The sequence below is a fragment of the Lactuca saligna genome, chromosome 5, assembly GCF_052625555.1.
Source record: "Lactuca saligna cultivar CGN05327 chromosome 5, ASM5262555v1, whole genome shotgun sequence".
NCBI classification, from domain to species: domain Eukaryota; kingdom Viridiplantae; phylum Streptophyta; class Magnoliopsida; order Asterales; family Asteraceae; genus Lactuca; species Lactuca saligna.
Window position 1 is genome coordinate 164,410,376 of NC_136421.1, and position 72,089 is coordinate 164,482,464.

A 72,089-nucleotide genomic window follows, 5' to 3' on the forward strand; every position below is an offset into this window, starting at 1 on the left:
GTAGATATCGTCCAACTTCTCGGCCGAGATGCTCTCCCGGATCGGTATGAAGTGGGCACTCTTGGTCAACCGATCCACGATGACCCAAATCGAATCCACTCCCCGTGCAGTCCTAGGAAGCTTGGTGATGAAATCCATAGTAATATCTTCCCATTTCCACATGGGGATGTCTAGCGACTGCATCTTGCTGTGTGGCCTCTGGTGCTCGGCCTTGACCTTCCTGCAGTTCAAGTACCGCTCTACTTACCAGGCGACGTCCCGTTTCATGCAAGGCCACCAGTAATCGAGTCAAAGGGCTCTGTAAATCTTTGTCGCTCCAAGATGAATTGAGAATCAGGATTTGTGTGCTTCCTCCATCAGAATCTGGCACACACCCCCGTGGTATGGAACCCATACCCTGTGGTGTAGTGTCAATAACCCTCGGTTGTCATAGTCGAAGGAGGAAACCTGGCTCACAATGCGCTCGCTCTTCCGATGTTCCTCCTTCATAGCCTCCTGCTGAGCTTCTCGGATCTGTTCAAACAGTGAAGTCACTACAGTCGCCGTTAGCAAATATCTCTAATCGGTGCTGTCTTGTGACTAAGCGCATCGGCCACAACATTGGCTTTCCCGAGGTGGTAAAGGATCTCACAATCGTAATCCTTCACCATGTCTAGCCACCGATGCTGCCTCATGTTCAGATTCGGCTGATCCATGAGGTACCTCAAACTTTTGTGGTCCGTGTAGATGGTACAACGGACCCCATAGAGGTAGTGTCTCCAGATCTTGAGGACGAAGATGACCGCCCCCAACTCCAATTCATGCGTCGGGTAGTTCGCCTCGTGGGGCTTCAGCTAACTCGAGGCGTAGGCTATGACATGCCCTCTCTGCATCAAAATTGTGCCCAAACCCGAAATAGACGCATCACAATATACCACAAAATCCTCCACGCCCTCGGGGTAGGTCGAGGATCGACGCCTCGCATAGTCTCTGTCTCAATGTCTCGAATGTCGCCTGCTACTCAGGCCCCCAGCGAAAAACAACGACTTTCTTCGTTGGCCGGGTCAAAATTATGGTTATCTTGGAGAAGTCCTGAATGAATCTCCGATAATAGCCTGCCAATCCGAGGAAACTCCGAATCTCAGATGGAGACTTCGGAACCTCGCATCTCATCATGGCCTCCACTTTGGTCGGGTCAACTAATATCTCGTTCTGGTAGACAAGGTGCCCAAGAAACTACACCTCACGCAACCAGAAATTGCACTTGGAGAACTTGGCATACAAGATCTCTCTCCTCAGGGTATCCAAAACCTCTCGCAGATGCTCCTCATACTACTCCTGCATCTTGAAGTAAACCAAGATGTCATCAATGAAAACTATCACAGACCGATCCAGCATCGGTCTTCACACGCGGTTTATGAGGTCCATGAACGCGGTAGGAGCATTGGTGAGCCCAAAGGACATCACCACGAACTTGTAGTGGCCATATCGAGTCCGAAAAGCAGTCTTCTGTATATCCTCCTCCCTGAACCTCATCTGATGGTAGCTTGGCCGCAAGTCTATCTTGGAAAACCAAGATGCTCCCTGAAGCTGGTCGAACAAGTCATCTATTCTCGGGAGTGAGTAACGGTTCTTCATTGTTACCTTGTTCAGCTCCCGGTAATCTATGCACATGCGATGCGACCCGTCCTTCTTCTTGACAAACAGGATCGGGGCTCCCCAAGGCAAACTACTCAGCCTGATAAATCCTTTGTCTAACAGCTCCTGTAGTTGCATAGACAACTCCTTCATCTCGGGAGGAGCCAACCGATATGGTGCCTTGGATATCGTAGCCGCACCAGGGACTAGGTCAAATCTGAACTCCACTTGTCGCTCTGGAGGTATTTTAGGCAGCTCCTCTGGGAATACATCCGCGTAATCTCGTACCACTGGAACATCACTCACCTTCACCTTACCCGCCTCCCGGGTATCCATAACATAGGCGACATACCCAGCGCAGCCCTACTGAAGATAGTGCCTAGCCCTCGCTGTTGAACATAGTGTTGGTTCACGTTGTGGCCTCTCGCCCTAAGCCCTAAATCACCAGCTCTCCTCCACTCGGGGTCCTGATCCGAACCAACTGTTGCACGCTATCGATCACTGCCCCGTTGGGTCTCAACCAATCCATGCCTATAATCACCTTGTTCCCACGCAGTGGGATGGGGACCAAGTCCACCAAATAACGCTCCTCGAACAACCTCAAAACATAGTCCCTAAAAACCTCTGATGCTCACACTGATCGATCGTCCGCAATCTTGACCTCTAGGGGCAATCCAACATGCCAGAATACTCAGGGAACCTCTTGCTAAGCGTAAGAGAGACAAATGATCGGGTAGCACCCGAATCAAACAGCACCTGAATTGGGATACCGTTCACAAGGAACGATCCCATCACTACATCGGGTGCGGCGCGTGCCTCATCGGTAGTCAACTGGAAGGCTCGGCTCCTCACCACTGGAGCTTCTATCTTGCCCTGCCGACCATCAGTGATCCGCAGGGTCACTAGATTTGGCGCCTTCATTGGCATTGTTTTTGTCAAATTAGGGCAATTGGCCTTTTTATGCCTCACTAGTTGCAGTGGAAACACAACAATTCTGATGTCTGGAAAGTGGGTGCAGGGCCAGTACAATCCCTACTAAAGTGGCCCGACTTGTCGCACTTGTAGCAGCCCGATGATCCCAACCTACAAACCCCCTCATGAGTCTTGCCGCACTTTCCGCAGCAGCCCTTCGACCTAGAGTCGGATCCCTTGGGCTTCTTCCCTGAAGCCCTGGTCGCATGCCCCTTCTCCGCCTTCCTCTTCCTAATGTGCTCCAAGTCAATCTCCCTCTCCCTTGCCCTGGCAATCATGGAATCTAGGGTCGGGCATGCTGAGAATCTAACATGCTCCCGGATGTCAGATCTCAACATGTCATGGTAGCGGGTCCTCCGCATCTCCTTGTCTCCCACATATTGAGGCACCAACAATGCCCTCTCCCAAAATTTGGCGGTGATATCTGCCACTGACTCAGTCGTCTGCCTCATGTTGAGAAGCTCCCTGGACAGCTACTGAAGCTCTACAGCCGGTGCAAACTCCGCCCTAAACCTTGTCACAAAGTCAGACAAGGTCATAGCCTCAATGGCTAAGGCTCCCAAGGAATCACCAACTGACTCCCACCAGTCTCTAGCTCGGTCCCTCAAACATCCTGCAACATAACAAACCTTCGACCCCTCAGGGCAGAAGCTCGTCAGCTGTGCAGACTCCATGTCTGCAATCCACCGTCTGGCAGCAATGGGGTCCTTCACCCCCTGGAAATCTGGCACACCACTACCCCTGAAGTCCTTGAAGGATGGTGTGCGTGATCCTGACTGGCTAAGTGCCATGTCGCTCCTGAATGCCCTGAGGTGATCCTCCATCAGCTCTATGATCCCTTCCTTGATCGACCCGAAAATCATCGGGGTCGACTCAAGGATGCCTCTAGTGATCTTAGAAGCAATGAACTCATGTAGACCCTCATCAACTGGCTCAGTGCCCAATCCCGAACCTGATCTTGACCTTGAACCTCCTCCTCCGTGACGTGTGATCATCACCATTCTGAAACATAACACATAATCATCAGAATCATACATAACTCTCGGGAAGACTCATACACTCTACAGTTCCTTGATTCCATCTTAGCCCTCCTTGACTCGAGTATAGATCCTCTGCTTTCAGTAGTACGGGCCCATACTACCTTCCACATTTATCCGTACTTTCCTTAAGGATTGCTTCGACTTCACCAAATCCCTTAGACTACTATTGCACTCTTTGCTAAACTCATCCTAGGCTTACCCTAGGGTAACTCTCCATCCTACTCTTCGCCATCAGCTGCGTAAGGAACCCATGCTACCCTTACCTAACTAGCTAGCGAATACCATTACATATTACGAAGACCAGATAATTTTTCGAATGAAAGGTCCTACCCCACAACGGTTGGACTCAAACAAGAGTTGTGCAGTAGAGCCAGACCTAACCTTCTAAAATTATTTCATCCTTGCCATATGTAACTTAACGTATTCATTTACTAGTTACCTAAAGATAACTAGAACTCCCGAAGCACAAAGCAACAGAATTCGGGAATTGAGTAACCCAATTCGACATACTCTATCCAAGCTATCATATAACTGACTAATCAGTATTAGCTCAATAAACACATATAGCGGGCATATCAGACATCTTCCTAGATCCTCTAGCCCTAATCTAGCATGCAGTTCTCATACATATACAGTAGGCATATAAGGCATCCTTCCTGGATCCCTAGCCCTAATCTAGCATGCAGTTCTCATAATCATATCATATCAAAACATAACATGTATGGGTATCTAGGGGAAAACTTACTTGAGCTCGGCCGGTCGCGCACATCACACATCTTGTTCATTTTCAAAGTTCTTTTCTCTTTTCAAACTTCTTTTAAAAAATGATTTTCCTTTTGAAAAATTTCATACCCAATCCTCATTTTGAGTTCAGACACACCCGCGAGTGTATCCGAATCCCTCAAACTAAGGCTCTGATACCAACTTATAACGTCCCAATTTTCAAGAACAAAATTTTAATTTTTGATATAATAATTTAGGAAACATTTATAAGAAAACATAATTGAGTCGTTTCTTTTCATAAAACAATCATCTCATGTCTCAAAATCATATCATAAAAATAGTAATAAAATCAGAGTACAATCTCATAGATCTCAAAATGCGGAATCATGTGTGAATGTGATGTGCAGCTACCGTGTCGGCTCCTTCACCCTCGCTGAAAAGGTACCTGAAATAAAACTGAAAACAGTAAGCACAAAGCTTAGTGAGTTCCCCCATCATACCACATACTATACAAACACATGACATACATACTGTCAGGCATATCTGGGTGCCTGACCTACCCCCTCGATCCTCTCGACCAGTGACCTTGCCTAGCATATCTGGGTGCTGGCCTACTCCTTCGGTCCTCTCGACCGGTGACCTTGCCTAGCATATCTAGGTGTTGGCTTGCCCCTTCGGTCCTCTCGACCGGTCTACCACATATTATCACATAATCATAATTTGTCTAGCATAGTTGGGTACTAAACTACCCCTTCGGCCCTATCGGCCAGTAACTTGGGGACTACATCCCCCTACTGCTATGACCACATAACAACATATCATGCTAACACATAAACATATCAATTAGCAGTAAACACAGACAATGATCACAAAGACAACTGTCTAACATACACTCCTACTGGTGGGCCGGCATTATGGCCTTAGACCCATAGCTATTGGATGGTAACTCACCTTGATCTTGTATCGTATCCGCACAGTCCTCGGCACGGGAATCGACTCGTCTCTACTCCTCAATCCCTACACAATGACCTTTTCCGATTACTAATGCATACTCATAACACCTTACGAGGGTCAACCCAATTCCAAGTCAAAGTCAAGGTCAAACCCTGGTCAACGTCAACATCCAGTTGACTTGACTCGCCAAGTTGGTCCACCAACTCATCGAGTCCCTTTTCTTTCAAAATGATACAACTCTCGACTCTACTCGTAGAGTCTAGCAAGAACTCGACGAGTTCACCTTCAACCATAGCAGCGGGACCATCTTCAACCGACTCACCGAGTTCATCCTTGAACTCTTCCAGTTCATCTTCATCATATGAATGTGTCCAGTCTATGACTCGTTCAGTTCTATGGACAACTCGTCGAGTCTGTCTTCATGGGTTGGGAGATCACCTTGGACTCACCGAGTCTGTTCATACACTCGACGAGTCCTATGATTTACAGGTCCAAGACAAACCCCTAGCAGGCTGAGTGTTACACTCAACCAAAACCATTTCCAGAAGACGTTTTGGGGGAAAAAGCGTTTCGACTCGCTGAGTCACCCAAGTGACTCGTCGAGTCCCTCTTTGTCCAAAACTGTATAGTCAATTTTAACAGGTCTTAACGCATTAAAACCATAGATCTGGCCTCCTAGGGTCCATTTTATACGTAAAGCTTCAAACTTGATGTACATGCATGGGGCCTTTGGCTCAAAAAGCCATAAAAAGGGGTTTATATGATGCATGGGTCTCCCATGGCCATAAACTTGGCACCTTTATGCCATGGGAACCCTCAATGGTTCTAGATCTGAAGTCCTTATCCCAAAATCGTGGTTGCATCCATAAATATTAGGGTTTTGTCCAGACAGCTCCTACTCCTTCCGACTCGTAGAGTAGGTCACTTAAACCCCCGATCAAAAGTCGAGTCTACTCAATGAGTTGGGCCTCCAACTCACCGAGTCCCAGAGTAAATTGCAACATTTCTTGAATTTAAATACGTACCAGGAGTCGGGTGTTACAATGATGACGAGAAAGATCTGATTCCAGTATCATAAATGCCCTTCGATTAATTTCAATTCCATACCCACGTGTTTAATTTCTTCAAATATTTTAAAAAAATGCCACAAAACACCTCAGTCTTCTATTATTTTAATCTAATGGCCCTCATTTGGTTCTCGTGTTCTCGAGAAACTATAAGTTCTCATATATATATATATATATATATATATATATATATATATATATATATATATATATATATATATATATATATATATATATAAGTCCTTCTTGATCCCTTCCCCAAACTTGTATGTACAATATAAGTCATAATAAGTTGATTGGCCTTTAGATCTAGGCAAGATTGAGCTCCAGGAGCTCAGATCCGTTACCTTTATGGACCCATGTTGCTTGTTCACCCTAGGTCTACCCTTTTGAGGCATTTTGAGCCCTAAATCCCTCATTCATGTTCTAGGAACCCAGATCTGTGAATGGCATAGACTGGAATCGAGCAAAATCCCGTATATAGTGATTGCATGGCGATGACTCGGTGAGTCTGCTCGCGAGTCTCCGAGTTGTCCCCTTTCCGTTGTGTCGAGTGCGAGTAGTGAGTCACGTGGTGTAACTCAGTGAGTTGGAAGCCAAACTCATCCATCGAGGAACTTGGCGAGTCCATGCCCTGACTCGGCGAGTTCAAGGCAATCTCCTTAGATCAAGAACAGACTCTGCGAGTTGTTCATACAACTCGGCGAATCACAGCATAAAGTGTTCTTCGGATGAAGATGAACTCAGCGAGTTGCTCATACAACTCGGCGAGTAGGATGAAGGACTTGAACCTCAGTTTAGAAGAAGAACTCGTCGAGTCAACGCCTAACTCGACGAGTAGGGACGGGATCCAGGACAATCGATTGGACAGGGACTCGGCGAGTCGGGTCTACTGAAAGTTGACTCTGACTTTGACTTATGACATGATCAGGGGTAAAATGGTCATTTTACCCAAAGGTCAGTTAGCAGTGATTGATTGAGTATGTTGTGGGAGTTGCAGCCGGAGGATTTCCGGGGCAGCAGCAGTAGCAGTAGACAGTCAGTTCCCGATCAGATCAGCAGCTACTTCGAGGTGAGTTACCTTCCAGTAACGGTGGGTATACGGCCACAATGTCGGCCCACCAGTAGGGTTTATATGATAGATGATTGTCTTTGTGATATCATCTGGGATTGCTATTACCTGATACGTTATGTGCTAGCATGATATGTTGTATGTGAAAGTAGTAGAGTTCGGTTGTTAGGACCGAAGGGTAGTCAGACACCCCAGATACATCTGACAGTATGTGATGATGTGTTGCATGCTGGCTTATTATGTTTATGCAATAGAGGTAGTAGGAGGGGACCAGTCCCCGGGTTTTAGGACCGAAGGGTAGTTCAGGCACCCCAGATATGTCTGATAATATGTTTATGTTATGTGTAAATGTGATAGTAGTAGTAGGGGTGAAATAGTCCCCGAGGTTCGGTTGTTAGGACCGAAGGGTAGTCAGCACCCTAGAATGGCTCGACATGGGTAGGTCAGGACCCCAGAATGGCTTGACACAGGTAGGACGGCACCCCAGAATGGCTGCACGGGTAGTCGGCACCCTAGAATGGTCGTACCAGGTAGACAGGCACCCCAGAATAGCCTAGCAGTATGTATGTTATGTGTTTGTATGGTATGTGGTACAATGGGGGAACTCACTAATCTTTGTGCTTATGTTTTTCAGTTTTGGTTTCAGGTACCTCCTCAACTAGGGGAAAAGAGTCGGTGCGGTAGCAGCATGTCACACACACACTCTCTCTTGTTTCCGCAGTTATGAGCTTATTTTGGGATTGATACTCTGATGTTTTGATTGTTTACATGTTGTGGATTTCAAATTAGGTTTTCGATGTGAAATGGTTTAATTAAACAATGTTTTAATCATTAATGCTTTCAAGGTAATGTTTTACAAACAAAATTTTTGGACGTGAAAATTGGGTCGTTACAAGTTGGTATCAGAACCCTGGTTTGAGGGATTCGGACACACCTTCGGGGGTGTCTGGACTCAAATCGAGGGATTAAAATATTTTCTAAAAAGAAAATGTTTTCTAAAATTGAGAAAAGAGTTTTGAGAAAGAACGAAGTGTGTGATGTGCGCGACCGACCGAGCTTAAGTAAGTATTCCCCAAAGTACCCATACAAGTTTATGTTATGTTTAACAGCTTTTGTATAACAGCATGCTAGACTGGGACTAAGGATCTAGGAGTGATGCCTTATGTGCCTGCTTTATGTGTTTCAGTTGTATGAGAATTGCATGCTAGAATCGAGTAGACAGCAGTAGGATAGCCTGTTAGGTTATGCCTGATGGTATGAGTATTAGCTCTGTATGCTAGATCAGTTTCTCTCCATGAGAGCGGATTTCACTACAAGAAAAAAGGCCTTTGACGACGCGCAAAATACGACGCTCATTGATCTATGTTACGCAAAGGAGAGTGACATTAGAAAAATGTCATCTCTTCAAAAAAATTTAGGATAGAAGACACGCATTATTGCGCGCCCTTAAATTAGTGTCTAAAAAAAACACGGAGGGCACCTATAATAAAATGCGCGTCGTCTAAGGATGTCGCTTTATATTTTTTAATGGAACGCGCGTTCCATCCTTTAATAGTGGGGGAAAGGGGGAAATGAAATTCTGAAAAAATTAAAAACCCCGCCAAGCTCTCCTCTACCTTCTTTCAATCGTTCTTCTCTATCTCTCTCTCTCTCAATCAAATACCAAAAATCGACTATTGTTGGAACTAGGGTTCCGGTTCTTAGTGAAATCGAAGGTTTTTTGGTCACCAGGCCATGAAATTGATCAAAGGGGTACAGTTTTTGGAACCATGACTATTGTTGGAACTACAATTTCAGTTCGAAAACCCTTCATCTACTTCCCTCTATCTTCAGTTCCTCAAGTACTTTATTAGCCTCTCAATCAATAGAAGAGTTGTATTACAACTACAAATTTAGAGTGATTTCCATATCAAGTAGAACAATAGCTCCATTAAAGTCAAGGTCTCGAAACTCCATGGTCAATCACCATCGTTGGTTACTAACACCACCATTTGTATAAAAACCCTAGAACCACCAGGCCACCCTTTTCCTCCATCCATGTCCCTCCTTTCTGTCTATCTCTAACAGACCATTGCAACATCACATTCACTTCTCCTGGCATGCGACTGCGACTCCCAAAAGATTTAGTGTTATGCTCGATGCTTCTCAACAAAATCGATCAAGGTGTCGGCGCTCCTATCTCATAGAGATTTAGGGATTTCTTGGTTCAAGGTATCGAATCTCAGACATCAACGACTTTTTTTGATGACCCGGTCAGATAAAGACGTTTGATGAACTAAATTTGTGTATCTGACTCGGAAAGCTTAATCTAATCGGGTAAGATGGAAAAAATTGACTGACTGAGAAAGGAGGAAGAAAGGGAGAAGGGTTTCCATTTATACCCTTGCCCTACCAAAGGAAGAAATCAGCGACTCCATCGTTTCTTCTCCTACTTCAACGCCAATTTTCTTCTCCCGCAACAACCAATCGTCGACGATCCTCTTCTCATCTGTTCCAATTTTTTGAAGTCTCCTTCCCCTTCTCATCAGGTACGCTTCTTCCTTTTTCCTCTTCTCATCAGGCCCGATTTTTTGATAATATATAGGTTTTGATTTATGATTTTTCTGTTGAACATGTATGGTTCTTCATTGAATTCTGAAAATTTCTCAAAGAATTTAGGCCCTGTGTTCAATTTCATCATATTTCTTTTGTTTTAGACTTGTGCTCAATTTCAAGGAGGGAGAGAAACCTGTGATATTTGTTGCTCTTATTTTCTTGATTTGCACTTAGGAACCATTGGTGTTACCAGATAGCAGGTTACCATGTTCTGCTATTAAACTTTTCACCATTCCTAATGAATTAAAGAATACTAAGAATAAATGACAGTATCCGTAAGGTCGGGGTGTCACATATAAAATATCAGGATATGAAAGTCACATAACTTATTCTCTCTGCAACAAATGAAAAAGCACCAGTCATATATATATATATATATATATATATATATATATATATATATATATATATATATATATATAAGAATCAGTATAGAATATTAATGCGGGAGTGTTTGTAGCTTTTTGGGTGTGCATATCTTGGACCATTTGGGCATTTCTACCACTTATTGTTGGATAAGTTGTTCAAGGGCAAAAAAGACACGACAACAGTTGCCAAAAAGGTATCCTAAGAACCTTTGATAATAAGGATAACAATGGAAATTTACAATCTTACAACTGAATTATATGACACCTAATTCGCGATTTGATCTATATATTTGTAGGTGTTGCTTGAACAAGTGACATCTTCTCCATGGAACAACTTGATTTTTATGCTTTACTATGGGCTTGTTATCAAGGGTAAGGTCTTTTTGGTTCCTTGTTTGAATAAATATGTTGACTATAATTATTTTAGTAGATAAACGATTATGAATTGGTTTAATGCTAATGGGGGTGTTTGGATGTATGATTTGAAAGTTATTATTTTGTTTTGAAAAATAACAAAATCATGAGTAATGATAGAAATAAGTTTTTCTATATAATCTGTAAATAAGTTTTCTTGCATTTAACCTTTTTAAAGTTGATATCATTTTTCAACTTTAAAGTCATATAATAATTTATGGTCATGTATATATATGCAGGAAGATCATGGATCCAAGTGAAATCTAAAATCAAGAAGGAATACCCCACAGTACAATACGCAGCTGCCATGGCTTTGCCACCTTTATCTATTCAAGGTGATTTGGGAGTTGTTTCTGCTGCTGGAGTTAGATATGCATATCCACTCCTAAAATCATTTGCAAAAATGGGACCTTAAGGTGTTCTTGGTGCCACAAAGCTTTTACGCCCTTTTTCAGAAATAGTTGATTCATTGGGACTCAAAGATCCTTTCATTAGAAATTGGGTGGATCTTTTGTCTTTCTTACTTGCTGGAGTGAAATCCGATGGTGTTCTTTCAGCAGAAATGGTACATAATCATATCATACATTAAAAAGTTTCTTTTAAGGTAGTTTTACTTTTTGGTATGATGGAATTGAGGAAGGAATGGAATGGGCTATTCCATTACCACATGTCCTCATCCATTCCATTCCAACCAAACAGAATCCATTCTATTCCTTCATATTTTATAGTTCTCTAAATGTCTAATCTTTTGCCTGTATATATATCCACATATTTGCAGATTTATATGTTTGCAGAATGGTATAAACCAGGTTGTAGTTTAGAATACCCTGTTGGTGGAACTGGAGCACTTGTTGAGGCTCTTGTTCTCATATTTTCCTTCTGATAAACTTCCAAAAATGTCAGAACCTTCACAACTTATGACAGAAAATACACGTTCTGATCTTTATGTTGCACTCCCTGTTCTCAGTCAAGGAAAGAAATGGGTCTTACTATACAGGTAAAATTTCATCTTCATCATATTTTCAGTTTCACATTATTCTTGAATCTTGATATATCATTATCTTTTTTATATGTTAGTACATGGAGGCATGGCATATCTTTTTCAACCTTATATAGAAGAAGCAATCTTTGCCCTGGGTTAAGTCTACTGGTAATGTCTTGTCTTCGTTTCTCTATATGTTAACAAAAGACTTTTCTACCCTTTTTCACTATGATGAGTAAATACTATACAGGGATCGAATGATACATTTGTGTTTACAAATACACTAGGGCGTCCTGTTATATATCGCCCCACAGGTACTGCATTTTCTTGATAATATATAAAAAAATCTTTTATAATTTTAATATTTATTTGGGATTTATATATTATGTTAATTGTGCATTTATTAGGGGTGAATCGGTATTTTACTCTTTGTTCAACTGAGTATTTAGCGCTTGGTGGGGGAAATCATTTTGCATTGTATCTCGATAGTGACTTGTAAGAGTGTTGCACTTGCATCATTCCTATTTTTCTTTTTGAGGGATAATATGGTAATTTGGCAATTTGCATAATTTTTTTTCCCCAGATTGAATGGGTCAAGTTTGGCCTCAGAAACTTATGGTAACTCTTGTTTGTCACACACCCAAGAATTTGAAGTGAAGGAAATTGAGGTGCTTTCTCTCACTTATTTTTGCAAAAATTACATTTTTGGTCCTCGAGTATGGCTGATTTTGTTCAATTTGGGTCCTACAAAATTCTCTTGCAAATTTGATCGTTATTTGAGGTTTTTGTAACGTTTTTACTCTTCGTTCCAAGTAAAATGAGTTGGGACTAAAATTGAAAAGATCAGCAATTGACAACCTTTCTCTGTGTTCAATGCTTTAGCTGTGTTTGCTCTAAGGGAGATCAACTTATCACAAGTAAGTTACTGTTTCACCCTTTTATTTAATATTTTTGTGATTGAATGAAAGTCTTAATGAAAGTAATGGACAACCTTTCTTTGTAAATGATGTTGTGATTGTGGGAGAGGTGTTGTGTTTTTCTCTGTTGCTAGGTAACCTTCTCAACAACAACATTCTACTTAAGCAGGTGAGTAATCAAGATTAAGGGAGACTTGTAATCATGTTTGACATTCCTTTCCAGTAAGAAAAAGAGTTGTATGATTATTTGTTAGTTTTATAGGAATGTATAACCCATGTTAGCAATGTTTTATTTTTGTTTAACATTTGAATGATTCTTTGTATGACATTACAATTTGTGTAATTTATTTTATTTTTTGAGTATGAAATTTTATTTTATATTATGCAATGGATTGTATTTTTTGTATATGGTATTTTATCTCTATTATGAGAAATTAAATGCAAATTTAATTTAAAAATTAATAAATATATAAATTTATTTTTTTTAAACATTTAAATTTACGATACGCAAAAATGTGTGTCATCTTCATTTATGACATGGCCTTTCTTGACAGGGGCTTTCTTGATACGCATTGCGTGTCATTAACACGCGCGTCGTAAGGTTACGACACGCTAATGCGTGTCATCTTCCTTTATGATAGGGCCTTCCTTGATACGCATTGCATGTCGTAAACGCGCGTCGTAAATGAGCGTCGTAAATGCGCGTCGTCTCTCTTTATGACAGGGCCTTCCTTGACACGCATTTGCGCGTCGTCTGAGCCTTTTACGACGCGCAATGAGCGTCGTAAAAGGCCTTTTTTCTTGTAGTGTTTCCTTGAGATTTTTCCCTTAGTTCGAATGCTGCTTGCTTTGTGCTTTGTGGGACTCTGAGTGGTGGGAGTTAGCCATTAGGCGAATACATCACGTCACATGTAATCAGGGTTGATGATGTGCACAAAAGTACCCACTAATTTTAATATTTATGACCTAACAAACTTAGACTAACTATGCTTATAGGCAGTGTACCTAGTCAGATTACAGTATAGCTTAGGTAAGTCGGGTGTCGATCACAGGGAACGGTGGTGAATTAATTTAAAATATTTGATTATAGGTTACAGGTCACATGAAAGAATAAAGAAATAGTTTAATAAATCTCAAACTAACAATTAATTAACAACTTTCGATAAATTAACAGGAAAACAAATCTCTTTAGGTACTTTGATTTAGATAAATTACACCTTAAAAACATAGACAATTGCATACATAAATTCATTTATTTATGTTCACCGATTCCTAAAATGATTAGATTCGCGTTCACTACAACTAATCCTTTAGCAAACAAGTCAATTCAAACAGTGATCAGTTGATTAAACTAACATGCTTCCTAGTGTTCAGTTCGTATCAAGCAAGACTTGTAAATATAGTTAATCGAATTATTAATTCAATTTAACCTCTTGTTGATGGTCATCAAACAGGGCTCACACATTAACTTACTTATTCCCAAGTTAATCCTAGTTTCACATTCGTTATTCCTAGACTTATAATCTCGATGGTCATCAAAAATCATAAGAGACAAGCAATCAAGCAGATGTTCAAGCAACTCAATTTACTTAATAATTAACAGAAAATAATCATCATTAACACATAAGGATCTTTTAACAAGATTGGCAAGATAAATTAAACATAAACAAATAATTCAATATAGCAATTAGTCTAATAATCAAAGCTTCATTCAATCATAAACAAAAAGTAAAAGGTTTTTACACCCAAATCAGAAACTGAATACAGAAAAGTACCACAATGGAATGCTAAACATGGTCACGTTAGCAGCCCATATGATTACCGACATGTATCCGCTCTCCAATCCTTCCGATCTCCGCTCCCGTTAGCTTAACGGCCTTCCGGCCTCCTTCTAGACCCTCAAAACGGCTTAACAAAAGTTTAATATCAACTAAATTAAGTTGGTAGTCGAATCCCCCCTCCTGGTTAGCTGAAACTCGACTTTTATAACCTTTGTAGCCGACTTACGTACGTTGGGCATAAGTCGGATTACGCAGGGCGTACTACGGATTACTACGCGATTGAACTTATCCGAGGCCAACCAGTACGCGGGGCGTACCCTTAAGTTACGCGGGGCGTAATCGGTCTAGTCCAACATTTTTAATTTCTTTTAGCCTCTAAGCCCAGTTTCCGCTTCAGTCTTTTCTTTTGTGCTTTATCGACAACGAATAGCTGCAAAACATAATTCAAAGCATTATGAGTACTTTTTAGTTCTAAGAGAGAATAAATAAGGCCAAAATATTGAGATAAAGTGCATAAAAATATATATAAAAATACACATATCAAAATACCCCACACTTAGTCTTTGCTTGCCCTCAAGCAAATTTACTTTTAATTTTACCAATATCGCACTAAACAATCCATTTAAAACTCAGCCATTATGTCAAGACCACAACGCATGCTTTTGTGTCTAAAATTTTCCTAAAGTACCCCCCCCCCCCCCCCCCATACTTTAAATACTCACAATCTTCATAAACACTTGCCCACTTTTTCCGAACAATGCTCATTTTATGCAACCCTCCGAATCCATCCGCAGAAAACGTCCTAACCTCAAGGTATTTTTAGTTGAGCAACCTAAGCATACATAATCTAGAATTACAAATTTTCGATACCACTATGGAGCTTCTTTTGGAATTCTTCACTTCCTTGATAATTTGATCTTTGATTTCTTTGAATTCACCACCTTATTTGAATTGCTTTCTGGTATCTTCAACTTTTTTGAATTCTTGGAATTTTGATCTTTTTGATCTTCACTTTATTTGCTCCAAAATTCTTCAAACTTTTCTTGTAATTCTCTCTCTTTTTTTTTACATGTACCTCACCTTTTTTACTCAAAACCTACATGCTTAAGCAGAGGCGCTCAACCTCAACCTTTATTGGTTAATGATAATAATTTTCCTGGATACATTTCAGGTTTAGGCTGCTAAACATATTGCATCCCTCAAACCAAGTGGGGTTATGTTTTTGTTCCATGATTTCACTAAAATAAGGGAGGCCACAAATGCACTATAACGTATATTGGCTCAACTAAACATTTGAGTTCTCATCGGATCATTTCATACAATATTAGCAAAAATTTAAATTATCACTAGTTTTTTCTAAATTAAACTATTATTTCAGGTTTTTAAAATTTTAAATTTCCTAAATCTAGCAATTTCCTAACTATTATTTTATTTTTATTTTTTTATTTTAATTTACTTTTACCGACCCCCTACCCCACACTTATTTCATACAATGCCCTCATTGTATGCTAAAACAAATTAAGAACATAAAAATGAGGAAAAAGGAATAGACTCTCCTGGGTAGTTGTGGCGAGATCGAATGGAGCTGCTACAAGTTGCTTCAAATATTGTTGAAAGACTGAAAACTGGAACTGCTGCTTCTGAATTCGCCGTAAAATAAAATCAAGACTGCCGACTCCAAAAAATATGGTGCACAAGATTGCAAATAAAATGCAATGTAGTAATCATGACGTGGGAAAGTGTCAACCACGTCGTCTCGTCAAGAATGACATCCTCTTCTCGCGATGAAAATCCCCCACAACATAAGAAAGTGTCAACCATGTCATGGCAGCCGGGATGATACGTCTTCCTCACGTCAAAATAAAACTCTATGGTGTGGGAACTACTCATCCACATCATAAGAGTCAAAACATCGTAAAAATGCCAATCTTCACTCACGAAATCTATATGCACCCCACACTTATGACAAATTGTGGGTCTTGACTATATTCTTCAACTCTCCCACGGCTCTCTCTAGCAACAGTCGGACTTAGCTGCTGAACTTACTGCCAGCTTTCTAAGGGCGAAAATTCTGCAGAAATCTAAACAACCAAAGAGCACCAACATGGAAAACAAAAGTAAAAGCAAACTAAATTAAAGTTTAATTACATACCAAATAAAATACTAAACTAAAATAAAAATAACACAAAAACATAAAAAAAAAAAAAAAAAAAAAAAAAAAAAAAAAAAGGATCACTCATCATCTCCATCATCATGTTGCTGTGTCCCAGAAGTACCGGCCCCATCATGTCGTGGCTGGAATGGTGGTGGGTAGGGGACCGAATACTGAAACCCCTGGTGGGCAAAGAATACGTTCAACGCATCCCCATACCACCGCTGTTGCCTGTCCACATGTGCAACATACTCACTAAGACGGTTAATGCCCTGAGCTAGGTAGCGCATATCAATCTCCGGCTCAGGTTCCTGCTGCGCTCCCCGAGAAACAGGTCTACACCGCTGGACCCGTCTCGGCTGTGGCTCGGCGGCACCCTCCTCATCCACCACATCATCAGCTCGAACCCTCAAGACACCATCTCCACCCCGCTCTAATACACGCATCGACTCTAACAGCTGAAGACTTATCGGCCTCATGTCGTGAAACACCATCGATCTCGTGATCTCACGCGTCAGCAACTGATATGATCGAGCTAACCGCGTGATAAAATGCCCTCCGCAAATTGGGCTATCCCCCCGAAGTCCCCTGGCCCTCTGTCCCAAATATGCAGCTAAAGCAACTGGAAGGTTCAGGTGCCTCCCCGGAGTAACAAGTGCCCATAGGAAATACAAGTCCGTCGAAGGCACTCTCTCACTATTCTTGTGATGCGTGAGAGACATAGAAATCAACCGGTGCAACATTCGGTATGTAGTAGACCGAATCATTCCCCCTCGTGCGGTAGATGGTGTGTAAACTCCTCCCGTAATCTCGGCCCAAAAAGTGTTCTCGTTATAGTCTTCTGGCCGGTCCGTGAGACAATCAGCAAGGAATGCCGGGAAGTGGACACTCTTCATCTCATCGGCTGTGTAAATACCAACCCGAGTCGCAAGCTCAGTCACGCTACATTCCCGGCTCACCCCCCCACCCCCCACCCCCCAGTCTGAAGGCAAAGGTTGTCCTGTCATCGAGTGCCTTCCTAGGATCATAGGAAATTGTAGCGTAGAACTCCAGCAAAATCTCCCGATAAACATGCTCCTGGATCCTGAACAAACGTGCCCATCCCTAACACACGAACAAATCCACACCACTCTCGTTCGAGTGCGTGTATTGCAAAAATTCCTGGATCAATGCAACAAGTCCAGTCCTGGTAGCCAATTCCCAATCGAATGAGGGTGCAATATCAATCTCCTTGGTGAGAAACAAGCTCAAGTTGGTGACATAACGTGCCCAGGTTGCATCGTTCAGCGTTTGCGGAAATTGTAAAAAACGATGATCGGTCACATCCTCGGGTGGGTTGGTCCTTTGTGTCCTTCGGGCCATAATCTGCACATATTATTAACACAAAACCAAACAAAATATCACAGCATTAACAATTTTTTTAGACTAAAAATATTGGTGCGGGACCTGGTCTTTACGCTGGGCGTACGTCCAGGTGCACGAGTCTGTCCCCCTGCTCATTCTAAAATCAATACCCATGACAAAACTATCAATTTAAGCATATACGCAGGTGGTCTAGTAAAGTCAAACACATGGGGGCAATACGTGTTAGCAAACGGAACCAACCTTGTGGTCCAAGGCAGTAAAAAAAAATTGGAGCCACCCTTTAAACTTATGACCAAAAAGATAAATCAATCCCCTATTGGTTCCTTATCTATTCAAGATTGGTAAACATTTAACAGGGAATCTGCATAGAGCAGTCAAAAAAATCGAAGTCAACAGGTTACGCTTGGCGTTCGTCCCTGAGGTCAAATCGATGGGTGTGGGACGGGATTAGGACCAAATTAAGTCCTAGGTTTCAGTTAACTGACAGAAATCGATCCATTCAAGTGGTAATCAGAACAAATAATTGCGAAATCGGCCCTAATTCAAGAACCCTAAGAACCCTAGATTTCGAACAAAGGCATTTTTCAACCAATTTCGTCGATTTAAACCCAAATCTAGTATATTGAGTACCCGAAAAACATACCTGTATGTCGAATTTTACTGGAAAAGATGAAAAATCGAGATTCTTGGAGATAAGTCGCCGTCACAGTTTGTGTGCGAAGGAAGGAGTTGTGAAAAGAATAACAAAGAAGTCAAAGGGTCAAGAGATATACCTGGTCGCTGATTTACGCAGGGCGTATATCAATGTTACACTGGGCGTAACCCCAACTACGTGAAAATCTATACGCAATCCAGGGTTTATTATGCGTGGCGTAATAAAACTTACGCTGGGCGTACTTATATTTGAAATTTTTCCTTTTCCTTTAATTTAACTTCCTTTTCTTTTTAATTATTTAATTAAGGGACTTAAAACTTAATTATTTTTTTCTTCTTAATTCTTCAGCTAATGATGACTTCACAATGAGTGATAAATAAAAAAAATTGAAACGTCACAATCACATATCTTTGTCAAGATCAAACGACAATGGTTGATTAAAAACCTTTGCATGCAAGAATTGGTTTGCGAAAATACCCACTTTCGGGACCCTTTAGAATATTTCTTTTGTTTTATTTGCACCTTTAACTAAAAGCGGAACAAGAAGTGACCTAACTAGTCAAGAACAGCAAGAGCTCGGTCTTCCACTTAACCACCACAATACGCCTTGCTATACTACGCCTCATGGATTGAGTTGGACAAATCAACAAAGTAGTAGGCTAAGCAGGTCAAGAATTCCCTAATCGCTTTCATTCTCGAAACCCATGCAAAAAGTAAAGTCAAGCAAAGTGTAAAATCCCAAATTCCTGCAAATAAAAACAAGAACCTTCCCAACAAGTGAAATGATATCATCGAAAATAAACTCTAAAAAACTAACTAACTATAAACAAATAACACATAAGCAAATAAATTAAATTAATGACACGCCGTTCCCCGGCAGCGGCGCCAAAAACTTGATGTGCACAAAAGTACCCACTAATTTTAATATTTATGACCTAACAAACTTAGACTAACTATGCTTATAGGCAGTGTACCTAGAAAGATTACAGTATAGCTTAGGTAAGTCGGGTGTCGATCACAGGGAACGGTGGTGAATTAATTTAAAATATTTGATTATAGGTTACAGGGCACATGAAAGAATAAAGAAATAGTTTAATAAATCTCAAACTAACAATTAATTAACAACTTTCGATAAACTAACAGGAAAACAAATCTCTTTAGGTACTTTGATTTAGATAAATTACACCTTAAAAACATAGACAATTGCATACATAAATTCATTTATTTATGTTCACCGATTCCTAAAATGATTAGATTCGCGTTCACTACAACTAATCCTTTAGCAAACAAGTCAATTCAAACAGTGATCAGTTGATTAAACTAACATGCTTCCTAGTGTTCAGTTCGTATCAAGCAAGACTTGTAAATATAGTTAATCGAATTATTAATTCAATTTAACCTCTTGTTGATGGTCATCAAACAGGGCTCACACATTAACTTACTTATTCCCAAGTTAATCCTAGTTTCACATTCGTTATTCCTAGACTTATAATCTCGATGGTCATCAAAAATCATAAGAGACAAGCAATCAAGCAGATGTTCAAGCAACTCAATTTACTTAATAATTAACAGAAAATAATCATCATTAACACATAAGGATCTTTTAACAAGCTTGGCAAGATAAATTAAACATAAACAAATAATTCAATATAGCAATTAGTCTAATAATCAAAGCTTCATTCAATCATAAACAAAAAGTAAAAGGTTTTTACACCCAAATCAGAAACTGAATACAGAGAAGTACCACAATGGAATGCTAAACATGGTCACGTTAACAGCCCATATGATCACCGACATGTATCCGCTCTCCAATCCTTCCGATCTCCGCTCCCGTTAGCTTAACGGCCTTCCGGCCGCCTTCTAGACCCTCAAAACGGCTTAACAAAAGTTTAATATCGACTAAATTAAATTGGTAGTCGAATCCCCCCTCCTGGTTAGCTGAAACTCGACTTTTATAACCTTTGTAGCCGACTTACGTACGTTGGGCGTAAGTCGGATTACGCAGGGCGTACTACGGATTACTACGCGATTGAACTTATCTGAGGCCAACCAGTACGCGGGGCGTACCCTTAAGTTACACGGGGCGTAATCGGTCTAGTCCAACATTTTTAATTTCTTTTAGCCTCTAAGCCCGGTTTCCGCTTCAGTCTTTTCTTTTGTGCTTTATCGACAACGAATAGCTGCAAAACATAATTCAAAGCATTATGAGTACTTTTTAGTTCTAAGAGAGAATAAATAAGGCCAAAATATTGAGATAAAGTGCATAAAAATATATATAAAAATAAACATATCAGTTGAATAATCTTAGAGTGTCGGATTCGATCCTACTGAATAGCTCTTGTTTGAGTCCAACCGTTGTAGGGACGAGTCGGGTACTCGAAGGATTATCTGAGCCTCATCACATGTGATGGTATTCGGGGAGTGGCTAACTGGCATTACAAGGAGGCCTGCAGCAGCTGAGGACTGGATAGAGTAGAGTCGTAGATTTCCCTAGGGCAAGCCTAGGATGAGTATAGCAGTGATCAGCCATAGTGAAAGGGATCTGGTGGAGTCGAGGCAGTCCTTGAAGAAGGTACGGATAAATGTGGAAGGTAGTATGGGCCCGTACAACTGAAAGCAGAGGATCCGTACCCGAACCAAGGAAAGCCAAGATAAGACCAGGGAACTTGTAAGTAGTTGTGATCCTTCAGGAAGTATCAGTATCACTAATGATTGTTGTGATGTATTGCAGAATGGTGGTACTTCGATCAAGGTCGATAGATGGCTGTTCAGGAGAGGGGTCAGGTTCGGGATCAGGTTCTGAGCAGGTAGATCAGGGACTACGCGAGTTCATCGCGTCAGAGATCACCAGGGGTATCCTTGAGTCGACTTCCATTATCTTCGGGTCGATCAAGGAAGGGATCATCAAGTTGATGGAGGATCGCCTCAGGGCGTTCAGGAGCGACATGGCATCTGGCCAGTCGGGATCTCGCACACTGTCCTTTAAGGACTTCAAGGGCAGTGGTGCGCCGAATTTCCACGGGGTGAAAGACCCCATTGCCGCCAGACGCTGGATTGCAGACATCGAGTCTGCACAGTTGACTAGCTTCTTCCCCGAGGGGTCGAAGGTGAGGTATGCAGCAGGGTGTTTGCGGAACCGAGCTCGAGATTGGTGGGAGTCAGTGGGAGACTCGTTGGGAGCCTCAGCTATCGAGGCCATGACTTGGTCAGATTTTGTGACCAGATTCAGGGCAGAGTTTGCGCCGGCTGTCGAGCTTCAATAGTTGGCCAGGGAGTTTTTAGACATGAGGCAGACGACTGAGACTGTGGTGGAGATCACCGCCAAGTTCTTGGAGAGGGCTTTGTTGGTGCCCCAGTATGCTGGTGACGAGGATATGAGGAGGACCCGTTATCATGATATGCTACGATCTGACATCCGGGAGCATGTTAGCTTTTCAGCTTGCCCTACCTTGGACTCTATGATTGCCAGGGCGAGGGAGAGGGAGATAGATTTGGAGCACATCCGGAAACGGAAGTCAGAGGAGGGACAGACAGGAGGGGCTTCGGGCAAGAAGCCCAAGGGATCAGATGGTAGGCCGAAAGGCCAGTCAGGACCGAGCCGCTGCAGGAAATGCGGCAGGCCGCACGAGGGGGCGTGCAGGTTTGGATCATCAAGCTGCTACAAGTGCGGCAAGACTGGGCACTTTAGCAGGGATTGCACTGCTCCGGCAGCAGTTATTCATACATCAGAGTTGCTGTGTTTCCACTGCAACCAGAGGAGCCACAAGAAGGCTAATTGCCCCTAGTTGACAGTTTCAGCGCCGGTGAAGGCGCCAACTCCAGCGACCCTGCGGATCACGGATGGCTGGCAGGGCAAGGCAGAGACTCCAGTGGTGAGGAGCCGAGCATTTCAGTTGACTACCGAGGAGGCACGCGCCGCACCCGATGTGGTGACGGGTATGATTCTTTCCATCTGTTTTTAATTTATGATGTTTTGATATTGATATGTGCTCGGTATATATATATATATATATATATATATATATATATATATATATATATATATATGTTTTAGGATCGTTCCATGTGAACGGTATCCCAGTTCAAGTGTTATTCGACTCGGGTGCATCCCGATCATTTGGGTCCCTTGCGCTTAGCAAGAAGTTTCCTGAGTCTTCGGGCATGTTGGATTGCCCTTTGGAGGTAGAGATTGCTGATGATCGATCAGTGCGAGCATCGATGGTGTTTTGGGATTGCGTATTGCATCTGTTTGAGGAGCACTACTTAGTAGACCTGGTTCCCATTCCGCTGCGTGGGAACAAAGTGATTATAGGCATGGATTGGTTGAGCCCTAATGGGGCGGTGATAGATTGCACGCAGCAGCTAGTGCGGGTCAGGACCCCAGGCGGGGGAGAGTTAGTGATTCATGGTAAGAGGCCGTAGTGTGGACCCGCAGTATGTTCAGCAGCGAGGGCGAGACGCCGCCTTCGGCAAGGATGCGCAGGATATGTCACGTACGTGATGGATACTTGGGAGGCGGGTAAGGCGACAGTGAGCAAGGTTCCGGTGGTGCGAGATTTCACAGATGTTTTCCCAGAGGAGCTTCCTGGGATACCTCCGGAGCGATAGGTGGAGTTCAGGATTGACCTCGTTCCTGGTGCGGCTCCGATAGCCAAGGCACCGTATCGGTTGGCTCCTCCCGAGATGCAGGAGTTATCTACGCAGCTGCAAGAGCTGCTAGACGAGGGATTTATTCGTCCGAGTAGTTCACCCTAGGGAGCCCCGATCCTTTTTGTGAAAAAGAAGGATGGGTCACACCGGATGTGCATAGACTATCGGGAGCTGAATAAGGTAACGGTGAAGAACCGTTACCCACTCCCGAGGATTGATGATCTCTTTGACCAGCTTCAGGGAGCGTCTTGGTTTTCCAAGATCGATTTGCGTTTGGGATACCATCAGATGAGGGTCAGGGAGGAGGATACGCAGAAGACCGCGTTTCGGACGCGCTATGGCCACTGTGAGTTTGTGGTGACGTCGTTTGGGCTCACCAATGCTCCTGTCGCGTTCATGGACCTCATGAACCGCGTATGCAGACCGATGTTGGATCGGTCTATGATAGTCTTTATCGATGACATCTTGGTTTATTCCAAGACTCAGAAGGAGCATGAGGAGCATCTGAGAAAGGTGTTGGAGACCCTGAGGAAGGAGAGCTTGTATGCCAAGTTCTCCAAGTGTGAGTTTTGATTGCGCGAGGAGCAATTTCTCGGACACCTTGTCAACCAGAACGGGATTCTGGTCGATCCGGCCAAGGTCGAGGCCGTGATGAGATGGGAGGTTCCGAAGTCTCCATCTGAGATTCGGAGTTTCCTGGGATTAGCAGGCTACTATCGAAGATTTATTCAGGATTTCTCCAAGATAGTCGTACCCCTAACGCGGCTGACGAAGAAAGTCGTGGTCTTTCGGTGGGGACCCGAGCAGTAGGCTGCATTTGAGACACTGAGACAGAGACTGTGCGAGGTGCCGATCTTAGCCCTGCTAGAGGGCGTAGAGGATTTTGTGGTTTATTGTGACGCGTCCATTTCAGGGTTGGGCGCGGTACTGATGCAGAGGGGGCATGTCATTGCCTACGCTTTGAGGCAGCTCAAGCCTCACAAGGCGAACTACCCGACGCATGATTTGGAGTTGGGGGCGGTGGTTTTTTCCCTCAAGATTTGGTGACATTACCTCTATGGGGTTCGATGTACCATCTACACGGACCACAAGAGTTTGAGGTACCTCATGGATCAGCCGAATCTGAACATGAGGCAGCGTCGGTGGTTGGACGTGGTAAAGGATTATGATTGCAAGATCCTCTACCACCTAGGGAAGGCCAACATGGTGGCCGATGCGCTTAGCCGCAAGGCGGCGCCGATCAGGGACATTTGCATGAGGATGACCATGGTGACTCCCCTGTTGGAGCGAATTCGGGAGGCTCAACAGGACGCTATCAAAGAGGAGCATTGGAAGAGCGAGCGTGTGGTGGGTCAAGTCTCCTTCTTTGATTATGATAGCCGAGGACTATTGACACTACACCGTAGGGTGTGGGTGCCGTATCATGGAGGCGTGCGCCAGATTTTGATGGAGGAGGAGCACAAGTCTCGATTCTCTATTCATGCCGGGGCGACGAAGATGTATAGGGATCTTTGTCTAGATTATTGGTGGCCCTGCATGAAGCGGGATGTGGCATGGTACGTTGAGCGGTGCTTGACCTGCAGGAAGTTCAAGGCCGAACATCAGAGACCGCATGGCAAGATGCAGCCGTTGGATATTCCACTGTGGAAGTGGGAAGATATCACGATGGATTTTATCATGAAGCTCCCCAGGACCGCGCGTGGAGTGGATTCGATTTGGGTCATCGTGGATCATTTGACCAAGAGTGCTCACTTTATCCCGATTCAGGAGAGCATATCGGCCGAGAAATTGGCCGACATATATATCAGCGAGATCGTGGTGCGGCACGGGGTGCCAGTATCAGTTATCTCGGACAGGGATGTGCATTTTACTTCTAGATTTTGGAAGAGATTTCATGACGAGTTGGACACTCGTTTGCATTTTAGCACCGCCTTTCACCCGCAGACGGATGGTCAGAGCGAGCGGACCATCCAGACCTTGGAGGATATGTTGCGGGCGTGCGTGTTAGACTTCGGTGGTAGCTGGGATACCTATCTTCCCTTGGCCGAGTTCTCCTACAACAACAGCTTCCACGCGAGTATCGACCGCCCTCCATTCGAGATGATGTACGGACGGAGGTGCGGGACCCCGATATGCTGGGGTGAAGTTGGCCAGAGAGTCATGGGGAGCACCGAAGTGGTGCTCAAGACGACCGAGAGGATCCAGCAGGTTCGGAGCAGGCTTCAGACTGCTCAGAGTCGATAGAAGAGTTACGGTGACAAGCGTCGATCCAACTTGGAGTTCCAAGTCGGGGATATGGTTCTCCTGAAGGTGTCGCCTTGGAAAGGCATCATTCGATTCAGGAAGTGGGGCAAGTTGGGCCCGAGATTCATCGGACCGTTCTGGGTTGTAGCCCGGGTGGGCAAGGTGGCGTATAGGCTGGATCTGCCAGCCGACCTCAGCCAGATCCACAGCACTTTCCATGTTTCTTAGCTGTGGAAGTGTCTAGTGGATGATTCAGCGGTAGTGTCATTAGAGGATATATAGGTTGATGACAGCCTGAATTACATTGAGCGCCCAGTCGCAATCCTCAACAGGAAGTCGAAGGATTTGAGGAACAAGAAGGTGGAGCTAGTGAAGGTGCAATGGCAGCACCGCAAGGGTTCTGAGTGGACTTGGGAGCCGGTGGAGGAGATGATGGAGCATTATCCTGAGCTGTTCCAGGATCGAGCAGCAGACTTCGAGGACAAAGTCTAAAATAAGTGGGGGAGATTTGTAGCACCTGGTTCCTGGTACGTAAATCTCACTTGTGTATTATCCATTTTTTTTAGCCTTGGACTCGGCGAGTCATAGGTCCGACTCGCCGAGTAGATACGGGACCCGGGACATGTTTAAGTTGGCGACTCGGCGAGTCCATATCCTGTACTCGGCGAGTCACCGCTGTTGGATGAAACCCTAAGTGTCAAGGGTTTGCACCCTATTTAAACCTCATGTCTGCCCCAAGCCAGCCCCCATTCACCTCAGAGCTCCCAACCCTCGTTCCAAAGCTTGTTTCCTTGAGATTTTGAAGCATTTTGTGTGTTCTTGAAGGATTTGAGAAGGAAGAGGAGTAGATCAAGAGGAAGGGAAGGAAGCCAAGCATCTTAGTGTTCTCTCAGTGATTTCCTTGAGGTATAACCCGTCTTCCCTCTGTTTTTATGCTTATTGCTCCATTAAGTCCTTCTTGAGCCCTTCCCCAAACTTGTATGTGCAATATAAGTCGTAATAAGTTGATTGGCCTTTAGATCTAGGCAAGATTGAGCTCCAGGAGCTCAGATCCGTTACCTTTATGGACCCATGTTGCTTGTTCACCCTAGATCTACCCTTTTGAGGCATTTTGAGCCCTAAATCCCTCATTGGTAAGTATCTGTGACAACCCGATATTTCAACTCTTTGTAATGGCCTAATAGGTCAAGTATTGTAAACATTTTTTAGTTAATAAAATTAACTTTGATAATAAAATGTCCAAAAAGTTTCTATTTAAATTCTTCTATGTTTAAATCTCATTAAACCATAATCGTACGTAAAAAGAACGCCCAAATCCGACTTCGTATATTGAAGTTATGATTTTTCCAAGTTCAGCTTAGCAACAGACAGCTAAAAACTCGAAACGGAGATCGAGCGACATTTGGCCGGGATGACCTAAACGAGAATCGAAGGTCTCGACAATAGTATTTCAACGGTAAAAAGTCTGGCAAAAACCGACGTCAGATAAAGAAGTTATGAATTTTTAAAGAAATTCCTTAATCACGTCATTTTAATAAATAAATAATAAAAATAATTTCGGAATTTGCCAACGGAATCTAAACGAAAGTTGTAGATTGTAGTCTCACCTTCGCGGGGATATAAAGAACGTCGAAAACGGAGTTCGTATGAAGGAGATATGAATTTTTGAAGTTTGATAAATAATTTATATATAATTTTTATTAAAAATTCGGTATTATCTGAAGAGGAGTCAGCCTAGGGCCGAGGTACGCGCCGCGTACCCTCGTACGCCCCGCGTACTCGAGGGCACGGCCTCGGATCGTCCACGTCGCCCTATGCGAAGCTACCCGACCCGCCGTCCCATCCGACCCGCTCCATCCGAAATACGTAAGCGATGACGTACGGGTACGCGCTGCGTACGCCCGTACGCCCCGCGTTCGGAGGCGGTTCAACACCCCTATAAAAGGGATGCGAGCCTTTCCGAAAAAGTTGTTCATTTTCTCTCTTTCTCTCATGATCTTGCCTCGATTTTCGTGCCCGTTCAAACCCGAAGCTCTGGTCTTTTTGCTCAAGTCCCGAGGGTCGATTTTACTCCCGAGATTCCCGAGAATCCCGAGAAAAATCCGTTTCCGGAGACGAAACTCTGCCCGGTTTTCGATCTCGCTATCTTCAAACTTCCAAGTGAGTTCATACCCCTTATTTTACCTTTGAAATGCTTTTAAATGTTTTAAATACTTTATGGGGGGATACACGTTAAACACTTATAGTTATTGCTTCGATCACATGTGATTGCATTAATCACATGTGATTAATAACTAGGAAACCAATGATTTTATCACTGTTCAAACTGTTTTACTTCAAAATGTTTTACAAACTCTTTTACTTATCAAATGCTTTATTGTAAACTTTGTTTTACTACCTATAAATTTGCATGCCCATATATGTATAGCTGTATAAATAATGTTTAAAGGGCTTAGGAAAGCCACCTGTCCTATTTCCTTTTCCTCGATTTGGATGTGGTCTGGTGGAATTTCGGGTGACCATCCGAGGGTCGTTTCAATATTAGTTATATATCATATATACATGTATTGACATAAAAGTACTCCCATATTCATACTTATCAGCACCTCGTTAGTAAGTTACCATCGGGGTAACACGGGATCATACTACTACAATTTCTAGATCACGAGTCAGTTCATTCAGGAGTCAATACTTATTACTAAGAGAACATATACAACGATACTAGAACAAGTAACATTATATTGCATATACACGAATACGTTAACAATTGTGATCCACTGTATGGGAGCATGTCTTAATTGACATGACCCGAGTTGTAGCCAGAGTCTCTTGGAGGGAGAGCGTGAGTTTGCGTATAGATCTATACTGGATTGACTATCCTACACCTCGCTGCTAGCTACAGTGGGACCGATAGGTCTGCGGGTGCCAAACGTCATACCTTATTTTTCGACTATACGTTGTCGATGTTACCAGTCGATAGTATGGTGCAATTTATCACACGATACCTTAATATAAACCCGGTTTAAGGTAGTTAGTACAGCAGTAGTTCATATAAAACAAAACTACCGTACTACAATAATTTACCGATTACATTTTGCTGATAACCTCACTTAAACTTTAATGTACAAACTATATTTTGTTAAATGATAGTTACACTTGGGAAATTACACACTTTTACATCAAACGAGCATACAAAACAGTTAAGCCTTGGTAGAGGGCTACTTTAACAGAAAATATAGGTTTTTCTGAGAGATTCAAACTTTTACAAACACTTACATACATTTACAACTCATATTTGCAACAGGTTCAAACGTTTTGATAACAAACCTCGACACTAAAATATTTATGAATTCACCAGCTTAATGCTGATAAACTCTTTCAAAATAACTTGTATTCTCAGGTCATCAGTAGTCAGGTACCGATGCTAGCTTTTGAGAAGATGGAGCGCATTCAAGACTCATCATACTATTTTGGTTTAAATTATATTTTTGGTGTCTAAAACTGTACAGAACACGCTTGTATCAAAATTTTATATTTAATGCAATGGATGATGTTGTTTGCTTATTTACATTTACTGTGTTGTGATACTTTACATGACGTCCTCCGCCCCAGAACGTTTCCGCTATTCTTGGTTTTGGGGTGTGACAGTATCTACACGTAAAGTTGGAAACTTTACGTGTCATTCATGTTCTAAGAACCCAGATCTGTGAGTGGCATAGACTGGAATCGAGCAAAATCGCGTATATAGTGATTGCATGGCGATGACTCAGCGAGTCTGCTCGCGAGTCTCCGAGTTGTCCCCTTTTCGTTGTGTCGAGTGCGAGTAGTGAGTCACGGGGTGTGACTCAGTGAGTTGGAAGCCAAACTCATCCATGGAGGAACGCAGCGAGTCCATGCCTTGACTCGGCGAGTTCAAGGCAATCTCCTTAGATCAAGAACAGACTCGGCGAATTGTTCATACAACTCGGCGAGTCACAGCATAAAGTGTTCTTCGGATGAAGATGAACTCAGCGAGTTGTTCATACAACTCGACGAGTAGGATGAAGGACTTGAACCTCAGTTTAGAAGAAGAACTCGTCGAGTCAACGCCTAACTCGACGAGTAGGGACGGGATCCAGGACAATCGATTAGACAGGGACTCGGCGAGTTAGAGAGCCAACTCGGCGAGTCGGGTCAACTGAAAGTTGACTATGACTTTGACTTATGACATGATCAGGGGTAAAATGGTCATTTTATCCAAAGGTCAGTTAGCAGTGATTGATTGAGTATGTTGTGGGAGTTGCAGCCGGAGGATTTCCGGGGCAGCAGTAGTAGCAGTAGACAGTCAGTTCCCGATCAGATCAGCAGCTACTTCGAGGTGAGTTACCTTCCAGTAGCGGTGGGTCTACGGCCACAATGCCGGCCCACCAGTAGGGTTCGTATGATAGATGATTGTCTTTGTGATATCATCTAGGATTGCTACTACCTGATATGTTATGTGCTAGCATGATATGTTGTATGTGAAAGTAGTAGAGTTCGGTTGTTAGGACCGAAGGGTAGTCAGACACCCCAGATACTTCTGACAGTATGTGATGATGTGTTGCATGCTGGGTTGTTATGTTTATGCGATAGAGGTAGTAGGAGGGGACCAGTCCCCGGGTTTTAGGACCTAAGGGTAGTTCAGGCACCCCAGATATGTCTGATAATATGTTTATGTTATGTGTAAATGTGATAGTAGTAGTAGGGGGTGAAATAGTCCCCGAGGTTCGGTTGTTAGGACCGAAGGGTAGTCAGCACCCCAGAATGGCTCGACATGGGTAGGTCAGCGCCCCAGAATGGCTTGACACGGGTAGGGCGGCACCCCAGAATGGCCGCACGGGTAGTCGGCACCCCAGAATGGCCGTACCGGGTTAACAAGCACCCCAGAATAGCCTGGCGGTATGTATGTTATGTGTTTGTAAGGTATGTGGTACGATGGGGGAACTCACTAAGCTTTGTGCTTACGTTTTTCAGTTTTGGTTTCAGGTACCTCCTCAGCTAGGGGAAAAGAGTCAGTGCGGTAGCAGCATGTCACACACACACACACTCTTGTTTCCGCAGTTATGAGCTTATTTTGGGATTGATACTCTGATGTTTTGATTGTTTACATGTTGTGGATTTCAAATTAGGTTTTCGATGTGAAATGGTTTAATTAAACAATGTTTTAATCATTAATGCTTTCAAGGTAATGTTTTACAAACGAAATTTTTGGATGTGAAAATTGGGTCGTTACAATTACTAATCTTGGTCTCAATAACTCCAATATTCTCAAAACTCCTGTAACGACTTTTGACATAGATGCAGGTTACCGGCGGCAAGGAATTAGACCCAAATTACTTTATTATGACTTTTATTTTGTCAATAGGGAGTGTATCTTTAATCATCCTTCAATCGTTCATTTATTTAATGTTTACGTCAATTACGTTTTCCAAGTCTCTAATTGGTTTATGAACCGTGAAATTGTAATCTTAATTTGGTAAATTTGGGGGATTTTAGGGGAAAATATGTGAATATAAATTGAAGCCAATTGGTGATTTTGGACCTGTAATCGAACCTAAGCTGGTGGAATCTTTACATATGCTTGAAAACTATAGGATGTCTTTTCAAGTAAATTGACTCTCCTCCCGGGCAGATACGTCATTCAATTGACTGGATAAGTGGCTCTTCTTCACCAGCTGGATCGTATTTTCCTATCAAATGTGAGAGAAAGCAATAAACAAGAAATGCAGTACGTGATAACAACTTATTCCAAACTATCAAATGCCAAAAAAAAAAATATAAGGATGGGGAGATGATCGTGGGGTGGAAGATTGGTTCCATGAAATAAATCTAGGTTGAAGGACTGTTGTGTGTATGTGTGTGTGTGTGAGAGAGAGAGAGAGAGAGATGGGGGGAGGGGGAAAGAGGGTTTTATTATTTTTTTTTAATTATTTAAATAGATAAAGAATGAAAGAAAATAAAAAATAAATACATAAGTGTAGTACAGTAATTTCAGTTTTCAGCGGGACTAAAACCATATAGAAACATGGCTAAAAGGACCATAAAGCTAAAAAAAAGTTGAAGTTTGCAATCTAGCTTATAAACTATTTTTTACTAAATACTATTAGTATATAAGATAACTTCAAGTAACTTATTAGCTACCACCTAATTTTTCAACTACTGTGCGAGTGCGAAACAAGACCTAAGATCATCCACATCAGTGCAATGTCATTAATATTTCAATTGTGACACATCAATTTTGCAATAACTACTCACATCAGTGCAATAACACTCACCTTCAAAAGTGGTCCCCACTGTCACATCAACTATTACTTTATATATATATATATATATATATATATATATATATATATATATATATATATATATATATTTTTAAAAATTGATTTTTAGTTGAACTGCTGTTCTCGGTTCGATTGTCGGTTCAACTAGTTCAGCCACTGATTCAATCAAGAAAATTCTCTATGTCTGATGTGGTATGTGTCGGCCTTTGAGTTATATGCACTTTGAAAATGTTCAATTTTCTTTAGAAATGTGTTATGTTTTTAACGGACTAAATAAAATCCAACTATACAAGTCTAATAAATTATATCAAACAAGTTTTTAAGAAGTCGTTCAGTTCGATCCAGTCTAAAAAAATGACATAGCATTTAAATATTAATTTATTTAATTTGCTATTTTATTAAAAAAAGTGTTACATATATTAATTGTTTTGTGTTATAATAACGTAAGGTTATAAAATAGTTTTCATTAGAGTTAAATATAAACTAGGAAAAGGTCTGTGTCTTGCATGAGTGAAAGTTTAGTGGCAAAAATATAAAGAAGTAAAAATAAAGTGCCAAAATTATAAAGATGAAAAATTTGTTGAAATTTTAATAGCAAAATTAATAAAAATAAAGTATAAAAACTATAAAAAGGAAAAATTTTATTGAAACTTTAGTGGCAAAATTATAAAAAAATAAAAATAAAGTGGTAAAATTATAAAAGAATAAAGATAAAAGGTTTTAAAGAAGTAAAAGTGAATGTTTAGTGGCAAAAATATAAAAAAGTAAAAATAAAGGGGCAAAATTATAAAAATGAAAAGTTTGTTGAAACCTTAGTGATAAAACTAAGAAAAAATAAAAATATAGTGTTAAAATTAGAAACATGAAAAGTTTCCGGTTGAAACTTCCTATGTGATTTAATATATATATATATATATATATATATATATATATATATATATATATATATATATATATATATATATATATATATATATATATATATATATATATAGTAGCCGTTTACCCGCGCAAAGCGGCGGGCGATAAATAGTTTATTTCGACAATTAATTTCTTTTCGATGGAGAATGATTAATCTCAATTCAATCATTAGTTTATTTTAGGAAACATGTCATATTAAAAATAAAGAAAATTAAGAAAATGATCAAATTATAGGATGTTGAGTATTTATTTGGATGAAAAAAGATCTGGTCAAAACTTTGGAATATAAGATTTATAGGAGTTTGTTTAAATTTTAATATTATTTTATTAGTGATTAGTTGTACAATTAGCTTAATGATTTGAACGTCTTAAAAAATATTATTATTTTATTCAATCTATTTTTAGAAATAATGGGATTTGTTTTATAAGATAGTAAAGATATACACATGGTAATACATTATTATAGATATAAATATAATCATAATATTAAAATATATAGTATATTATTCTTGATATAAATATATCATTAAAATATAGAGGTGTAAGGATTGCAAGGCTTTCAAATTTGGAAAGAACTCATCATAGGTGGCTTGATAATAGTGAAAATATGGCATTGCAAATTTCTTGAAAGATACCGTTGTGGATGGTCTAAGTTTTCATCCTAGTTTGATTATTTCTAGTTTGAATATTTCTAGGTATCTATTATCTAAATCCTTGTTGAATGTGAGAACTTTTGATGTAAATTATTTATGTGTAAATAATCCATTTTCATAATGGTTTTAACTTATTGACTTCTTATTGCATAGGCTATTCTTTTTTTTTCTTTTCTTTTTTGTTCTAGTATTTATTTTGATTCAAACTTTTTTTCCTAAGGAAAATGTCACTCCGATTTGTTCACTAAACCTTTTATTGTGCAATAGATCATTAAATTTATTTATAATCTGTCAATTAAGTCGTTCTCTCGAATTTAAGTGGTTCCCCGGTAACATGGCGGATGTGGCATTAATATGTAATTTGTCTTTATTGTTTGGTAGCCACGTCTTGTAATCCACCTTAATAGCAATTTATTTTTAATTTTTGGAATTTCAAAAAAAATTAACCCTAGAAAAACTCACTTTGTGGGGTTTTCGGTTTTAGAATCATATGGTGAAATCAAATGTTGGAGAGATTCAAGTTTTTCCAATTCTTCATTTCTTGATCATTTGAGTAAGTGTGAGTAAGTGTGCGTGTGTGTGTAGTGTATACACAAGTCTATGATCATTTGAGTGTTCCATGCATCAAAGAGAATTAGATTATTGATGATTAACAAGAACATCCATTACATACTATAACAACTTGCACCTACATATTTACAGTTTCTACATTTGTATATCACCAACCTGGTCAACACTCATACTCATCATCAAAAAAAAAAAAAAAAAGGGTTATAACTTTTAAGCAATTAACTTTTAACCAAACACCAACACAACCCTTCTTTTCCCTTATTCCTGTATCTTTTTTCTAAACATGGCAATCTTGATTCTTTGTAGATAGCCTCTTGAGGAACTCATAGGTGGTGATCATTGTAGTTGCAGACATAGACATTGAAGCCCATCTTGGCCCCAATCCTCTGTAACAAGCACTCAATCCACCTTCCTTCACCAAATTCCTTATTGTCTGCACAACACTCGGCTTCCCATTACTCCCTTCACCATCTAAAACTTGCAGCCTTGTCTTGATTGTATCCAATGGCATTGTCACCACCGCCGAAAACCCACTAGCCATGGCGGCACTTGCCGCCTGCACTGCCACCACCGCCTTAGAATCCGGCGTAAACCCACCACCATTCCCTTCTTTCTTCAGATAGTAACAACCAACCCCACCCCACACAGCTCGATGAGCCATGGAGTAAGCCACCCACCAGACTGCATTTGATGGGGCATATGTCAGGATTGAAATCCCAAATCCTCTGTATAACCCTCGAACACCATCAGTTTGAATGATCTTCCTAAATGCATCAATTCCACCATTGTATCTAATCTGTGCACCATGTCCACCTTGAACCATTAGTCGCTGGCTCACAACATCGATTGGTGTCCAAACCATTTGGGCAGCCATGGCTGCACTTAACCCAGCTGCAGCGTTAGCAATGGCAGCTGCTTTTGCCTCTGAAAACCCCATTTTCACTGTAACACAACCGACATTACTCTTGGTCATCTCCAATGCCCCCATGTAAAGAGCTCTGGCTGGAATAGTACCCATTAACGATGTCCCAAAACCCCTGTAAAAACCTCTACAACCTTCATGTCGTAAGATGGAGACAGCTAGCTTCAAGCATGGCATGTCTTTTACAAGGACTTGTTTTCTCGTTTTCAGCACCACGATGGGATACAGCATCCCGGAGACACCAGAGAACAAGGCAGCGCCTAGGAAGAAGAACTTTGATTTATCGAGCATCTCCCAATCAATGTCAGCTGGGAGATGGATTTCCGTTCCCGAGTCATCCTCCGCCGTTCCCAAACTCATCTTCGCCACTTTATCTGAATGCTAAACTATATTACAAACAAATCAAAACAGCACTGAAAAACACTTCTACTCGGATTGAGTAATTTCCACAAACACCTTACCTACAAACTTAGGTTGATCAATCTGCTACTGATACTAAATTACTAAAACCCCCAAATTAACAAAAACAAAAACCCTAATCCTGAAATTCGTGGTAGACGATAAGTTATCGATTTGTGTCTGTGTGTGTGAGAGAGAGAAAGAGAGAGCTGATCGAAGCTAATAAGAGTATTACTAAGAATGACTCTTTTTTTTCCGTTTACGTAAACAAATTTGAGAGCGAACGTGAGTTACCAAAAACGGATCGAACATATCTGGTGGTGGTTGAGGGTGGTGACCGGAGAGTTGACGGCGACCATCTGATTAACATGAAAAGTTAGATCCGATCAGTGATGGCAAGGGAGAACGGGAGTGAACTGATTTATAAGATAAATCGAAAGGGCACAGAGGCGGCGCCAAGAGAGGAAGGGTGGAAATGGATTTTCAGGACGAGGGTTTTGCTGATCAGGTAATAGGGGACACGTGTCGGTTAACACTTCGAGGAAGTTACCAAAGGTCAAGGTTAATTCTCACCAGTTAACGGCTGCTTCGGTAACGGAAACAGTAAATCTTTTGTAATATAATGAAATATATCTACTTTTCCTCGACTAATAATTGATTTTTTTTTTATGTTAATATTTTTTTTAACGGCTAAAATTTTATTTGAAATTAATCAAACATCTAATTTTGTTTTGATCTTGCGAAACTTTTAGATGATTTAACCCAAATTCTATTACTTTTCAAACACTAGTGAGTTAGTCAATAATGTCATATATTATGCGCAACCGAACGTCATATAATACATGTAAATCTGAATAGTGGCCAATTAAGAAAGAACATGAGAAAAATAAAAATATTGAGGTAGACGTGTGTAGAAATGAAGTTAAAAATTACTAATAGCGAGTCGGGTCTTATAAAAAAAAAATTACAATTATACACAAAAAGGTCTAATATCTTATTATATGTCCACAATCACATATGGTACTAATATTATATAAAACGTTTTTTTTTTTAATAATTGATAACCTTCAAATGTTTTGATGTGAAGAAGAAAGCAATGCGATTGTGGAGGAACTGAAGGACTGGAAATATAAATTCTCCAAACAGTCTTTGTCATTAGGCCCCTTGGGCTTTATCATGAAACTTTTTTATGGTCACCATTTGTTTTTTACCGTTTTTTCCATCACATCTCCATCAAATACTTATCAAGTTTTATCTTTATTTTGTTAAATCCAATTGAACCTATAACCTGGTTTTGGTAAAAAGTGAGACATTACTTTGCTTGACAAAGTAAATGATTAAAAAGATGTTCCTATATGATGATATTCAAAACAAATCGCTTCCTACCTTGTGAACATAGCAAAATAGAATATGACAAACACATAAAATCCAATCTTCCATTATAAGAAAGAAAAAGTTTGTTGCAGCTAGTTAAAAACTAAAATAAAGACCCTGTCACTAATTTCAATGAAATGCACATTTAAACCCTACAAACACCATGTTCCACTTCCACTTCCACTTTCACTTTCTCCATAAAAACAGACTTACACTGATTGATTGATGGATACATACATGATCATGATCATGATCATGGGCGAGCTCTTTTGTTGGTGCAAGCAGGGCATTTATACTGCTTGATATGTTCAGCTCTTGCTGGAGTTATCTTCACACAGGAACCATGGAACCATTTCTCACAAATATCACAGCAAATCCAAAACTCATCAGATGCATAATTCTCACCACATGAACCACATAACGTGTCACCATGTTCCTCTTCATCTTCATCATCCAAACCTTCATCATCATCATCTTTTGGTGTTGACACTTTTGGAAACTTAGCAGGTGGTTCAGACCCTTTCGCCTTTTTTAACAACCAAAACAAATATACATGACATGTCAAAATATAAAAATGGACTTTATTTCATTTGCTTTGTGATAGAAAACAGAAAGGAATAGAAATACAGAAGACTGAGAACCTTAGAGTTTGACTTTGACTTGCTGCTGCTGTGGTTTGACACGGTTGACTTCTCCTTCACTTGCTTCTTAGCTGCCCCTGACACAACTTCAAAGATTGTTGGGAGATCATTTATCATGTTGAAAAGGCGCTTCCTGTATATTCCAATTTGGTTAATACTTAATAATAACAACTTTAATGGGATCTTGAATCATGAAAAGTTACCATAATACCTATCAGCTTTATCAAATCCAAATCTGGCCCCAAAATAGAAGGCAACAGAAAGAAGCCATGCATCACCATGAACAGCAACTAAAGCTAGCCAGTCCTTTTCTGGCATGCCATCTCTAGCAAAGTTAATTCCAAGTGCAGGTTCCGGAAGCTCTGGTGGGACCTCTTCAGCAGGCAAATTCACTTCCCATTGCTCATTAGGGAATCCATACAGACACAGGTTTTCCTTTTCTGTTATGTTTTCCAACAACAACAAAAACAAAATGTAATATTCAAAACAATATTATGAATTATCACTCTTTTGTGAAGCACCCAATACAAGAAAGATAATAAAACAAGTAACAGCCATTAATACATGTAACATGTGTCATTTAATTAAGGTAATCAATGGAAAGCACTAGAATTCCTGCAGTTGAAGCCCTGTAATGACAGTAGCAACTGTATTATGTGTACCATTATTATTATGACATAAAGCAAAAGCAACACTAAAGTACATGAAAATTGAAGGACATATTTTTCAACACTAAAATAGAGTAAATCGTCCAGATGTACACAGAAGAACAAAATTATACTTCCTTCCTTCCGTCTATGGAAATTGTAATGCCCATTTTTGGATGTCTGAAAACTTTTGAGATATGTGATGTTGATTTCTCTTAAAAAGATTCGATTATTTTGTTGGTATTTAATGGTGTCTATGATATTTTCGTTACAATCGAAGACTTCCATAGTTGAATTTTCGTGGAAAGAAGAGAGTAGCAGATATAGTTAAGATTATTGATATATCCTCCCAAAATTCTTCCTAAAATCCCGCTTACTGGACACTGTGTTTACTTCTGTAAGTGCAATTTTTTTTCTGTAAATGTCCGTTAGCAGGATTTTCATGAATTGTTAAACCCTATTTGAACGGAATTAAACGAAAAGAACACTAACCAGGGTCGCACTGCTGATAAAACTCTTCTACATCTGTGAAAACTCGAACAAAATCAAAATTAGATGACAAACTTTAGCAAATTCAACAGGTAAGCTTCAGAAAACGAACAGTGAAAAGTAATTTTGGTTGAAAAATTCAAAAGAAGCAAAGGGTTTCTAGTATCGACCAGTAGTAAGGGCTTTGATGATGCCAGCTCTTCGACTCTTAAAATCTCTAAAAACTTCTTCGACAGTTCGAGGGTTGTAGGGTTGACTTCCATCCATCTTCGTTCAACGCAATCGTATGTGCTTGCGTGTAAACACGTGAGTTGTTAGATCGGAGAAGCAGCAAAATTTGGGGGGATGAAGTGTAGGAAGAAGGTGAGGGGGGAATTGGGGAGAAATTATTTGACCTGGGCTGCAAGAAGAGAGAGATGAAATTGGATTGAAATCGAATGATTTAACGAGGAGGATTTGATAAGAAAGAGGAAAAAACTTGACTCGCTGATGTCCATGGATGTCGGATTTGGCCCATTAAGGCTTGTCAAAACAAAAACCCTAGATTTCTGTACAAACCAAAAAACAATTTCCTTTTGTTTTCTATGTGTTTATGTTTATAATGGGTGTTTTGGAGTGTTTTTAAAATGATTTATTGATATTGGCTTTTCTAAAAATTAATAATAATAATTAAAAAAGGTGTTTGAAAATATTAATTTTTAAATGGTTTTGTAAAAAATCAAATATTTATGGCTTTTCAAAAAGCCTGAGAAACAATCCTAAACATGCCCATATATTTAAAATCGAGTTTGTTCATTTGTTAACAATGTTGTATGTGTGTTTTATCTCGATGTTCGAATTGATAAAATAAATGTTTGCTTTTAGTGCATTCCTTAATATTATAATGTACATTAATGTTATAATAAGCTTGTGTTTTCTATGTCATGCTTTGCAAGTAAATTAATCCAATTGTAATCTTTAGGTACATATATTCTAAACTAGGTATGTTTAGGGATTGTGCTAAGCACAACCCATGAAAGATAATTTGGATATTTTTTTTGGTAAGAAGAATTATGAAAGAACAATGTTATAATTGGAAATGTTTTTTTTTTAAATAGGATGTCTTGAAAAGCAAAAAAATATACGTACACAACAGTCATAGAAAGTACTAAATCTATTAGAATATGAAAGTTGTAAATTTTGCTTCACCATCTCTTGAACTCAAGAACCCGAATAAGATAATAACTTTCTTTCTTTCCATTTCCATCGTTTTCATTCGAAATGAGCATCGGTTAAGATCATTCTTAAGATTATTCGTATAAGGCCTTCTCTAGTGTTTCTTTTTCACTATTTTTCATAAGAAAAAGATACAATGATGTTATAAAAACTTCTAAATAAAGTAATCATCACACGGATCTTATAAAAGTCAACACTTTTGTATAAAAAAGGCTGAAGCACTCTCTTATTAAGTAAAATAAATAAACAACTTCAAACATCAACATGCATTGGGTTTTTCTTATTCCTAGTTTGACGCATATCCTTGCAAAGTAAACAACACAGAAACAAAGTAAGATTAAAAAGAAGAGTAACATAAAAATGAAGTTGCCGAAAATAAACCTAGAGTAATTTACATTTTTACCTTCCAAAGGAAAATTTTCTAAAGTTGAATGGTACCACATTTTGTGATTTTCTGATTTTGCACTTACTTCACTTCATTATAAAACCTTAGGTGCTTCAACTATCAAAAATCCTAATAAAAAAGTATATTTTAATTATAGCCTAAATCTTAAAATTGGAAAACATGTAAATACAAATTTCTACAGATTATTTCATATGGGTATATAAATAAAAGAAGTAGCTACAAACAAAATAAATCCCCTAAAATTCCAAAAACGAAAAGAAAACAAAAACACAAATAAACTTTCCATAAGAAAGGAAAAATGATAGTTCACAACAACAAAAGTAAATCTAAAAGCTTCCTTCATAATAAAAACCTAAAAGCAAGACTTGATTTCGAAACAATGTGGGAATCCATTTGTCTATGAACACTATGCAATAAGAATTATAAAAGGTAATACAAAATATGAAGAGTTCATGTCTTTGTTGGGGTTAACCTTAAAAAGGTCATGTGTGTCACTGTTTGTGGCTTTACCTTTTGACTTTTGTGATGTAGGTAATTATCCCATAAGAACACACGGTTTCTACACATGTTATTAAGTTATAAAATTTTGATTTCACCATTAAGTTGTTAATATTTGAAGCTTGAGCTTACGAAATAGCATCGACAAAAAACGGGTTATGTACTACCTTTATCCAAAAAAAAAAATTAATCTTTGTTATAGCAAGTGTATTTTGTAACTACAATGTTATAATTAAGGTTTCTTGAAATAGATTCTTGAAACAAGTTCCATGTTAGGTCATAAATTTGAATAGCCTCAAACACAAATCAAATCTAATATGAATTGCCTCAAATACAAATCAAATCAAACGATAATGGATGAAAGATTCATATTTAAGTGATTCAAATTAAATCGATTACGCCTTGAGATTTCAAGAAAAATTATCTGCAAGAAGACACTAAAAACCAAGTTTGTTTATGAACATCAAAACAAAATAAAATTCTGAAGTAGATTGAATCTGTGGCTTATTGTTTGGAGTCTCCTTGTGTTCTAGTGTATAATTCACACCATACATGACAATACCAACTGTATCTTGCTCTGAGGTACATATCTCTCTAAATCCTTTTCCAATTGTTTCTCATTAATACAACGACCATTGGGTTTGCATTTGAACTAAAGGACAATATGTCACACCCCGAAACCTAAGGCGGAAACGTTCCGGGGCGGACTCCACGTTGAGTATCAAATCCAATGTACATAGTAAGCAAAGTAAACAACCATTACATTACATATTAGAATTTACATCTGTTCAAAAGTAACGTGTTACAAGTGTTATACATATATATGAACAAAAGTAGAGACGAGTGTTCAGTACGCTCCGTCTTCTCCAAAAGGATCGTTGGGTACCTGTCTAATATGGACCTGAGAATACAAGCGGTTTGAAAATCAGCATAAAGCTGGTGAGTTCATAAAATGTTTGTTTTTGAAAATGTACGAGTTCCCTTTTTGGTTTCCGAAAAAATTGTTAACCAAGAAAATCCTATATTTTCTTATATGTAAAGTTTGATTAACTGTTTTATTACACAAATCTGGTTATGTACAATTGTTATCCCAGGAAAATCCTATATTTTCCTAAAAGTAAGTTTAGTTATTGAATTTTGATGTAATGTTTGATTACCTTTCGTACTTGTTATATTAGCTAGGTATTCTGATATCCTAATGGTGTTACACTTGAATGTACCTAGACGCGTGCCTTCGTATTCGTATTCGCAGTCGTATTTGTATCCCTATTCCTACTCCTAATACTATTTGTATTCGTATTCATATTCGTATTCGTATTCGTATTCGTATTCGCAGTCGTATTCGTATCCCTATTCCTACTCCTAATACTATTCGTATTCGTATTCGCATTCGTATTTGTATTCCTACTCCTAATCCTAATCCTATTCATATTCGTATTCGTATTCGTATTCGTATTCGCATTATTACTTTAATATTCCTATTCGCTCTATTCCTAGTTATACTTTCGTATTCGTTCTATTCCTAGTTGTACTTTCGTATTCGTTCTATTCCTAGTTGTATTTTCGTATTCGTTCTATTCCTAGTTGTACTTTCGTATTCGTTCTATTCCTAGTTGTATTTTCGTATTCGTTCTAATTGATAATTAGTATGAATTATTCGTAGATTATGAAATATAATTTAGATTGTAACATTTTATCAAGAAATCTATGATTAGTCTGAAAGCTAACTTCGTAATTCGAACTATTTGATAAACACAATTTTTGATATTAAAACATACATAATGAAAACAATTGAACTGAAAATAATAAGTTTGAGTACAAGATTTCCTTGTACTTTTGCTTGTATTCCCCCCTGAAAACAGTGAAAACATTTGAAAAAGGGTAGGGGTATGAACTCACCGGTCGAGAAGCGTGTCGGATTGAATGTTAAGTGTCAGTTCTGGGTTTGCAAACGCACAAGATTCCTATGTATTATGAAAAGATACACATTTGTATCTAATTAGGACTTGAATTATTTATTAGTTAGGGACAAACACTTCTAATCGCGAAAACACTCCATTACAAGCGTTTGGAGGGACCCAGGTGGCATTTGAGGACACATATGGCTTGGATATGGAGTTTACTCTTCGAGAGTAAACCCCTTTATGGAGTTTTCATCCCTAAGACCATCTCCATATGAGTTCACGACCGTGAACTCATGGATGTGGGTTTTATGGTGCAAAATGGCCTTATATGACTTGGGAAAATTTGCTAGGATCAATTCTCGGGCATAGGAATGGACTTACACCACTTATGGACCATTTAATGGAGTTTACGGCAGTAAACTAGGAGTTTACGGCTGTAAACTCCCCCATACCCTTTCCTTATTTGTTTTGGTGGTCCTTGATTAATCACATGTGATTTCAAGCTATTTTACAAGCCTAGGGGTAAAATTTGGGCATCATTTGACATAGTTTTGGGAGTTTACGGCCCAAGACTCCATCTTATGGTCGTGAACTCCTTAGGTGGGTTGTTTTCATTGAGTATTAGGCTCCTATTCGTTTGTGGTTGCTTCTAGATTTTTGTTCAATGCCTAAGAGGTGTGTAAGTGGCAATTTAACACCTTAGAAGAAGTTTATTCTCCATGTTAATGAGTTTACGGCCCAAGCATGTTCTTGGGCAGTAAACTCATGTTTACTCCTCTAAATTGATGTTCAAGGTGTTCCAAGTCCAATTCCATAATTCTATAAGTCATATCTAAGCCTCAATGGTGTTTTGGAAGAGTTTTAAGGCATAAAAACCCCTTTTATATGTGTTCACGGCCCAAGGGTGTTCTAGGGCTGTAAACACATGATTTTGGTCCTATTCCATGATTTAAACTCGAATTTGAAGGTCTAAGATGCTATACTAGGAGTTAGGGTGGTTACCTTGAAGATTTGAGGCTTGAATTTGATGTTTTTAGACCTTAATCTTGAGTTAGAGGAGAGAGGTTAGAGAGAGAGTAGTAAGAGAGAGGGAAGGCTTCAAATGAAGTCTTTTGAGCCTTAAATAGGTCCTAAGTTCGGGACACGGTGGAATTCTACCCGATACCGATGTTAAACGGGGCTTTTGCTCGCACCCGATTAAGTTACCGTAATCCGGCGGGATAGAATTTGAAAATTATAAATTAATGATTTTGGGGCATTTTCATAAGTTTCTAATGGGTTTGGATGTTAATTAAGTCATAATAGAAGTCTCGGAATAAATGACTTAATTTTAAAAACGTAAACTAAAATGATTTGAAAAAGACGAATTTATAGACGGGAACGGGTTTCGGCGATGGTACGAACTTCGGGTTGTCACACAATATTTGGAATTTCTTTTGACTTATAAAACCTAAAAATCTATTCAAAATCTTTAAGTAAAAAAATATCAAGAAACAATTTAAAAAATCTAATGTAGGGTACTAGGAGGTGGAAACAATACAATACAAATCCTACTTAAGAAGTTAATAAAATGAAGAACAAATACAAATAAAATCAACAATGATACTTGAAGATTTAAAATTAGGAAAGTCAATGCAACTTCTATATAAGGAAAGAGAAAAAGAGGTTACCTTAGCAGTAAACTCGTGAATGAACTGAAATAAAAAAATAATAATAATAATAATAATAATAAAAAATCAATAAAAAATCAAGAAGACAGAAAAAGAATAATACCACATATGGAGGAATCTTCAATAGATGGATTTTAAACCAAAACCATCGTCTTGCTCTATTTGTCTATCTGTGGTAACGGGAGTAAATATAATATTCATAAAAAAATGCCTCTTAGGTTATACGCTTCCAGTCAGATGCAATAATCCAAACCTAGTTGAAGAAAAGATGGTGGTTGGTATCGAATGCCTCCAAATGAAAAACATCTTTTGGCAACTTTTTACTTCCAACATTTCTTCACCGGCAATTCTGAATCGCAACCTTCATGTCGATTTTAATAACTCTATTGCAAATGATAAAAGCTATCTAACAGTTTTCTCCATAGTTTCTCTTGACCTAATTAAAAAACCTAACAAAATAAAATCAAGAAATGACAAAAATAAAATGAAGTAGTTAGAGAGAGAGAGAGAGAGAGAAGAATTAAACCCTAAAATAAAATAAAAATGATTGATGAAAAGTTTTCACGAAACTTATAACTTCTTCCATAGTTTCTCCTTATCCGTCTAAGTTTCCTCAACTTCGAGTAGAACCATTTACCTTCTGTAATTTGTAAGCGTTCAAAATTAGAAGGACAATCCAATGGGGATTAAATCAGTGTTTAAGAGAAGATAAAAGAGTCTACGAGATAGAGAACAAGGTTGAAGAGGCGGAGTAGGAAGCTTGTAGTTGGTAGAGAGAGAGAGAGAGAGAAAGAAGCGGTTTGTGTTCCGATTTGAGGTTTGATCTATAGGCGTATCTTGGGGGAATGTATTCTTAAACATGAAGGGTTTCTTGGAAGACGAGACCATCGGTAGTGGACTGGTGGTTGAGGACATCTTTTTCCAAGCGTATGCAACAAGAAGGCCACGTGTTTACTTCGGTGGAAGGCATGCACTAGTGGAGAAGACGGTGAAACCGACGATTGAACTTCACACAAAAAGGCTACTCTTATTTTCACGCGTTAAAGAAAAGGGTAAGTGAATTGCACGCAATCTTCCTAAGCAAAGAAGGTTTTTGTATATAGTAATGATATAGTAATCTAAGTGCAACGGGTATCATCATCTACGTGTCTATAGTAATAGATGTATCTATGTACTACTGTATCATGTAACCTTTTGGTAGTTGGCGTCCTGACTTGTATCTTCATTTGATATCAACATATAAGCATTGTGTATGTTGTAATGGACAAAGTTAATGATCGACGGAGTTGATATTAATATATACATCGATTGGATGGATGTTCAATATAGAAAATGCTTCAAACGATAAATAGCATGTAATGATCACTATTATTGTAAAAGTTGTCGATGTAATGTTATAAATCAAGGACTTGTACATGTAATTTTAATATTTTGTTTAATATATCACTATGTGCGGTTTATTTGTGATTGGTGTTTTACAAGCGTAGGTTGGTTGATAATGGGCAATGTTGATGAAATGAGTTGTGTATTATTATATATCAATGTACGAAAGCTAGTCTGGCATAATAATGGTGATTTGGATGAAATAACTACCGATGAGGTTTGTTTTAAAATTTATATTAATTCACATTGTATATTACCTTTTTAGGAGTAATATACATTCATTTCTTTGTTTCGTTAATGGCATTTAATGAATCGTCATGGTTGAAAGAGCGAAGTTGACAAACTTAATTTGTCAACAAGTTATTTAAAGAGGTTTACTATTACCAAATATCATGATGATGTGTTGGCGATGTTGCGAAGGATGTATCCATTATTATAATTAAATGTTGATATATGTGAGGCCTAAATAATTCAAATTTTGTGATTGATAAATCACGAGGTTTAGTCTTGAGCCAGGTGGCAATATAAATGAGTTATGAATTGTCATTAAAGAAAAAGTGTGACTTGCATGTCGCATGGTATGACGGTGGGGACAGTATAAAACATTACGAAGGTGTATGGTTATACGGTATATTACATATCAAGCTAGTTACCATATCATGGCGACACTATAATTGACTTGCAAGTCACCTTGATTCTTGAAAGTCATATTCGAGGGTCGCAATGTTAAAACGATCTTGTTGTGAGTTTCTTTCATTTCTCATAGCCCAAACTTGTCAAAGGCAATTTTTTGAGCAACTAGGAGCTAGGATGTTGTGGTCATTAAAAATAAATACTATAATGAAATCATGGGTTCAAAATGTATTAAAGTAACCCAAAATGCAATATTTGAAGAGTATGTGTAGTCCGGTACCCTAAGAGAAAAATCTCATATGGCCTGGATGAGATAGTCGGGTCGTTCAGTAATGAAGCTCGAAGTAGATGCTACATGACTTGAGTGAGGCCAATGTATAATTTTGCATGGTATGCATACGTGCATTATAGCATTTTGGTTTGACTTGTTAACTTCAGTTGATTGACGCATTAAATAGGGTAAGATACTTATTTATGTTCAATAACTTTCAAGTCTTAATTATGAGAGAATTGCTCAGGTCCTAGTATTCAACAGGCTAAAAAGGTGCATTCAATTGGGATTAACAAAGTAATTCAATAATCAAAATTGAATTAAAGGTACACACACCTATCTTTCTTCCAATTTTATGTTGATTGCGAAGTTAGAATTTGAAATCAAGTTGGGGGTCTAAGTCCCCAAACCGATAACCAAAAAATTAGTTTTTATATTAAATAAAACGTCAACCAAACATCAGAGTCAATAAAGCGGAAAATCATGATGTGTGCGATGAAATCATCCCAAGCTCTTCCCCTTCGATCTAGAATTACCTGAAACATAAACTGAAAATCGTAAGCACAAAGCTTAGTGAGTTCCCCAAATGTAACATCCCAAAATCCACGACCAAAATTCATTTTTAATTTAATAATTCATAAAACAGATTACCAAAAGCATCATTGTGTTATCTCATTTCATAAAAACCATAAGTCATAAGTCTCAAACAAATCATAATAATGTAAGAGTACACATCGCAAGAACATCATAGTGCGGAAAATAGTGGTGTGATGTGTTGCAGTCATGTCGGCTTCTTTCCTTTCAAATAAGAAGTACCTAAAACCAAAGCTAAAAACTGTAAGCACAAAACTTAGTGAGTTCCCCCATCTTACCACATACCATACAATAAACATACTGTCAGGCCTATCTGGGTGCCCGGCCTACCCTGCTGAGCATATATGGGTGCTCAACCTACCATTGTCAGGCATATCGGGTGCCTGACGTACCCTGCCAGGCATATCTGGGTGCCCGACCTACCACCTGGTATATTTCAACCGGTTAGGGGGACTATTTCACCCCCTACAAATACCACATAATAACATAGCATAACATACTATCAGGCATATCTAGGTGTCCGACCTACCTTGTCGGTCCTTACAATCGATAATGGGGTCTGTCCCACCCCTCCTATCACTATTACATAATATCATAGCATACTAACACATAACTCATAACAGATAGTGGAATACCAGACAATTATCACACATGCAATTATCTTAACTATAATCAACTACTAGTGAGCCGACATTGGTGCCTTCGACCCACTTCTACTGGAAGGTAACTCACCTCGATAACTGGGAAATAGCTGCAAAGGCTCCTGCTCTAAATTCGACCCCTCTCAGACTCCTACATATAAGCATTTCCTTTAATTACCCTTTTCATACTCATCGCCCCTTAAGGTTAACTTGGTCAAAGTCAACATCTGGTTGACTCCACTCGTCGAGTTAGTCCATCAACTCGTCGAGTTACATAAATCATAAGACCTTGAACTCGCGATCCAACTCGTCGAGTACTTTCATGAAATCATCGAGTTTCTCCCTATAACAGAGTCGAGACTTTCACTACAACTCGTCAAGTTCTTCCTTGAACTCGTCGAGTTCTTAAATCGTCAAAACTCAGAAAACCTTAACCAGCTCATTAAGTCCTCTCCTAGACTCAGTGAGTTTGTTCAGGAATCAGAAAAAGGTTGGGGATCACGATCCAACTCGTCGAGTTGCATGAACAACTCGTCGATTTCCCTTAGTCTATACCCATTTAGTCGTTCCCAATCGAGTTCCATGCTTCCAAACCATAGATTTGGTACCCTAGGATGATATATCACGTAAAGTTGCTAACTTTACATCCATGCATGGTGTCATGAAGCTAGAAGCACCAAAACTAAGCTATATAAGAGATTTGGGGCATGGGGAAAGGACAAGGCTTGATAAAGATGGCAACTTTAATCCTCATAAGTTCATGAGTGCCTAGATCTGAAGTCACAGCTTCATGATATACTCAAATCCCGAAAAATGACTTCCATATGGCCCAAAAGTGACAACATACTACCCTAAATGAAGATCTAAGTAATAGAAAGTCAAGGCATCAACTTTATACCTCAAATGAGCTAGAAATGTAGCTCAAACTCTGGATCTACCAGCTGCCTCTTGACTCCCCAAGTTTCTCCTTCCTTCTTAAGCTTCAAAATTACAACGAATGCACAAAATGGCTCAAAACTCTCCAAAAATGTATTAGGGTTTCGTGGCTAGGGTTTGGGATGATGGAGGCTATAAATGAGGCATCCTTGAGGTTTAAGGTGTTTAAATAGGATGCTAAACCCTGAAAATTAGGGTTTCATTCTAGCAGCCCTACTCGTCGAGTTGAGGTTCTTAACTCGTCGAGTAAACTTTAAATCTCGCGTTCCAAATTTCCATTCCTACTCGATGAGTTTGGGGCCTCCAACTAGTCGAGTTCCTGAACAAAATGAGTAAATCTTATTTAAAATACATACCAGGAATCATGTGTTACACCAAAATACCCCATACCATGCATCCAATGGGCCTTGCCCAAAAAACATTGGGTCCCGTCCGACATCGAGCCCCGCCCGGAACAGATCTCTCAGTAACATGCAATGGGCCCTGCCCAACACACTCATCAGGCCCTGCCTTGCATCGGGCCTTGCCCGGTATACATACAAACACATATAACACATGCTAGAGTCATACAGACAACTAACATACAAATAACAGTAATCCATCCTGGGCCCACAACTAGTAGTACGCCCCGTGTACTCAAGTTGACCGCAAACGAGCCTTAGATCCAGTACGTGTAGCGTACTCATAAGTATGCTTAGTGTACTGGTTAAAGTCCCAAGCCTTATCCAAAGGTCTTAATCCCTTAAGATCTTAATGTCCAAACCTCAGATCTACATCTAAATAAGGTCTTAATCCATAAATTTTGCAACTTAAATCATTTAAATGTCTTAATGGGACCCAATACTAAACCCTAGGTCCAAAACCTCATAAAAAGGCCAACAACTCAAACATAGGTGAACTTTAACTCTCAAGATCTGATTTTTATGAATCCATGCACTCCTAAATGCTCAAAATGACAACTCAAATGGTTTGGCGTAGTCCATACTCCATAAGACCAAGGTTTTGGGACAATAAAGTACATAACATGGACATAAAAAGATCTAGAACAAAGAACTCCATGGTATGAACTTGTTACCTTCTAAATATGCACACTAAGGTGTAGAATATGGATCCAAGGGCTTGAATGCACCACTCCTTCTTCAAGGAACTTCCTTCACCACCAAGAACCACCCAAAAACACCCCAATATCACTATAAGGCTCAAGAACACTCAAAAGGGTTTCATAGTATATCTTATAGGGTGAAGATACTGATCAGGGGGCAGCCTCAAGCTCCATAATGATGCTTAAATAGGATCTAAACCCTAAAAATTAGTGTTTGTCTCCTAACCACATACATCTCGCGTACTAGGAGTACGCCCAGTGTACATGCCCCACCTTTAAATTTCCATTTTACACCCCTTGGGACCAAAAGTCCAAACTAAATTAATACCTAGGATCAAAATGAGAAATACCTAGAATCTGAGTGTTGCAATTCTTCCATACTTGAATTAGACTTCGTCCTCAAAGTTTGCGTCTGTAAATAACTAAGGGTAGTGCTTCCTCGTCTCGTCCTCAGGATCCCACGTCCACTCTGAACCCATTAGTGTTGCCACTTCACCTTCACGAGATCTACAATCTTGTTCCATAAAGTCTTCATCCTCCTGTCAAGGATCACCACTGACCGCTCTATATAATTTAGGCGATCATCCACCTGAATTTCCTCCAATAAAACCACTACGGAATCGTCAACCAAACATTTCCGCAACTGAGAGACATGAAAAGTACTATGGATCTGACTGAGCTCCTTTGGAAGATCCAATCAATATGCAAACCTAACCACTCAGGCTATCACCCTAACAGGACCAATATAATTAGGGCCTAGCTTACCCTGCTTCCTGAATTGGATGACACCTTTCCAAGGTGACGCCTTCAGGAGTACCATGTCCCCGACCTGAAACTCTAAGTCTGACCAACGCCTATCTGCGTAACTCTTTTGTTGACTTTGTGTTGTCTAAAGTCTGTCACGAACTTGCTGAATCAGTTTTATTGTCTTGAGTACCACCTCCGTACTCCCCATGACCCACTGACGGACCTCACCCTAACATATTGAGGTCTTACACTTCCTCCCGTATAGCATCTCAAAATGAGGCTGATCAATGTTGGCGTGATAATTGTTGTTATATGAAAAATCCACCAAAGGAAGATATGTATCCCAACTCTGCCAAAATCCAATACACATGTCCACAGCATGTCCTCCAATGTACGGATAGTCCACTCACTCTAACCATCAATCTACGGGTGGAAAGTTGTGTGAAGTGCAGACGAGTACTCAACTCCCCATGGAATCTCTTCCCGAACTTGGAAGTAAATCGAACATCCCTATCATAAACCATAGAAACCAACACCCCATTCTGTGCCACCACTTATCGAATGTAGATGTCAGCCAAATTCTCAACCGAAATACTCTCATGAATTGGAATAAAGTGTGTGCTCTTGGTCAATCAATCCATTATGACACATATCGCACCCTGCACGCCATCTGAGGTAATTTGGTGATAAAATCCAACGTAATCTCTTCCCATTTCTAAATGGGAACACCCAACAACTCCATTTTATCGTGAGGTCACTAATGCTCAGCCATGACTTTCTGGAAAGTTAAGCACCTCTCCACATACCAGGCCATGTCTTGCTTCATACATGGCCACCAATAATCAAGCCGGAGATCTCTATACATCTTTTCGCTTCGGAATGGATAAAGAATCTTGACTTGTGCATCTCCTCCATCAAAATATGATGCGCACCACTCCAATATGGAACCCACAACCTCGGATGAAGGGTCGATAATCCTCGAATATCATAATCGAAGGAAACCACCTTACCCACTATGCACTCACTCTTCTGGTGCTCTTCCTTCATATCCTCAACCTGAGCCTCTCAAATCTATGCTAAGAGTAGGGTAATCACAGTCATACTCAAACACACATCCCTAATCAGGGCAGTAACCGCCTTGTGGCTGAGAGCATCGACCACCACGTTGGCCTTCCTTGGGTGATAAAGGATCTCACAATCATAATCCTTCACCATATCCAACCATATACGTTGCCTCATATTCAGATACGGTTGGTCCATCAGATATCTCAGACTCGTGTGATTCGTGTAAATAGTACAATGGAACCCATAAAGGTAATTTCACCAAATCTTGTGGGAGAAAAACACCGTCCCCAAATCTAAATCATGTGTAGGATAATTCGCCTCATAAGGCTTCAGTTGCCTTGACATGTAAGTGATCACGGACCTCGCTGCATCAATACAACACCCAATCATGTGATTGATGCATCACAGTACACCACAAAATCCTTAACATCCTCTGGCAGGGTTAGAATCAACACCTCACACAATCTCTACCTCAGAGTCTCAAAAGTTGTCTGTTGCTCAGACCTCCAACAAAACATGACGGTCTTCTTTGTCAACCGAGTCACAGGAACCACGATATTAGAGAAATCTTAGATGAATCTTAGATATTAAACTTCCAATCCAAGGAAACTCTGAATCTCATATGGAGACCTTAGAAGTTCCCACCTCATCACCGCCTCAAGCTTGTCCGGATCGAGTAGAATACCGTTTAGGTTGACAAGGTCCCCCAGAAATTGTACCTCGTACAACCAGAACTCACACTTAGAGAACTTCACATACAACCTCTCCTCTTCAAAGTCTCTAATACCTCTCTCATATGATCTGCATGCTACTCTTGGGTCTTGGAATAGACCAAGATGTCGTCGATAAACACAATCACAGACTAATCCATCATAGGTCTACACACGTGTCACAACTAGCATTTTTAGCTAGGAAATTCTGTCATCATGTAAAATCAACTCCTGTATAGTTTGTAATCTAATTTGATTTCATGTACTGCACTCATTCAAAATCAACCATTTGAATTAAAACTCATGAGTGAATTTCAAAACCTAATTCAATACGTCTTATATACTCAATTGTGGGTTTGAAACCCTAATATCCTGGTTCAAACATTTTATTGGGCCAGGAATCATTTATTAGACCTAATGGACCAACAAACCCTCAACTTGATTCTTTTAAGCTAAGAGTCTTCAATTGGGCCCTAATTGGACCCATATTCATTAACTAATAGCATTTTGGGCCATAAGACTTCTCATGGGCCTTATTGGGCCTAAAATGTCTCACTTTGTCATCATGGACCTTAATGGGCCATAAATGGCTTCTTGAACCTTAATGGGCCGTAAACTCCCTTTCCTTATCAATATTGGGCCGTAAACTCTCATATGGGACCAATGGGCCAATATTTCCATATTAGACCCTATAACATTCGAGTATATTCATTAATGGCCTAAACTAATTCAATTCTCTTCCTCCTTAATCCCTTCTCGGTTTTGAAAAAAAAAGTCCATGGATATAACAACTTGACACCTCATGTTTGTCTAGTGGATTCCCATGCATTACACAACAATTATTTAGGCATTTCTCATACTCCTATGCACCATCACATCTCACTTCTCTCTTCTCTCCCTCTTCTTTTATTATCGGCCATAAGAAGCCCTCACTACCATCTTCATTCCACCCACAAATCAAACACCAGTTCTCTCAAAAACTCTCAAGATACTCCATCACTTCCTTGCTCTAAAAATTGTGTGAGTTCTTGTTCTTCAAGGAGATTCTTTCAAAGCTTCATACACTAGGTAAGTCTTGGTTCAACCCCATTGTTTTGTTTCAAGTCTAGAGCAAGATCTTTGTTCTTAGAACCTTATTTTCATGTATAAGGCTCTAGGACCACCCACATTTTCAAGATATCCACTCAAGAAGCTTGCTAAGTCCTAAATCCTTTTTATTTCTCATCAAAAACCAAAATCACCAAAGCAAAGTGAGTTTATACCCCCGATTTTCGGTTTGTACTATGTTTTGGGGGAGAATACAAGTTATTTTGTGTAGATCTATGTGTATATGCATGATTTTATGTGTTTTTCATGATATAAATGTGATTATGTGTTAGAAACTTCATAAACATGAAGATATGTTAAAATATGATGATAATGATATTTGTAGAACATAACATTTATTGCAACTTATTATGCAAAGAAAAGGTTTTAAACACTTCAAGGTTGCTTAAAACTAAAAAAACTGCATAAGAGGGCCAAAATGACAAAATAATCAAAAAATGAGGTTATTATATGTAACTCACAGTTTTAAGGGACCAAAAAGGATTTATTTTTTATAAACATGAATCTTTATGGAAATTGTGATTTTAAAAAGGCTAAAAGTGTAAATTTTCATAAATGGGCTTCATTTTGGGCCTTCACGGCTTTTGGGCTAAATCCTTAAAATTTAGGACCTGAGAAGTATGTGGAGATATACCATGAATATACGAATTTCGATGAGGAGATGGATGAAGTAGGGGGCATTGAGGAAGTCCCTAGCGAGCCTCACTCTTCAGAGATGATACAAGACTGTCCCGCAGCACCAGAGGATTTCACCGATCGGACACGTTCCTTGGAAGAGGAGGTTGCAACCCCCAGATAACAACTTTTCACTATAGAAGCCTGAGCAATGCAAGCACGACAGATGAATGAAGAGATCACTTGAGAGATAAGTGAATTGGCTGACCTTGTGGCGCAATATTTTGGCATCTGAGCACCACCACCAGATGCATCCACCCACGATTAGGATCAGTTCCCCCCCCCCCCCTATTATTCATTATGATTCTCTTTCGTGTACTAGGATGGTATTTACTAATGAAACAATTATGTGTTTTCCCTATTTCATGTTATTGCATGAATTCACTTATATGCACAACCGAACCCCCAAAACCGCTAGATACTCAAGGATCTCGAAACCAAAATAATTTATGCACTCTATGGATAGACTTAATATTCATGCAAAATATATGATTACTTACCACCATAAATACATCATAGGGATGTAGGTTGAAACATTGTGAATCATACGACAAAAAGCGAAATTTATAGAATACAACCAGAAATGACCATCGTTACTTACGATCTTGCTTGTCATCATGCAGCAAAAAATGTCATCCCACATAAATAACAAGCATACCCATGAGACACAAATCCTGCAGATGGACTATGCCACATTCCAAGCTGTTGTAACAGTTGTCGTAACCGCTGCTATGACACAACTCAACGCAAACAACACCAACAGAGGTGGCAATAGTGTCGACAACTCTAGCTGAAGTAACAACCAGGGAAACTAACGAGTGACAACTTATAAGGCACTCAAAACCCTAAACTTAAGAGCAGGAGGCAAGAGTCCGGGAGTAAGATAAAGAGACAACCAACTAAAAGATCCTCGAAGAAACAACATGTTGTTGTTGTCCATGCGACCATGACACCTACTACATCAACACCAACGAGACCATATGTTGGAAGCCTTGCAAAATGCAACAAGTGTAGTTTCCATCATAAGGGAGCCTACCGGAAGCTGTATTGCAATAGATGCAACAAGAAAGGACACACCGCCCGTTCCTACAAGACTCCGTCCCAGCACACCTATCCAACCTTTGTATCTGGAATGAAGCCAGTATGCCACAATGTCACACCCCCAAACTAGAATGGCGTAAACATTCGAGGGTGGGTGACTTCACGTAGTACCACAATAGTTGAATATTGTAAAGAAAGTAGCACAACCATCATATATATAACAAAAACTTACATTGTTGTGTAATACATGTTTCAAAAGAATATTACAAATATGATGATTTAAAATGTTTTAATAATAAACACCTTAGCATTCCTTCTCCAAAAGCTAGTGGTTACCTATATTACTGATTCCCTGAGAAATACAAGTAGTTTCGAAAAAGTGTCAACAATAAAGTTGGTGAGTTCATAAGTGTTTTTGTACTGAAAAATGTATGTCTTTTAGAAGAAAATAGGTGAATGTAGTTTCCAGAAAATCCAATATTTTCTACATATAGTTTGAAAAAGTCCCAAAAGCTGGAGGGCGTTAGTATCTTTCGTGCTCAAATGATGAAGGTAAATTTATACTCAAAATAGTGTAAATACTGAATACATTCATGAGTCTCGTAAATCAAACTTATTTTTATACTTCCGTGTGAGTTTTATAATCATGTTATTGACACAGACTGCCTGTAACAACGTTCTTTAGGCGTTGTAGTGTTACGACATTTGTCACGCCAGACCTGCCGGTCTAACTGTAGCTAACAGTTTAAGTGCAGGATTTGTCAATCCCGTATAGATCTATACACAAGTATCACGCTCTCCCTCCAAGAGATTATGATTTATAATACAGGACTTGAAATGCATACTTGAGAGTACGTTGAAGTTGAATATCTCACAACACTTAGTATAAATAGATTTACGAAAAAGAAAGTCTATATTTCATGAGTATGAAACTATTTCATGTTCACAATGTTTACGTAAGAATGTAATGAATAACCCGCAAACTATACCCATTATAGTTTTTCCGAAAGTGTGTTCCATTTGGTGATAATAACTCGATGAAATACTAACTTTTCATGCAAAGTAAAATGTTGATATCGAAGCATTTTAAAAATTATAGATGTTGTATTTAAATCTATATAAAGCGATATGTTTTCTTGTATTGCACTTGTATTCCCCCCTTAAAAACATGAAAAAGATGTGAAAAAGTAGGGGTATGAACTCACTTGTTTGGTTTGAAGAGAGTGGGATGAGAATCGAGCAGAACTTCGATTGCAGAAAGATGCGTCTTCGGATTCTTCGGGGATCTCGGTAGCGTAAAACCTTCGTCGGGGATCAGGTATGGAATCGAGGGCGTTGGGATAGCCTCTGGAGCTTAAGAGAGTGTAAAAGTGAGAGGATAGTTGAGAAATGTGTGCCAAAACCCGGGCTTATGCACTCTATTTATAGTGTTGAAACACCTCGTACGCTGGGCGTACTCTAGGGGTACGCTGGGCGTACTCCAGAGTCGTCATCACTTACGACTCGAGCCTAGCTAGCCTGTTAGCCGATGGGACGTGACACTGCGTCTGAGTACGCTGGGCGTACACTAAATTACGTTGGGCATAATTTGTATTTCCAACTTCTAAACTCCGTAACTTTCGCGTACGAGCTCCGTTTTTCGCGTTCTTTATATCCATGCGTAGGTGAGTCTATGCTCTACAACTTTCATTTAGACTCCGTCGGCTAGTTTTGACTTTATATTTAATAGTATATTTTCAGTAGGGTGGGACTGCTGAAGTTCGTTAAAAATCCATAACTTCTCTATCCGATGTCCGTTTTCATCCGTCTTTATATCATTGCGATGCTCTTGCCGAGATCTTCAAATTTCATTTAAATTGTGTTGGCGAAAAATGTCTCGATCTCTACTTCGAGTTTTTAGTCGTCTACTGCTATTCTGAAACTTCTAAATATCATAACTTCCTCATATGAAGTCAGATTTTATAGTTCTTTTTATGCATAATTACAGCTTAACGATATCTACGACTTTTATGTAGAAGCATAAGGCTAAAAATGCACTTTATTGAAATTTCACTTTTTACATTTAGCAATGTTTTACCGGGTGTGTCGTGGATTTTCGCGTGGTCATAACTTTTTCGTTATAACTCAGATTTGAGTGTTCTTTATGTTTTTGGAAACCTTGGTACGATATATAACATTTGATGCATCCCAATTTAAATTTTAGAACACTTTATTTTTGAAGCTAATTTTGTTGATTCCAAATAGTTCGTTGTATTTGACTTTTAAATGTTACATTGATTTGAAAAATATACGGTTGTCACATCATCCCCTCGTTAGAGGGAATTTCGTCCCAAAATTTAATCTAAGATAGAGCTTATGGGTTAGGAAAAAGATGTGGGTACTTTTGTTCCATCTGATCCTTGCGTTCCCTTGTGTATTCAGGTCCCCGCTTGGCGTTCCAGCGGACCTTCACAATGGGTATGCGACTTTGTTTAGTTCTTTTAATTTCCCGATCCATGATCTCTACTGGCTCTTCTACGAATTGGAGATTCTCGTTGATTTCCATTTCATCCAGAGGGATAACGAGGGTCTCATTGGACAAGCACTTCTTTAGGTTCGATACGTGAAAGGTAGGGTGTACGTTGTTGAGTTCCTGTGGTGATCAAAGTTTGTAAGCTACCGGACCGATCCTGGCAAGGATCTTGAATGGTCCGATGTACCTTGGGTTCAACTTCCCACGCTTTCTGAAACGTATTAATCCCTGCCAGGGCGAGACTTTTAGTAGTACCCGGTCTCCAACCTTGAATTCCAAAGGTTTCTGTCTTTTATCCGCATAACTCTTTTTCCTGTCTCTTGAAGCCTTCAGTCGTTCCAAGATTTTAACAATCTTCTCTGTAGTTTCCCTTATAATTTCTGGCCCAGTGAGAGTGTTGTCTATTGCATGTTCTCTTGCTAGTTGTGTGTCACCCACTTCAGCCCAACACAAAGTTGATCTGCACTTTCGCCCGTAGAGGGCTTCGAATAGGGCATCCTTGATGCTAGTGTGATAGCTATTGTTGTATGAAAACTCAACCAATGGTAGATGGGTGTCCCATGCTTTACCAAAATCTATCACACACGCTCTCAGCATATCTTCCAAGGTTTGTATGGTTCTCTCACTCTGGCCGTTGGTCTGCGGGTGATAAGCAGTACTCATATCCAACCTTGTTTCTAGAGATCTTTGTAGCAACTGCCAGAACCTCGAGGTGAATCTACTATCTCGGTCTGAGATAATGGATATTGGCACACCATGTAGTCGTACAATCTCCCTGATGTATGTTCTAGTTAGCTTCTCCAGTTTATCCGTTTCTTTGATTGGCAGGAAGTGCGCGGAGTTAGTTAACCTGTCAACGATCACCCAGATGGTGTCGAGTCCGCTTGCCGTCTTGGGTAACTTGGTTATGAAGTCCATGGTTATGCTCTCCCACTTCCATTCGTGTATTTCCGGTTGTTGCAACAGTCCCGAGGGCTTTTGGTATTCCACCTTGACTTTCGCGCATGTCAGACATTTGCTCACGTAGGTAGCAATTCCGGCTTTCATGTTCGGCCACCAATACAGTTTCTTGAGGTCCAAATACATCTTATCTGAACTGGGATGTATGGAGTATCGTGTCTTATGGGCTTCATTCATGATGACTTCTCTGAATCCGCCAAACTTCGACGTCCAGATCCGATTCATGAAGTAATGAACTTCGTCATCCTTAACTTCAAGATTCTTATCCATTCCCCTTAAGGCTTCCCCTGCCACATTTTCGGAATTCAAGGCTTCTATTTGAGCTTCCTTGATTTGCGTGGACGGGTGTGAATGGATTATCATAGTTAGAGATTTCACTCGGCGACTCGAGTATTCCTTTCTGCTCAGTGCATCAGTTACCATATTGGCTTTCCCAGGATGATAACGAATTTCGCATTCATAATCATTTAGTAGCTCTACCCATCGTCTTTGTCTCATGTTGAGTTCTTTCTGGTTGAGGATATGCTGGAGGCTTTTGTGATCGGTGAAGATTGTACATTTTTTGCCGTAGAGATAGTGTCTCCAGATCTTTAGAGCGAACACGACTACTCCTAGCTCGAGATCGTGCATCGTGTAGTTTGCCTCGTGCGTCTTCAGTTATCTTGAGGTGTAGGCGATGAACTTCCCTCGTTGCATTAGGACACATCCAAGTCCCTGATTGGACGCATCACAATAGACCACAAAGTCTTTTGTTCCTTCTGGCAAGGATAATACAGGTGTGCTGCACAACGATTTCTTCAATGTTTGGAACGCAGTGTCTTGTTTTTCTCCCCAACTGAAAGTTACACCCTTCTGAGTCAGGGTGGTAAGTGGTTTAGCAATCTTTGAGAAGTTTTGTATGAACCTCCGGTAGTACTCGGCAAGTCCCAATAATTGTCGGATTTTCGTTGGAGTCTTTGGAGTCGTCCAGTTCTCGATTGCCTTGATCTTGGAAGGATCCATATGCATCCCCTCCTTACTAACCACGTGACCTAAGAAATCCACTTTTCGAATCCAAAATTCGCACTTTGAGAATTTGGCGTAAAGTTTCTCTGTCCTCAATATTTCCAAGACTTGTCGGAGGTGTTGGCTATGTTCTTCCTTGCTTTTTGAATAGATGAGCATATTATCTATGATCACAAATTTATCTAGGAAGGGATGACATACTTGGTTCATCAAGTCCATGAACACTGGCGGTGCATTAGTCAATCCAAAGAGCATCACTACAAACTCTTAGTGACCATAGCGAGTTCGGAATGCCGTTTTGGGAATGTCTCCTTCCAGGAATCGCAGCTGGTGATATCCTGATCTTAAATCGATCTTTGAGAAGTATCTCGCTCCTTGTAGTTGGTCAAAGAGATCGTCTATGCGCGGCAAGGGATATCGGTTCTTGATCGTGAGTTTGTTCAGTTCCTGATAATCAATGCACATTAGGAAAAGATTCATCCTTCTTCTTTACGAACATGACTGGTGCTTCCCATGGAGAGAAGCTCGGTCTAATGAATCCTTTGCTTAGAAGTTCGTTCAGTTGGATGGATAATTTCTGTATTTCTGCCGATGCTAGGCGGTATGGCGATTTTGCTACTGGGGTAACTCCGGGAATCAAGTCGATCCTGAACTCGACTTGACGTTCTGGTGGGACTCCTGGAAGATCTTCAAAGAAAACGTCAGGGAAATTGCAGACTCCCGAGATATCTTTAATGTCATTCACTTCTCGTTTCTTGTCTACCATGTGGGCTAGAAAGGTATGATATTCCTTGCGAAGATATTTCTGGGCTTTGATGCAGGAGATGATTTGTAAATTTGTATTGGGTTTGTCACCATAAATGACAAGAGTTTTGCCGCTTGGCAGATTGAGGCGAACAGCCCTTACGTGACATAGTATATCGGCATGGTGAAGGCTTAACCAGTCCATACCGATGATGACATCAAAACTTCTTATAGTAATTGGTATAAGATCGATTTGAAACAAGTGGTCATTTAAATTTAATGTACATCCTATGTACATACCGTTTGTGCTTTCCATTTTACCGTTTTCCATTTCTACATTGAATATTTTATTGAGTGATTGGGGTTTTTGATTAAGTAAGTGTTTGAATTTATGACTCGCGAAACTCCTTTCCACACCGCAGTCAAAGAGTATGCATGCATAAATGTCGTTGAGGAGAAACGTACCCGTAACCACCGTGGGATCAGGTATTGCTTCGTTCTGCCCTATTGCCAGCACTCTTCCTACACCGCCAGTATTCTTTGCCTTAGGGAAATCCCTCTTGAAGTGCCCAGTTTCCCCACACTGATAATATGCATGGCTTACTCTAGTACCAGGAACTTGGGTGATTGGTCGCATTGGTGCCTTATAGAAACGGGCAGTGTGCCCTTTCCTGTCGTAGTTTTTACATTGCATCTCCTGGAAATTACCGTGGTGATGGTAATTGCATTTGTTGCACTTTGGCAGGTTCCCAGCATATTGCTTCGTTGGCGCAGGGGTAGCGGGAATAGCAGTGAGGGCAGAAGTGGTATGGACCGCCATTATTTGTTTCTTTGAAGGTTCTTGCGAAGTTTGACCTTTTCTCTTGTTCCAAAACTTCTTCTTCTTGTTGTTGTTGGCATTGTTGTCATTGTTGTTGCTTCCTTTACTTGGTTTTGGGATGACGGTTGTGACACTTTGGCAGACCCCATGGTCAAAGAGAGATTGCGCTAGTTCCTTGGCGCTGTCGAACGTTGTGGGTTTGGAGGCTAGCACACTTCCTCGAAGCTGGGGTGATAGTCCCCATATATACCTTTCCACCTTTTGGCTTTCCATAATCATCATTCCTGGGCAAAGTATTATCAAGTCATTGAATCTAATTGTATAGCATGTGATGTCTGAGCCTACCATCGTAAGGCCCCAAAGCTCCTACCCGAGCTTCTGAATCTCGCCTCTTAGGTTGTACTCTCGTAGTAGCATTTGTTTCAGGTTCTCCCAACCCATGGAGTTTGCCACCACCGGATTTAGTGACTTGACGTGGCCATTCCACCATGTTAGGGCTCGTTCGGAGAAAGTACAGGTGGCAAATTTTACTTTGCTTTCTTCGGGGCATGAGCATATCTCGAACACAGCTTCCGTCTTCTCTATCCATTGGGATAGAACCATCACTCCCCCAGTTCCATTAAAGGGGATGGGTTTGTTGTTGGAGAAGTCTTTGTAAGTACATTCCCCAGAACGGCCTTGGCTTTGGCCATTTGTAAAGCTATTTATTCCTCCTCCTGATCCGTTGTTACTCATTTGTGCCATTGTTGCGGTTACGGCGGCTGTTACAGCAGCCTAAAAAGTAGCTACATCCATAGTTGGAAGGGGTGGTGGAGATGGTGTTGGAGTTGTGTTTCTGGATGCTGATCTACGGGGAGGCATGTTCTGGTAAAGAAATAACAATGGAGACTATAAGTTTTTAGTGATTTGACAATCGTGCATTAGAGGGTTAGTTATATCTGTAATTTTTTTTGACCTTAGTCAATGATTTCGAAGTTGATATAGCAATTTAGATAATCCGATGAATTACGAGAGGTATGTAAAGAAATACTTCATATATATATATATATATATATATATATATATATATATATATATATATATATATATATATATGTCAAACATACGATGCGTTACATTTTTCTTTGTGGTTAGGAAAATTTGACCTATCTAAAGGTCTCCGATTACAAGTTTAAGGAATGTAAAAACTTTATCCGAGGTCCTATTCTATATCAAAATTGTTGGAGTTGGGCAAGTCCTACTTGCGACGTGTTTTGCGTTTGGAGCTAGACTCCGTGTCCGATTGTTTGGCTCCCATTAAACGTCTTTCTAAGACCGCTTGTTGTTCCTTCATCTATCTTATTTCTGCAAGTGCTGCCTCCATTTGGCTTTGAATCGTCCCTGTGTGGAGTTGGGTATCTTCGTGTAGTCCGTCTAGACGACGAATGTTTGCGGCGTTACCCTGTACAACAGCATTGATCTCACGAATTCGGACCGCTTGAACTCCTGATTGGTAGGTCTGGTTGGCTATTTTGCCCACAATGATGGGAAGCGCTCGATCGGCTGTACTTCCACCACTGACGTCGTAGAACTCCCGAAACATGCCAAAGGGAGGGCGTACACCCTTTTGTTGGCTCCAATGACGGATACGGCTTCCCCAAACGGGAGTGGGACCTTGGTAGCCCATTCTAATTGCGGGAGATCGGAGAGCTGGTGGGTTGATTATTTTCAGCTCTGAGTCTGTTCCATCAGCACTTTACTCTTCCTCCTCCATAGGCTCTTCTTCCTCTTCGACTTCTTCTTCGGCTTCGAATTCCTCTTCGATTTCCTCTTCGAATTCCTATGGGGCTTCTCCCGGATCTTCTTCTAACCATTAACTGTTACCTTGGTTCGGGTAGTAGGGATCTCCCGATATATGGAATCCAGCCATTTCGTCAGTACTAGAATAGAGGTATGAAAATTTTTATAAAGACGTGGGAGTAAAAAGGAAATTTTATTCGACGACTTCCTAAATTTAACAAAATCTTGAGGTTTGCACGATTATTATTGTCCTTTTGTTTTTAAAACACTCCTATAGTATTTCAAATTTGTAAGTTTGGTTCTAGTATTTTTATTTGGTAAGTTTTTGACTTGTTGCCCACTACGACCATTCCTCGACCTACGTTGGTCACATTCAGGATAAATATACTTGATCAGGCTATATTTATTCTCGATTTGATTACATACCCCGATGCCTAGTTGTAGTGTCGCAACTTGACTTAATATATATATATATATATATATATATATATATATATATATATATATATATATATATATAATTTTGCTATGATACGAGACCGATGCATGCGTGTACTTATACTTTTAAATAGAAAGAAAAATAAAAATGATATATCAAGTATCGTTTATAAAAATGTTTTGTCAGGGGGTTTTTGGCCCCTTTGCATTTATAGTTTGTATATCTTATGTGGTTTGATATACTTAGTTCACTATAAACAATGCTTTGATACCAATCTGTCACACCCCCAAACCAGAATGACGGAAACATTTGGGGGTGGGTGACTTCACGTAGTACCACAACAGTTGAATATTGTAAAGAAAGTAGCACAACCATCATATATAACAAAAACTTACATTGTTGCGTAATACATGTTTCAAAAGAATATTACAAATATGATGATTTAAAATGTTTTAACAATAAACGCCTTAGCATTCCTTCTCCAAAAGCTAGTGGTTACCTATATTACTAATTCCCTGAGAAATACAAGTAGTTTCGAAAAAGTGTCAACAATAAAGTTGGTGAGTTCATAAGTGTTTTTGTACTGAAATATGTATGTCTTTTAGAAGAAAATAGGTGAATGTAGTTTCCAGAAAATCCAATATTTTCTACATATAGTTTGAAAAAGTCCCAAAAGTTGGAGGGCGTTAGTATCTTTCGTGCTCAAATGATGAAGGTAAATTTATACTAAAAATAGTGTAAATATTGAATACATTCATGAGTCTTGTAAATCAAACTTGTTTTTATACTTCCGTGTGAGTTTTATAATCATGCTATTGACACAGACTACCTGTAACAACGTTCTTCAGGCGTTGTAGTGTTACGACATTTGTCACCCCAGACCTGCCGGTCTAACTGTAGCTAATAGTTTAAGTGCAGGATTTGTCAATCCCGTATAGATCTATACACAAGTATCACGCTATCCCTCCAAGAAATTATGGTTTATAATACAGGACTTGAAATGCATACTTGAGAGTACGTTGAAGTTGAATATCTCACAACACTTAGTATAAATAGATTTACGAAAAAGAAAGTCTATATTTCATGTGGATGAATCTATTTCATGTTCACAATGTTTACGTAAGAATGTAATGAATAACCCGCAAACTATACCCATTATAGTTTTGTTAGGGCTTAAATGTTGTAATAGTCGAAGAGTCGGTTAGATTGTTATGAAGTATATTTTGTCTTCGTAAGAAGGGGTCTTCGGATGTAATGTTATTTGTACTAAGGCATATTAAAGTGTTGTCTTAATGTCTAGTCCTTAGTATTGTGATCCTTTTGTTCTCCTGTAAATAGGGGTCTGTACTAAGTGTTTAAGAGACTTCTTGCACTCAGTTTTTACAGTTTAGTCATTGTAATCTGTAAACTCAAAAGCATAATATGAGCTGAACAAATATTCTATTTACTCTTGTGTTCATCGTTATTACTCTTTCTGATTTCATACTTGAATTGATTCAAACTCGATTACAAATCTCATCAATTGGTATCAGAGCAGGAATCCTTTCTGTGATCTGATTTTCATACGTTCAAAAGATTTTTGAATCTACTGTTTGATTCAAAAAGTTTCCGTTCTTTTTTAGTGTGAAATTTATTCTTGATCTAAATCTAGGATTTGATTCTGCGAATATATATGTAAATCGAGTGTTCGTTGTCTGATTCTGATTTGAAATATACAATTTGATTTCAAAATTCTTAAAGTTTACGTATCATCTTGAAGTTTTTGTCCGTACAACAATGGCGTCATTCAATCTGAATTCCATGACATCATTTTCTCATTTGCTTGGTTCATCCACAAAAATTCCGATGCTTATTCCATAATATTACGATCAGTGGGCAGATCGTATGCAAGATTACTTGAACGGATTGGATGAAGAATTATGGAAGTGCATTTCAGGAGAAATCAATCAACCTGCAACAGTTCAGCCAATCGGTTTGTCTTCAAGCAATTTGGAAGTTGACAATCAATCCAATCGTTTAAAACAACTGGAGAAGAAATGCATGAGGGAATTAAGAGGTGCCTTGCCTCCTGTTGTGTACAATTATGTCAGAACATGCACAACAACTAAAGAAATCTGGAACAATCTCAAAGACAAATTCCAAGGAAGTGAAAAGACGAAGATCACATCTGTGAAACAATGCCTGGTGGAACTCAAAGATTTCAAACAGAAAGAATCTGAATCCATTGAAGGATACTGTGATCGGTTCAACGAGTTAATCTATCGTTGTAATAGTTATGGTATTACAAGGTCATCAATGGAGTACAACTTGATATTTGTAATGGGACTTCGAAAAGAGTGGAGGAGTGTGAGTATGATGGTGAAAAACCAACAGAGTTTTGATACTTCAACTTTGAATGACTTGTACAATCAATTGAAATCTCATGAGAATGAGGTTAAAGAAATAGCTGAGGAAGCGATAGAAAGTTTTGGTGGACCATTGGCACTCGTTTCGAAGGTTTCAGAAAGAGAGAATGAAAAATCGAAGTCTGATGAAGAAGAAGGTTTACTGATGAATTCTGATGATGAGGCTGTCGCATTTTACTCAAACAATAGAGTAAATAAATTTTTTAAGAAACCTTTTAATCCAAAGGACATGTCATAAGATTCGAAGGGTATTTATGAGAACAAAAATAGAGTGGATGAAAAGAAGAAAGAAGTGAAGACGGATTCGAAGAGTGAAATGGAACAAATGAAGAAGATGTTGAAAGGTGATACAGGGATTAATTGCCATTATTGCTATGGTGAAAATCACTTGGCAGTAGATTGCTTGTTGAGAAATAAAGAGGAAAAGAAAAATAAAACAAAGGATGAAGCGTATTACACTGAGAAACTGGAGGAAGTAAAGTCGAAGACAAAGAATTTATCGTTGGTGGCTCATGGAGAAACTGAATCGGATGGCACATATCAAATATGGTCCTCAGGGTCAGACGATGAAGAAATGAAGAATCCAACACACGGGGCCATGTATGCAAAAGTTGAAAAAGATTCAGATGAAGAAGAGACTTACGAAGTACGTGGGCAGTGCTTCGTATCGAAATCTACCGACAGGTCGTCCATGACTACCAAGGTACATAATCTTCTTGAATCCTTTAATATTCCAGTGTCCGCGTATAATTCTGAGTTAGTATCTTTTGATGAAACTGTTACTTACTTTGATTCAATTGTTGTGTCTGCCAGCAATGAAGCTAAAAAGTTAAATGATCAATTACTAGAGACAAGAAAGAAGTTAGAATCAAAAGTCACAAGGGTTGATTATTTAGAATTGCAAGTGTCGAATATTATGGAGGATAGGGAGAATTTAGCAAAGGAAATAAACTTGTTGTTAGCACAGAGAAATATTTTATGTAATTATGAGAAAAGATTGTATGGAAAATTAACTGAATTACATCATTCGAGTGAGATAAGTAAGGAACAACACAGAAAATTGCTACCATTTTTAGCATATGATAGAACTAAGGTAGATAGTGTTTCATATGATTGTGAAAAAGAAATTTCTGATTTTAAAAAAGTTCCAGGTGATAGGTATAGATATGGAATTGCTAAAGTCGAAGATTATCTTGATGCTAATGATTTAGTAAAAATTGTAAATGAGACCTTAACTAAATCAGAACAACATCGAATTTTGAAAAAGGCTGAGAATTCTACATCTAATTGTCAAACTAATTTTGTTGATATTGAAGATAATTCTGATAATATTAGTGAAATTAGTGATTTAGAAGATGTAGATTGTTCTCAATTGTCTGTCATAAATGTAGCAAATTCTTTTAAATGGAAAGAAAAATGTGAAGATTTATTCATAAAAATTAACACTGATGAACCCTCAACATCGAAAGTGTGTGATATGGAGTTTGTGGAAATACATGATAGTCAAACCGATGATAGTGATAATGAGGAAGAAAACACAAATTTGAAGACAATTCAAAGTTCGAAAGAAATTGAAATTCCTCGAGTGGTTGTTGATCAAGTTTATTTGGATACACAAGAATTTGAGAAAATTCTTAGTGAAAAAGGTGCTCATTATCTTGAATCAAATACTATTTTTATCCAATCTTCAAATGCACTGATGATATTGTGTTTCCAAACCAAGTCTTCGTAACAACAGGAAATGTTGAAAATATAAAGCTTGAATTCAAAAAGTTGGTTGAGGAAGACAATAAGCAAACTTCAAATGAAGGTTTCTTTTCGAATCAAAACACAGTTGAAAACAATCTCACAAAGAATTCCTATATATTTCAACATCAAAAACCAAAAAGAATATGGGTTGAAAAGTCGAAAGTTGAAAAGAAGATAGTTAACACAACTGCAAATGTGTTTACGAAGCAAGAAGGTGTTAAAACAGAGGTTAAAGGAGTCAACAAAGCAATAAAATTGAATTCAAAAGAGTTTAAAGATAAAGTTGACAAATTTTCAAAGGAAAATAATATTTCAAAACGTCAAGCAAGAAAAACAATTTTTTGGCAAACTATTGAGTCATTAAATATGACATCAACAAAATTTTTCAAAACAAAGAAAAGTTTTTAGAGGAAAATCAAAGAATCAATTTTTTGAAAAGAAAAATGTTGTATTTTCAAATATTAAAACAAACGTTTCAAATGGAACAAAAACAACACTTCCTAGAAAAACTTTTCAGAAAAAGGTTGAAAAACAGATTTCAAAATCACAAATAAATACTTCTTATCATGAGTCTTATCTATCAAAACCAAAAGTGGATTATCTTCCAAGTTCAGCAAAATGTGATAATCTTCCGAAGAAGCAAGCTGACAAAATCTCAAAAGCGAAAGGTATAACTACTAAAAGAAATATTGATCATTGGTTGGAAGGAAAGGGAAAAAATGTATCAATCAAGTAAGTTTTCGAAAGAACAGATACATGATGCATATGAAATGTATGTAAATCCTTCAACGAATGGTAGTTCTTCATCCAAAGAATCAAACATTTCAGTTAAAGTTTGGCAGCCGGTCACAAAAGAGAAAAGTGAAACATCACAAACTCAAAATGCGAAGGGTATAATCAGTGAAAATTTGAAAACAATAAAAACTCATATATCTGACCCTTCGAATGAAAATGTTAAATTTTTTGACAATTTCAAAACAAAAGTTTGTGATCGGGTTAATGGTTGTACTTTGCAATTGAAAAATAAACCTAATATGAATGGACCCAACAAGTCTTGGGTACCTAAATTTTCTCAATAATCGCAGGTACTTTGTGACGAGCAATATGATAACAAGTGGTATATCGATAGTGGTTGCTCACGTCACATGACTGGGAAGAAGGAAAACTTGCATGATTTTCGAAGCTTAGAAAATGGAGGAGTGGTTAAGTTTGGCAATAATCACAAATGCAAAGTTAAGGGTTATGGAAAGATAACGAATGGCACTTTCACTGTCAATCGAGTTGCATTTGTTGAAGGTTTATAACACAATTTGATAAGTGTTTCACAACTTGTTGTGGGCACTGGCAATCAAGTTCTTTTTAATGAAGAAGGAAGTGCCATTTCGAATGTTGAGACAAAAGAAGTTTTACTCAAATCAAAACGAAAAGGTGATATGTTTACATTGGATATAGTTCCAATTGTTGGCAAACCTGCTGTGTGTTTACTTTCGAAGGCTGCTGCCGATACAAGCTGGTTGTGGCACAGGAGGTTATCACATCTCAATTTTCGAAACATCAACAAACTTGTTGTACAAGATCTGGTAAGAGGTTTACCCATTCTTAAATATGATAACGACAGTTTGTGTGCAGCATGCGAAGTAAGAAAACAACACAAACAAGGTCATCCAATCACAATAGATTCGAAGATTGTTGAACCCTTAGAACTTTTGCATATTGATTTATGTGGTCCTTCGACAGTTGCTACCCTTAACAAGAAAAGGTACATTCTAGTTATTGTGGATGATTTTCCAAGATTTACGTGGGTTTATTTTCTCAGGTTAAAATTCGAAGTTCCACAAATGATGATTGATTTTATCAAGAAAATGGATATTTCGTTGAAGAAGTCTGTTCGAAAAATTAAAAGTGATCATGGAACTGAATTCAAAAAGCGTGTACTTGATTCATTTCTGGTGGAGAAAGGCATTTCGCATAATTTTTCATCTCCATATACACCACAACAAAATGGTGTAGTTGAGAGAAGAAATCGCTCATTATGTGAAGCTGCAAGAATAATGTTGGCATATTCGAATTTACCTCAATACCTTTGGGCCAAAGCCGTTTCAACTGCTTGCTTTACTCAGAATCGATCATTCATTCATAGATGGTTTAATGTTACTCCTTATGAAATCATCAATAATCGAAAACCTAATGTCAAATTTTTCCATGTTTTTGGATGCAGGTGTTTCATAATGAATCTTAAGGATAATCTTTCGAAGTTTCAAACAAAAGCTGATGAAGGAATTTTCTTGGGATATTCACACAATTCTGTTGCTTATAGAGTGTTAAATAAGTGAACTCGCAAAGTGGAAGAAACTTTTAATTTGACATTTGATGATCATTACACTAAAAAGTCTAATCATCAATTTGCAAATCATCCTATTTTGCAAAATTCTTCGAATGATAATGATTCAATTCAAATGGATGATGATAATTATGAATCGATTTTTGGTATTTCAGATCAAGCAATTGAAGTAGAGAATAATGCACCGGATAATCAACAATCATAAAATTTGAAGCATGACACAAATGAACTAACTAGTGGTCCAGTGGAGGGGGAGCACTTGGATTCGAACAGTTTTGTTGAGGGGGAGCATTCTTGCGAAAGTGATAAAATGTCAAAAAAAGTTAATGAAGAGGGGGAGCAAATTATCGGAGAAGAGCCACTTTTCGAAGCAGAGCCAATACACGAAGAGGAGCCAATACTTGAGAAGGATCCCATTCTTGAAGAAGAACATTTCGATGATGCTGAGGATGCATGTTCCACAAATGGATCAAAAACAGATGCTATGTTCGAAGATGCACCTTTGGATTTTGATCCTAATTATCTACCATTGGATAAATGGACAAGAAATCATCCAAAAGAACAAATTCTTGGTGATCCACAAGCAGGAGTAATGACAATGGCTCAACTTCATGCACGAAATGAGGTATTGAATATTCATCAAGAGTTATGCATGTTTAATGTTTTTATTTCTAAAATCGAACCAAAGACAGTTAAGGTTGCAATGGAACACTCTGATTGGGTTGTTGCTATGCAAGCTGAATTATCTGAATTCGAAAGAAACAAGGTTTGGAGATTAATTCCGAAACCTGTTGATGTGTCAATTGTTGGAATAAAATGGATTTATAAAAACAAAACCGACAAAGATGGAAACATTATTTGAAATAAGGCTAGACTTGTTGTTAAAGGATATTCTCAACAAGAAGGAATTGATTACGAAGAAACATTTGCCCCTATCGCAAGACTCGAGGCTGTTCGTATTTTTCTGGCTTATGCAGCTCATAAAGATTTTGACGTTTATCAAATGGATGTAAAATGTGCATTCCTAAACGGCGAAATCGAAGAAACGGTATATGTTGAACAACCACCAGGTTTTATAAATACCAAACATCCTGATCATGTTTATATTTTAGATAAAGCTGTGTATGGGTTAAAACAAGCACCAAGAGCATGGTATGCAACTTTAACATCATTTTTGAAACAGTCTAAATTTAAACAAGGATCAGTTGATCCCACTTTATTTCGAAAGAAAATTGGGAATCACCTGATGCTTGTTCAAATTTATGTTGATGATATAATTTTTGGCTCTACTAACCCTACTTTATCCAAAGAATTCGAAAACCTAATGAAAAGCAAATTCGAAATGAGTATGATGGGCAAAATTAATAACTTTTTGGGTTTGAATATTTGTCAAAACATGGAAGGCATCTTCATTAATCAGGAGAAATATACGAAGAATTTGTTGGAAAAGTTTGGCATGACGAATAGCACAAAGTTACGAGTACCAATGGCAATGGGCATAAAGCTAACTCCTTCGTTAGATAAATTTGCTGTTGATCTCACTCTGTATCGAAGCATGATTGGGTCTTTATTGTATTTAACTGCAAGTCGACCTGATATTATGTTTTCTGTTTGTAATTGTGCAAGGTATCAATCCAATCCACGTGAACCACATTTGACAACGGTGAAGAATATTTTTCGATATTTGAATGGCACTACTTCATTTGGTTTGTGGTATCCTTCGAAATCAGGATTCTTTGTACAAGCTTATTCAGATGCGGATCTTGGAGGCTGCAGTCTTGATCGCAAAAGCACAACTGGTGGGTGTCAATTACTAGATGGAAAATTGGTCAGTTGGCAATCGAAGAAGCAAACATGTGTTTCGATATCTACAGCTGAAGCTGAATATGTTGCTGCTGCTGCGTGTACATCACAAATAAATTGGATTCAAAGTCAATTACGTGATTATGCTATTAATATGAAAAAGATTCCTTTATATTGTGATTCACAAAGTGCAATAAGAATTTGTCATAATCCTATGCAGCATTCGAAGACTAAGCACATTGATCTCAGATATCATTTTATCAAAGATCATGTCGAAGAAGGAAATATTGAAGTTCATTTTGTGAAAACAACGGAACAATTGGCAGATATTTTCACAAAGGCATTGGATGAAAAATCTTTTCTTCGTATATTGGAAGGATTGGGTATGGTTGATGGAAATTCACTTACATGTGATAAAAGTGAAGGTTGGTGGATTCGAATGTTTTGG

At 39.2% G+C, this 72,089-nt stretch overlaps 2 protein-coding genes and 3 long non-coding RNA genes across 6 annotated transcripts; 3 read left to right on the forward strand and 2 right to left on the reverse strand.

Annotated features, from left to right (window-relative positions):
- Positions 1 to 10,504: 10,504 nt before the first annotated feature.
- Positions 10,505 to 11,125, forward strand: LOC144998488 (uncharacterized). The gene is made up of 3 exons (XR_013660345.1): positions 10,505 to 10,602; positions 10,705 to 10,780; positions 11,062 to 11,125. It is a non-coding gene; the product is annotated as an uncharacterized LOC144998488 (long non-coding RNA).
- A 135-nt stretch (positions 11,126 to 11,260) lies between these two features.
- Positions 11,261 to 11,974, forward strand: LOC144998487 (uncharacterized). The gene is made up of 3 exons (XR_013660344.1): positions 11,261 to 11,387; positions 11,601 to 11,819; positions 11,900 to 11,974. It is a non-coding gene; the product is annotated as an uncharacterized LOC144998487 (long non-coding RNA).
- Positions 11,975 to 12,089: 115 nt separating this feature from the next.
- On the forward strand, positions 12,090 to 12,470 carry LOC145047239 (uncharacterized). The gene is made up of 3 exons (XR_013682166.1): positions 12,090 to 12,118; positions 12,212 to 12,299; positions 12,388 to 12,470. It is a non-coding gene; the product is annotated as an uncharacterized LOC145047239 (long non-coding RNA).
- Positions 12,471 to 34,064: 21,594 nt separating this feature from the next.
- On the reverse strand, positions 34,065 to 35,830 carry LOC144997116 (uncharacterized). Of its 2 annotated transcripts, none has more exons than XM_078956943.1 (2): positions 35,630 to 35,830; positions 34,065 to 35,310 (listed from the first exon to the last, which is right to left on the reverse strand). In XM_078956943.1, exons 1-2 carry the CDS (start codon positions 35,703 to 35,705, stop codon positions 34,292 to 34,294), a joined length of 1,095 nt encoding a protein of 364 aa, XP_078813069.1. In that variant the 5' UTR covers positions 35,706 to 35,830; the 3' UTR covers positions 34,065 to 34,291. The 2 variants fall into 2 exon arrangements, with proteins under 2 accessions (XP_078813069.1, XP_078813070.1); XM_078956944.1 differs by having other exon boundaries at positions 34,065 to 35,322; positions 35,630 to 35,820.
- A 916-nt stretch (positions 35,831 to 36,746) lies between these two features.
- Positions 36,747 to 38,921, reverse strand: LOC144997118 (PHD finger protein ALFIN-LIKE 4-like). Its single transcript, XM_078956946.1, has 5 exons — positions 38,657 to 38,921; positions 38,490 to 38,522; positions 37,562 to 37,790; positions 37,351 to 37,483; positions 36,747 to 37,235 (listed from the first exon to the last, which is right to left on the reverse strand). The coding sequence occupies exons 1-5, from the start codon at positions 38,751 to 38,753 to the stop codon at positions 36,963 to 36,965; spliced, it is 765 nt and encodes a 254-aa protein (XP_078813072.1). The 5' UTR covers positions 38,754 to 38,921; the 3' UTR covers positions 36,747 to 36,962.
- Positions 38,922 to 72,089: the final 33,168 nt, after the last annotated feature.

Excerpts from the sequence above, each read along its gene's own strand:
- LOC144997116 (XM_078956943.1), bottom strand. The coding sequence starts at position 35,705 with ATGTTAATCAGATGGTCGCCGTCAACTCTCCGGTCACCACCCTCAACC. Across the intron at positions 35,311-35,629 it reads ATATGTTCGATCCGTTTTTG|ATAAAGTGGCGAAGATGAGT; the intron begins GTAACTCACGTT and ends TTTAGCATTCAG.
- LOC144997118 (XM_078956946.1), bottom strand. The coding sequence starts at position 38,753 with ATGGATGGAAGTCAACCCTACAACCCTCGAACTGTCGAAGAAGTTTTT. Across the intron at positions 38,523-38,656 it reads CATCAAAGCCCTTACTACTG|ATGTAGAAGAGTTTTATCAG; the intron begins GTCGATACTAGA and ends GAGTTTTCACAG. Across the intron at positions 37,236-37,350 it reads AGTCAAAGTCAAACTCTAAG|GCGAAAGGGTCTGAACCACC; the intron begins GTTCTCAGTCTT and ends TTGTTAAAAAAG.